This window comes from Semicossyphus pulcher, unplaced genomic scaffold, assembly GCF_022749685.1.
Source record: "Semicossyphus pulcher isolate SPU_LCO1_2020_fin unplaced genomic scaffold, fSemPul1.0.p SCAF_16, whole genome shotgun sequence".
Classification (NCBI taxonomy): domain Eukaryota; kingdom Metazoa; phylum Chordata; class Actinopteri; order Labriformes; family Labridae; genus Semicossyphus; species Semicossyphus pulcher.
In genome coordinates this window covers 9669176-9741264 of record NW_027211670.1, presented here as the reverse complement: position 1 = coordinate 9741264, position 72089 = coordinate 9669176, and the positions used below count along the sequence as shown (strand labels likewise).

The following is a 72089-nucleotide window of genomic DNA, read 5'->3' as shown; positions in this document are numbered from 1 at the left end:
CGTGCCTCAGTGATGCTCGTGTGTGTTATGCAGTCTGAAACAGCCCCACCTGCCTGAGCGTGGATGCTGCATGCCTCTGCGCGTGAACATGCTGCTCGCAAACCGACAGGTGTTGTTCTCTCGTGACTCCGCCCCCAAGTGTGATGTGAAACGTATATTAACCGCAGCCGAGTCAGAGCAGTAGAGACAGTTCAGCCGGACACTGAAGGTCGAGCAAGCATCTAGCTTAGCATCCCGCGAGCAGAAACTCAAAGAGTCAAAGAGGCAACGATGGTCGGCGAGCAACGCTTTGTCATCAGTGCGCGGATCATTGGATCCGTGCTGAGAGACACACCAAAACTCAAGGTGAGTTTAAACCTGCAGAATCCTTTTATTTTTGTTTTTGTCTATATTTTTTGGCTGCTATATTTAAGTCCGTTGCTGGTGTCTGATCTTGTATTTGATCCTCTCCACAGATGTTCATGATATCGGTGTTGTGGTCCGACGAGACTGAAGTGATCATCTACAGGTCCTTCAACGATTTTAAGAAATTTCACGTAAGTCTCAGAGACAAAACGTGTATATGGTGTCTTGTTTACATTTTTGTAACAATAATAATTTATTAAAAATGTTTGTTTTTCTTTTAAACAGAGGCAGCTAAAGAAAAGGTTTCCTCATGTGAACCCTTTCCGGAGAAACGACAGAGTGATCCCCAAATTTAATTGTAAGATTATTTCCACTGTTCTTTTAAATTGTCTCCTTAGAGCAAATGTGACAGTTTGTAGTATTAGCAGCCAGTACGTGAGTAAAAGACAACTAAAACAGCTTAATATCCCTGCAAACAGTATTCAGGAAAAGGATGCTTCAGAAATAGGTGATCTTTTTTTAACCATTAACACTGAAACCGTTTCCTCTCCTCTCTCCAGGGAAGGCTCGGAGAAGCCTCCAGCAGAAAGGGTCCAAGCGCTCCGTCCAGCGCATGAAGTTCCTGGAGAGCTACTGCGAGGAGCTGCTGAAGTGCGACCAAATTGTGACTCAGAGCTCGGAGCTCACTCAGTTCTTCATGCCCAAAGACCACGACCTGCAGCAAGACTTCACCAAGAACAGGTAGCTTTGGCATGCCACCGTTGGCTCCAAATTACACATGAAATTCATATAAAACATGAAAGGATTTTTTTTAACGTAACTTCTTTTTCGAGCAGCGTCATGATCCTGCTGTCCGATGGGTCTGATGGAGACGGGGGTAACCGCCAGCCTGCGGGAAATGTCACCCACCCTTTGGTCACACAGACGTACTGCTGCGTGGCTGCTTATGAGACAAAAGATGCCAAGAATATGCCATTTAAGGTGGCTGTGGATGAGAAGCTGGATGTTCTGATCAAAGACCCTGCAGGTCAGTGCTTTAGCTTTCATTCAGTCTTTAATTTAAACCTTTCACACTCCTTTCTGTCTCACTAAAAGTACATTTTATGTGGTCTGCAGGTTGGTGGCTGGTGGAGAATGAGGAGAAGCGCCTGGCTTGGTTTCCTGCTCCCTACCTGGAGTTGTGTGGAGGAGAGGAAGATGAAGACGCTGGATTCCAGTTAGGAGGTGTGACATCTTTCAGTTACATATGAATTTAAATGAGCAAGAACACATGTGAACAGAGAGTACTTGTTTGTCACGCAGAAAGAACAGTCTTCAATTACAGTAATAAGATGGGTTACATAACTGTACTCCTACAAACCAGACTTTGTGAGATGATTTATTAATTGTGCCAGTTAATGGAGCCAAATCTGCATACTTGGAAAATGACTGTTCAGCCTAGCTGTTACAAACAACCACCACTAGGGAGAGCTCTTTAACCTTATAAAGTCAACCTGTGTTTTTGTCCTTGTTTGGCCTCATTTTTTAAACACCACAGTGGAGCCATTTCTGTTATTTGAGCTTGTTTTCTTGTCTGTCACCTTAAGGTGCCCTGTACTGTGCCGTGAGGAGTTACACGGCAAAGACGGACGACGAGGTGTCTGTGCCCATCGGCTCTGTGGTCGAAGTGCTGAGGAAGTCTGACGACGGCTGGTGGCTCGTCAGGTACGCCTGTCTTATCTGTCTGCTGCAAAACAATAGAGAGGGAATCAGGAACACAGGATGTTTTGAGGCATGTATCAATGCCCCATTCTTCGTTTTTACATGTAAACACGTCGCAAACAAGTGCTAGGGTTTCAGCTGAACCGGCATGAGAATGCACAAATAATTTGGTACGGATATAAGCTGACATATCTAATAAAAAAAGATACAGGATATAAAAGACTGAAAAATAAATATAGCAATGAAAAATATATGAACAAAAAAAGGAAACGTCACTCAAATCTCAGCGCAATAAGAATAAACGTCAAATAATTTCTTGATCTAGGTTGTTATCTTAATTTGTGTGATGTTGATTTATGATTGACAGGTTGACTTACGTTTCATTTTCCTTATAATTCTATTTTAGATTCAATGGCAAGGGAGGTTACATCCCCACCATGTACCTGCAACCATACAACAACCCTCGTGCCGGCCTCTACAGCCTGCAGAGGAAGCTGCACAGCTCCACCCTGAACCTCTCTGCACCCAGCAGTGAACCCCGGACCTCCCCTACCCCCAGCATCAGTGAAGAAAGCAGCCCGCAGCGGGATTCTGCAGGCCCATCCAGAGCAGAGCCCAGCCTGCCCGGGCGCCTCCACAAGGCCAGATCTCTGGATGTTCTCTCCGAGACCTGGACGCAGACGAACCAGGACGCCTCCGCCTCAAAGGGTCGCCAACGCAGAGTGAGCAACACCAGCACCGAGCTCAGCTTCTCCGGCTTCTCCTCAGACAGCGAGTCGTCCTCAAGTGTGGCTGACGATCTCAGCCTGCCCGACCGCCACAGCTACAAAGCTAGCACCAAAAGCTCCAGCTCTGCCGCCTCAAGTGGCGTCGAGACGTCCTCAAACGCTCCCAGGGTGCCACCCAGGCCCAAAACCGAGGAGATCCTGACCCGCTGCACCACCATGACACGAAAAGCAGCCCTGGCAACCAAAACCCGGCTTCAGATCCAGCCAACGCCCATCCACAGCCGCTAGGGCCAAAATGCTAGAAAACAAACATGTATGATGATTCATGTCTTCAACCTTCCTGTAGGTCTGTCAATCAAATGTGTTGTCTAGCAAAGTTAACATCTCTGTTTTTAATTCTTGTCATACCGTACCATTATTAAGAGGAAGCGGTGATGACAGGAGAGATGTTTGCTGAATTCCAAAAATTGATGTCTTAACATTTTGCATCTGATCAAAAAGATATTTTCGGTTTGAATATTTCACTCAGTATTAGAATCATGTAGCTTCAATGAAGCGTGAGGGAGAGCAGGTATAAGAAATATGTATGTGACATGGTCACACAATAGTATAAATACTTTATATTTCCTTAAAGTCACTAAAGGAGAAATTGAAGTGGATAGAGGAGTATAAGATGTTAAATATTTACTATTTACTAAACTATTTTATGTGTCTTTGTTTTCTCTATGATGAATTGTACGGTTAGAGATCGAAAAGATAATCATGTGTCTTTTATTTGCAATATCCAACCTTATTTATATTTTACCAACTTAAAGTACTTGATGTAATCAGTTTCTCATGAAACAAACTGGTGGCATAGGTCAATCTGTTGTAAACACTAGCCGAGGACACAGCAGTAAACTGATGAAGGGTGTGGAAACAAGCTGTCGGCAAACAGAGCGGGATGACTGAGGAGTGTCCTGTCAGAACTTGTTTTATTTAATTACAGCCTTCCACTTTGGTTTGTTTATTTTATGAGTGTAAATGTTTCCTTCATGTACAGTTTACTGCATTTTATCTGTTCACATACATGAGTTTGTAAGTTTCACATAAAATACATCAATAAAATTGCACCAAAGTGACAAGATGTTCTTGGGTATTAATTTTAAGGTATTCCTACCTAAAAAATAGATCATGTTTTAGAAATATGATTCACAGAACATAAGCAATTCATTTTGAAAAATGAATGCAAAAGCATGCTAACAGGATTGCTACACATTTAGCTTTTTTGTTATAATTCATGGGGATAAGTGACCGAAGGTAATAATGATACAAATAATAAGATTAATTTATGCCGTCTTTCTTATGAAGGTTACAAAGCTGCTCAAAGAAAAGTACCACAGATTTACGAAATAAAAAACACCAATCGGTCATACAATAAGAATACATGAACAAAGGGAAACAAACACATTATACATAAAAAAGGGGGATATGAAAGTAGTTCTCCAAAACAGATTCAACAGCCTTGGGGCCCTGACTGCAAGGGTGCAGATTCCCTTCACCACAAGTGATAATTATAATAACTATTTATATAGCACCATTATAAATGGATGTCACCAAGTGCTACGACAGACAAAGCAAATGCAGGATATCTAGAAAGCAATATACAAGAATAAAACAATTGTAAACCGAATCCCCTACAGCCATGTAACCCTGTCATTTAGCTTTGCAACTGTCAGTGTTTTCATTCATGTTTCCCAAACTTTCGATCCAGTGTTATCATTGATCGCAGGCCAAGTAATGACGGAAGCATGTGTTGACAACCGCTTGGCTTCAGAAGCATAGCGTTGGATGTTGTTGATATATTTATGGCAGCCGGTGTTGATTGCAGGCGGGTTGTTTGGCTTGGTGACAATATGGCATTAGCTAACACCACAACGTCACCATTTAGCAATGCACTCGCAGCCTTGTATAAAAATGGGGCATGCTGGCTATGCTAACTGCTAACTTTGATAGGGACTGCAAAGCAATTTGTAGCTCACCATTCAGTGACAAATGAAATGAATATTTTCAGATGGCAGGGCTTCAGTTTACAGTTTAGGGCCTGCACTACATTATTGTGACATGCTTAATTACTGCACAGATACATTTTTTTAATTGATACCATCCCAACCATTTTAGTTCTAAACCAGGTTCATATACTACAAGGCTCGGAAGAGAAATGATCCCAGCTTCACTTTCCCAAGTGCTAGTGGCTCACCTGTAAAGCCTGAGAAGCCTTTCTCTGTTGGCACAAGGAACCCTATTTCAGTTCAATCTAAAGCCTTCAGAGCCAAATGTCTGGACAAAAGACAGACCTTTCTCCATGAAAGGACAATTGACAGTAGTTACGTGTGTTCATTGTAATAGCATCTATCATGACTTTGCTTTCAGCCCTGGCCCTGCACCTCAACTCATGGCTCCCTAAACTTCCCCCCACACCCGTGGGGAAGGAGAAGAAAGCAAACATGTCGAAGCAGTCGTCAATGTAAACTGCACTGAAGTTTGTGGCACAGGACATGTTCTAAGATTTGCCTTGGAAAGGTATATCGCAAAGGTCAACCGAACAAAGCTAGCAAAGCCTACGTCATCTTGGACAACCAAAGGAACTAACTCCTAGCAGTATGAACCATATTCTTACCATCTGAGAGCGTGTTCAGGCCAATGGAAACATCTGGGCGGAGGAGTTTGTGGTGGAGTTGCTCAATGGAGAAGTCACAACTCCTCTCCCACCACTCAATGAGTGGGATGATGTACTTAACAGTAGGTCTGAAATCCCAACACCAATGCAGCTCTACATCAGCTGCATCTTGTCAAAGTAGCAGAGCACAGTGGAGGTTGACCCCACTGCTGCGATCCTCCTGCTGCCTGGCATAGATATAATCAAACCAGAGTGCACAAGGTGTGAGAATAAGTCAATTGCCCCTCCCAATGCTACCTTCACAGTACGCCTAGAGCAAGACTGGGTGACTGTATTCAGTTTCTCCAAACTTGACAACAAGCTGTCATCTTGAATCAAAGATGAGATCTTCTTGAAACTGATGGACAGAGAAGTCTGCAGGAATGAGTCACATTTAGTTCACAAGTTGGTTGGCCCTGCTCCCAACCAAGTTGATGATTACCTAACAACTGTGAGCAAGCAGTGACTCCAACAAAATCTCAAGATGAGGCCTGACAACCAACAATAATATGTACACTTATTCCAAGAAAGATATTTGAGAACAACCGTGCCAAGGTAGCACCATCTCTGGGAGCACATTAGCAATTCTGGTACCTGCCAGTTTTTGGGGTGTCTCATCCACAAGGCCAGATCAGGGTGGTGTTTGATTTAAGTCCCCAACATTTCTCTCAGGGATGTGGTCCTCAGGGGCCCGGGCCTTAATAATTCACTTCTTGGAGTTTTGATGCAGTTCTGGAAGGAAAGAATGAGTGTCTTGGCAGGTTTACAGCAGATGTCTTACCGCTTCCTGTTGCAAGAGGATCCCAGGAAGTAATTGAGATTCCTGTGGTTCAAGGACAATGATGAGTCAAAAGATAAACTACAGAATGAGGGTTTATTTTTTCTCCCAACAGTGCAAGAACACACACAAAAACATCGAGTCCACACTGTCAACTTTCTTCGTTGATGACTGCCTTAATTCTGTACCACCCAGCGCTGAAGCCATCGACTTAAATAAATGGCTACACAAATGGCTGTACTCAATCAGTCTAACCACAGGCTTCACAAGTTTCCCTCAAACAATCGAGCAGTCTTAGAAACTCTCGCCTGAAGACTGGGCCTCAGCAATGAAAGACCTGGACCTCAGTATAGAAGCTGCACCCACTCATTGCAGTCTCCTGTAGGAGATAACATGTTCAGCTTCTCTGTGACAACTGGCACCAGGCGGTTTACCGGCGGTTCTCTCCAACCAGAGGGCTGGAGTCCAACCTCGGGCAGACGGAGCGAGGAATTTGCCGAGCTAAACCTGCACCCAAAATGTTTGTCCTGCTTATGGACATAGGTTGCTTCCTGTAGAAGCCAGTTGAAAATGTCCATATGGCTTTTTGTCTGGACTACAATCCACAGTCCAGTCCAGGGGCTGTGGCTCAGTGGTAGAGTCGGTTATCCTTCGATCTGAAGGTTAGGGGTTCAATCCCTGACTCCTACAGTCACATGTCGAAGTGTCTGTGGGCAAGACTCTGAACCCCAAATTGCCCTCGAAGGCATAGCCATCAGGTATGAATGTACATAGCTACTGTTCAGAGATTGGCACTTAGGCACTTGGGCCTTTGCCATCAGTGTGTGAATAAGTTATTATATATACAGTATATATTGATGTTGCTGATGATGATTATTATAAAAACAAACTAACAAGGAAACAAAACACAAATAAACGACCTGTACACTGCCTGTCAGCACCAGTGTCCGATCGCACTTGAAGCTGTTCCCTCCTGTTTTGATCGTTGCTTGTGTTGTATTAACTCTTAGATGTACGTCACTTTGGACAAAAGCATCTGCTAAATGAAATTGTAACATTGTAAGTGTGTTAAACTAGGACAGGAAAGAAACGTCAACCAACATAAAAATTGAGAGTTTGATGTTTGTCCTGTGGTATAGGTCTTTATAAGATAGAAGATACTTCAGTATTTCCAGTTCTCTTCCTGTCTAGATTCACAGATCCACTCAGGAGAACATCATCTTATAACCTACTTTCACATTTAAGTTACATTGTATCGTTAAAGTCAAAACAATTTGACCTAGTATTGTTGTAATGTCCTCAACACCCACACCCACATTAATATGTAGTTACACATGCACACCCATTAAAATGATACTACTGTTATTCTGCATATGACTGTACTATGTAATTAATCACCTGAAACAATGCAACAAAGTTACACAAATATTCGTTCTGATAATTACAGATTGAGTCAGACAAGCAAACAATAAGGTAACTAAAGAGTGGGCCTGGCTGTTAGGTCACCTTATCGAGTGGAGCAACTTGTTCTCACGTGAACCACCACAACAGGTAATCACTTAAGATGACCTCAGTCAAGTCCAACACATTATAGAGAGCAGGTCGTATATAGATCGACTCAGCTGCATTAACAGTGTCAACACTCAAGGGACGATATGGAAATTATTAGTGGGGTATGAGGCTTAGAAAATTGGGAGTGTTAGGCCTATGTCTTTTTCTTTTGGTTGAGCTGAGTCTAGTCGGAGGTTTTTTAGAGGCAATTGAGGGTCTTTGAATTTTCCTTTGCAATAATTTATATCGTCCTACCAAGAGCAATTGAAAACATAAGTCATGCCAATAAAATGTTTAACGCAAGCAGCAACCTCTGTCAGTAAAAATTCAAGACAATGAAGAAGTAACAAATCTGCAGTTCCCCAAATGGCCACATGAGGCTGGCTCCAAAAGTGTGTCAATTCCCGTTGACGTCAATGTTAAAATGCCAAACTTTATATGAGCAATTAACTTATTTACAGCCTTACTATCTAAACAAATAACAGTCTCGGTCTTCATAGCTGATGATGACGAGACCTAAGGATTCGGGTCATACTAACCGAGCAACAAACTATTGTCTATCCAACTGAGGTCAACTCGGTGTCCTCTACATGTTGGCCTCAGCACCATGAAATCTAGATTATATTTACTTTAAAGTAACAATCTCAAACCTTTTCATGTAAATAAATGCTGAATGAGGTAACACAATGGTGATTGAGCCTATGGCCCACTGATGAAAGCCTTTGCATTTGCAGTATATCGTATTTTTGGCGCCCAGTTAGTGACACGTTTTCCATCACCCAGCAGTGGTTGGTCTGTCAGACAGAGTAGGCAGAGCTAAGTGGCTGCACTTCCCGGTTTCTGTAAGCGTTGCAAGGAAATGTTAATCGACTATGGCTGAACAAACTAAGAAAAGATCGATGACTACAGATACAACTTCAAAAAGAAGTGAAAATCCAAAGAAAAAAAAACACATTTGACGCTCAGATTAAGTCAAATAGTTTACAAACAAAAGCAAGGAAAATCAATAGTTAGAACCATGACAAAGGGAGCCAGCCGAAGACGTTAAATTGAGAAGTGTGTTCTATCAGTGAGATAGTGAGATCAGTGAGTCACAATTATCAGTGAGAGGTACTCAAGAGCACAAAAACGGTAAAGATTGTATCTTTTAAGGAATATGAGAATACACGTGAGTATGTTAGATTAACGCAACTATTTTTACCCTGCTTATTTCAAACAAACAGTAATATATCACCCATGACATATTTGATCAGAGAGTTAAAGTGAGAGTCCAAAGAAAACATTGATGACACTTGTGTAGGCTTTGCTTTCTTAGCCAATCAAAACAAATGTTGAAGCCTCTCCCAACACACTAAATAAACATATTTATGGTTTCATTTTGAGAGAATGAAGCTCACATGATTGAAATGCTTTACACCTTGGTTGAGTCCAAGATATTTCCAAGCTGTCACACATACTTGACGTTTCACTGAACTTAGGAAATTCCCTCAGAGAAAATTCCAGGGTCTCTGCTTACTAACCTCATTACTCTGCCGCACGTTCCAAAGTCCTGTCTCCCTCGGCCTACTGTGAAAAAAACTGAAGGCGGACATCCGGTGAACTTAACTGAACCCTAGTAAATGCTAATTCAAGTGAATCCCTTCTTGCACTCTGCAGCTGGGAGGCTGTAGTTCCGTGTTGGTCCTGGACTTTCACAAAACATTCACACCAATCAGTGCTGATGGGTCAGTAGGGGGTATTTCATGCCTTCATAAAGTTTTTGCATCAGTGTGAATTACCATCAAGACATTTGGGGAGGCTCGGAGCGGCATACACTCGTGGCTCTTTCTGACTATGATGATGCAGCAAGTGAATCTCACTGATGTAACTGATATCATAATACATTATATTTGCAGGGGTTGAATGTTTTAGCAATCAAAGCCACTCAGTGCATTGCCTAATGAATTAATGCACATAGCAATTTTGAAAAATACGACAGACTATATTCAATCTTTCCTTTTTGTCTGTTTCTTAACAAATATTAGATTTTTAGACTTTATTCTTTTAATCCTTTTCTTCAGTTTGTCCAGTCTATTGGTCATTTATTCCACCCCTTTTTTCCAGTGGTTGGGTAAAATATTTCAACAACTATTGGATGGATTGTTAAAATTAAAAAATTGTATACATTTTTGCTGGGGCGTACTCATGCTGTTTGAGGGGCAGGGGCAAAAAAAATGAAAAGGGCACCAGCTGTCTGCCATGGTGCACCCCTCACAGAAAGCTGTGATGAAAAACAGTGCATGGTAAAACCAAACCGTGGTTAAGATTAAAATGTTATATTATGAAAGTATAACTATGTTCTTGATGTGTTTGAATTCTATAAGCTAACTTTTTAACATGCTAACATGCTAACAAACTCCAAAATGGAGTTTTCTGGCTCCAACATGGAATTAAAAAAACACAACCACTGGGGCATTTTCAACTATAGAGGTGTCACATGAGGGCACTATAGCTGTGTCTCAATTTAGAAGCTACATCCTTCAAAGGATGCGATCTACGGAGGATGAGTCATTCGTAGCCTGTGTAGACTGAAATGGGATGGTCTGGCTTACGGATTTCCTGTCGCCTACGCTGCTCCTGTCACCTAGCAACAGGTAGCTAGCTGCTAACAGGCTAACATGACTAAGGTCACGTAAATTAACTTATTATTTAAAAAGTAATTTGTTTCAAGGCCCCTTTTGCTATTTTTTAGGGGTTAGGGTTAGCTAGCTAGATGTTTGCTAGCTATTTGACCAAAAACCTTTACACTTAAGTGAATTCCTCGGCTGCCATCTTGTGGAATTGGGGTGCAATGAATTAATGAATGATACACCTGATGGATCCTTCGTAGCCTGTGAAAAAGAGGGTGCATGTGTCCGTCGCATCTGAAGGAGCCTTTTAAATGGGACAGCCTTCGACACGCCACTGTGACGCAATCAGCCTTCAAATACGTCCTTTGAAAGATGCAGCCCCTGAATTGGGACACAGCTATTGTCTCACATGTAGGAGTGTGTGGAGGCCAACTAATTTTTGAACATAAATCATTTATCCATTGGAAGGGCTCCTGAGAGGACTATATCATTTTTATCTACCCCAGGGGCATCCATTAGGGCACTTTCGAGACGTTTTTTCAATGCCTGCTTAACAGCATGTTTGCATTGTCATTGTTAGCATGTTAGCATGATGGTGTTAGCATTAGAATCTGTCAGGTCATCTTATCAAGCAGAAAAACGTGTTCTTATGTGAACCACAACTAGAGATAATCCCAAAAGGTTTAAAGGTTAAAGGCCATGAAAACGACCTAGGTCAAGCCCAACACACTTTACAGAGAAGATTGTAGAGTAACTTTAATGTTGTTTATTGTCTTTTTGTTTGTTGCTGTTGTTAATGCGCATTTTTAAAAAAAATAGTAAAATCCAAGTATTAAAAAAAGTTTAATTAAGACATCTCAACATCAGTATGTTAGCATTGCCATTGTTAGCATGTTAGCATAATGCGATAGCATTGCTCAAAACACAGCTGTGCCTCAGTACAGCCTTATTGCGTAGACTAGCCTGGCTGTAGACTCTTGATCTTGAGTCTTGATTTCTTGTCAGTTCCAAGTTACACATATTTCCTTTGGGTGTCTTCTTTGTGTTGTTATTGAAGCTAATCCAGTTTAGAGAGTTTCTTGAACCTTTGTCAAGTTCATGCAGGTTTGTCAAAACGAAATAGAAATAAAAAAACTTTCAGTCATTGAGGTGTTTTGGAGAGATCAGGTGAAAGCTGAGTCATATCACAAAGATAACTACACACATGAATAATCATTTCCCCTTTAAAACTTGATCCCGATTAGTTAGTGGACACAATGCAAAGCCGGTAGCTAACGGTGTGAGATTACTTTTGACAAAGAGAAAATATTATGATGTGTCCTTATTGAGGTCAGACACTGTTTAGAAGTCCAAGGTGTCAAATCTGAGACCGTATTAATCACGTCTTATCTGAAAAGTCCTTTATGATGTGAGATATTGTAAAACTGACAAAAACTCAGTGACCTGAGACCCAATTGTGCAATACATCACCGCAATGCTTCATAAGTTTTATATTAAATTCTGCTCAGCTAAATACAAAGTGGCAAGAAAATGACAAATATGACAAAAAGACTGGAGTGTTTTTCTTGCCAAGAATCACAGCATGTTTGCGGTTTACTCTGGGAGGGGCCGCTGGCATAACTGAGGGAGATTTATTGTGTTTACACACGTAGACCTCGGGTGAATGATCAGTCAGAAACCTGCTGCTGATGGGAAAAAGACACCTTCTGTTTAGTCGGCAGGTATACTTTTACTATCAGAGCGTGTGTGCACGTGTGGTTGAGTGTGTGTACGTGTGCGAGGCTGTTATATTTACAGTAAACGGGAGTCTGCAGGAAGTAGCATGAGTAATGTTGCGGGAAGTAAATGACACTCATAAAACACAAACTACTGTGTACGCTGCTATCCTCTTTATGTGTCATTATGTGTTATTACAGAAAGAGTCCTGCTTTTTATACCTGCTGCAAATCAGACATTTATTTCATTATTAAAAATTATTCAAAAAATAGATATTAACATGTGAGAACTTGTTAAATCTCTGCAGTCAATCATTTGTCTGCTGATTATCTAATAATAAGATTAGTTAGTTGGAATACAGTCGACGGTTCAGCTTCCTTAAAGGAAACTCTTTTATTTATAAACTAATAAAAAGTCCTTCTTTGTATCTAAGAATAGTTAACTTAATTATAGTTAAAGTTTCACTTTGAAGTGTCGGAGGATTTGTTGCTGAAAGGAGGATTTCAAAGTTAAAGCCTCTGTCCAGGATTCAGTTTCGAGTTTAATTTGAAATACTTCGGTCTCACATGAAACTAAGGAAAGATTCAAGCTTCAGATTTGCGTTATTTGGCCTCCAGTTGAAATGTCTTCTGTATAAAATGTGCTATGGTGTTGGATATACAGTTTATCTGGATATATAAAACTCCATCCAGGGTTGCATGGGGACCGTAGCCTATCCCAGCTGTCATCGGGTGAAAGGCGGGGTGCACCCTGGATTAATCCCCAGTCAATCACAGGGCTGCCACTTAAAGACACACCCTGTCACTTTCACATTAACACCTAAGAGTCACCAATGAACTTAATGAGCATGTGGAGAACATGCAAACCTCCCACAGAGAGGCCCACTACATCTCAACATGGATTCAAACAAGCAACCTTCTAGCTATTGAAATATCTTTGTGTGCAGAGCAGGGGCTTGTCCAGGTGTTTGACTTGGTTGGCCCAACTGGGGTATTGACTTATGTGGGGGGGCATGAAGTATGTGTACTTATAAGTGTCGAGGTTTAGGTTTTAAACAAACGGTTGAGGACCCAGATGCAGACTGAAATAAGTGTAAACAAAATCCAACGGCAAAAAAGGTCCAACAAAACAGGCAATAAGTAATCCAAATAAATCAGAAGGTGAAAAAAATCCACACAGGGAACACTGAGACCACTGAGAATAACACGATGCATGGACATGGACAGACGACAACGAACTAGCACCGGGACAAGGGAAGACAAAGACTAAATACACTGGGGAGATGAAACTAATCGGACACAGGTGAGAAAATCAAGGGAGCAGGTGAAAACAATAAGGGCAGGGCACATAATCAAACAGGCGGGAAAACACACAAAGGCATGAAGTAAAACAAGACAAAACAAACATAGGGCAAGAACTAATAATAAAAATGATATGCATAGCATCACCCCGTCCATGACTGGGATTGGCTCCTTAGGTTTGTGACGTCTCAAACCTGCCATTCTGAAAACGTGTTGTTCAGCCTGTCCTTGGTACACTGCAGTTTGAAAGCAGACAGGCCCAGCCATGGAGATGACTGCTTATGCTGTCCCTGATATGTCTTGTAGCACATGAAGAACACCACATGGAGATGTTTACAAGGTTAAACACTTGATTTTCACTGGAGGGGCTTTTTAAGTACTGATAAAAAGTACCAGCAAGACTAGGACCACTTTGCTTCTGCTACTCTGAAATGCCACGAGTGCTAGGAGCAGCCTGGTTAAGGATTATGGGGTGGTATCTGGGCAGATTTCAGGGGGGCACAGGCCACCCCAGTTGCTATCTCCTGGACACGCCCCTGGTGCAAAATCTTGTTCCCATTCATTTATTTCTTTGTAAAGTTAAACATTTGAACAAAAATAGATAAAATTTGAGAGAAGAAGTTGTAAATAGCATCATCAACAGTCATAAAAAGATTTTAAGAAGGGTTCCGCAGAGCTCATGTATGAAACGTGATCACAGAGCCGTCGCATGGGCTGTGCAAAGTGTGCAACCAAACAGGGCCTCGCGCCTCTAAAGGGCCTCGCACAGGGTCCGCAGCAACACTTCAAAAGTCGCCACCACTGACCTGGCAACCCTGGCTTCACATCCTGCAAATTATTTTTTTTACTATATATAATGTTTTGAAGACTGTTGTTGACCTACCATGATTCTGAAATGAAATTCCTTTTATCCACACTCAAAAATCTAACCTACCAAATTATTCTGCTTGTTTCATCGTCGATATTTTGCGTCAGTACGTAAAGCCTGCTCCATCTCGCTGTTCACTGCAAAGACGTAGGAGAAGGGGAGACAATGTCGGCCGCACGAGACCGCGGCAGATTTCATAAACACGTACCGTGTGCTGAGAAAAGGCAAAAAAAGAGGAAGAATTTAAAACGTTACTGCCGGGATCGCTGGATACATTTATCAACACTTCCAGTGATGTGGTGGCTGAGCAGGTGTGCGAAGCTGGAGGGCATACGTGTCAATGAGCAGGTTCGCTCAGGGCCTCGCACCCCCCCGGCGACGGCTCTGCGTTAACGTATTTGCTCACATGCAACACTTTCCTGTACAGCTGCATTCTCTACATTCAGTACATTGTCAGAAACAGAAACAACCCTCTCACCCCCTTTCACCCCCTTACTTAAAAACAACAGCCGCTTTTATACGTTAACCAATGATTGTATATAGCATATGACTGTGTATAGCATATGACTCCATCTGCTCCCATTGTACAAAAGTGACACAAAGTACAAAAAGGCCCCTGTGATAGGCTCGTCAAATGCTAACTCACCGAACAAACAGCAAGGATCCCGTGTTTAACAGCCGAGAACAGCTTCTTGTGTTGGTCTGAAGCAGACGTTCACAGGTATGGAAACTTCAATGACTGTAGTGATTGTTTTATCTCCTCTCGCCGTTCCTCCTCCACTCTGCTAATCCGGAACAGATCGGCGGCAGAAGCCGCCAAGCTGTCAATCATCCTTTTTACAGCATCAAATAACTGATTAAAAATAAACTTGTCAGAAAAACACTTGGACATAAATCAGCATGATAAGAACTAACTATAATGACAGAAACTATGTTTGAGAAACATGTATTTGGCGTGTATTTAGATTTCATAGTTTGACTCATGTCCCATCTGTTAACATGAAGGAGGCGGGTCTTTATGACCTATACTGCAGCCAGTCAGCAGGGGGCGATAGAGAGGGTTTGGCTTCACTTTTAGGGAGCTGCCATCTTTTTATACAGTCTATGATGTTGACAAATCTGCAAAAACCTGCACATGTTCGAATACTGTGGGTGACTTTAATGAGGGTGGTCACATTTTCAAGTCTTTCTTCCAACAACACTGACAACACACTAAAAGGGAATATTTGCTGCTATGATTGTCCCCCTTGTCACCAGAGATCAATATGTTAAGTGATATAAATGTAAAGATGCTTTTCTAAGTTTAACTAAAGCCAACTTCTCTGTTGTTTTTGTAAGACATAGAGAAAATGTGGTTCTAAATTGACAGAAAATGTCCATAAAGGCACGTGAGTACTTTATGCACAGAGTTAAGTTGTTGGAAGGTAAAAGCCTCCTCGAAGATGAACAGGTGCTGCCCTCTATTGCCAACCTGCAGACTCCAAGTGGTTTATAATCAGTGCGCATGTTACGTGCATGAATGTGATTTTATTCTACATCCAATGACTCAGCCTGAGGAGGAGGAGGGGGTCATGCCTCTTTCATGGACTCCCTGAGTCAGCAGGTAGAATCTGCTCACGGAAACATACCTGCATCTATCACTGAGTTTTTTGTTCCTCTACTTAATGAAGTTGAACTTCTTAGATGGGAAGGAAGGAACTTAATAAGTTGTTCACATTCCCATAAATGATGTCATAATAAAGATTGTCTCCACTGTGGAATAACAACATTCACTGCAGCGAAGAATGCACCAAGGGAACAGATTCAAACACAGACTGAGGGCCTGTTTAATGAACCTCACAGCAAATAAGTCCGACAGAGTGACATGAGCACACGCACGCACGCACACTCCCACATATCATCACACTTTGTTCCCCGTGTGATTTCATTTTATGCATCAGGACTTTTTCCTCCGCGTTTGCATATTTTGCACAGGCTGTTTTTACACCGCTCTTACAGCTTCTCTGCTCGAGGTATGTCCTCACTTCCTACACTGTATATGCAGAGATCTGTATTTGGAGAAACAGTGGGGTCATTTGCTTTCTACACTGAACTTTGTCAGTCCACAAGTGCAAGGATATTTGTAACATTTAGGTCAAGTGGTCTTCTGCTGCTTGTACTTAAAGTGAGGAAATAAGAGCTGCTGTATGGCCTGCTGGAGCTCCTCAACCCTGCCGTAGGGGGTGCTCATTTCTGTCTTAATACCTGATCTAGAAATGGATGCTACTTGCAGTGATTGTTGTAGCCACCTAAGCTGATCCAAGCATGTAAGAACCATCCTCTGCTTTACCCCAAAATAAATGCTGCCTAATTTTTCTATCTCCAGAATATATTATGGGCTGCACGGTGGCAGTGGTTAGCACCAGCAAGGCTCCTGGGTTGAATCCCAGGTCGAACGAAGTGGGCCTTTCTGTGTGGAGTTTACATGTTCTCCCCGTGCATGCGTGGGTTCCCTCCGTGTTCTCCAGCTTCCTCCCACAGTCCAAAGACATGCTCGTTAGGTTCATTGGTGACTCTAAAATTGGTGTGAAAGGTCTCTGTGTGTCAGCCCTGAGATTGACAGGTGATCAGTCCAGAGTGTACCCCACCTCTCGCCCAGTGACAGCTGAGATAGGCTCCAGCCCCCCGGTATTGATAATATATGGATATTATACATATATACAGAACAGAACAACATGCTGTATTACTCGTCTGTTTTAATGACTGTAACACCTTTTTAGTTTCAGTCACTAATTCTACGTTTGGTGTTTGTATATTCTCATTAAGAATGACCATGCTGCGGGGAGCTGGTTTGGCCCGGTTGGTGGAGTGGGCACCCCATGTATGGGGGCTGCAGTCTTCGTCGCACTGGTCGCAGGTTCGACGGCCGATCATTTAGTGCATGTCTTCCCCCACTCTCTCCTGCCAACATTTCCTGTCCATTTTCAATTAAAGGCAATTTTAAAAAAAGAACGATTATGTTGTAAACTGGTATTTAGAATAATTTGAACAATACATAAGATTTTTTGGGATCTATTTTAATTTAGAAGGAGCTGCATTAAAGTGGTAATCTGGAAGATTTCAGTTTCGTTCTCTTTGGCGACACCTCTGGCGATTAATGGTAATTGCGGGAGCACACTTCCCAGATATCCAGACAGTGTTTCATGTGTGACGTCCACGGTTGGCTCCGGTTGTAACTCTTTATGGTTACTTTTTTTAGACTGTTTGCTTCATCTGAGCTTCAACTTTGTTTCTTTTTCTTAGATTTTCACTTATTTTTGAAGTTGTATCTGTAGTCATCGATCTTTTCTTTGTTTGTTGTTCAGCCATAGTAGATTACTGTTTACTCGCAACACTTGCAGAGACCAGAAAAGCAGCCGCTTAGCTCCACCTACCCTCTCTGGCAGACCAACCACTGCTGGCTGATGGAAAACGCGTTCACATTTATTTTGTGCATCACAGTCATGTAGGAGGCCATTGTTTTTCTATCTTTATTAAATAACCATCATCTTATATCCAAAGTGACACTGAGCTGTAAACATCAGAGCAGCATGTTTCTCTCACAGGGATCATTCACATGTAAACATTAGCAAAAGGAATCACTTGTAGTTGTTTGTACAGTAATCTGATACATCTGACGGTGTCTTTAAGTTATTCTCTATTACATGATATGACACCTACACCTCACGGCCGCCTGCTGAGGCTTTCCTAACTGTGGATATATAATGTGTAGAAGCGAGGCACTAGTCCGACTCCGCCCCCGAGTTCTCAGCCGGGATCCTCTCGATTGACTCTGTGGACGAGCTCTGGGAGCGCTGGGAGCGAGAGGACGCGCGCTGAGACGCCTGAGGGCTGTCCGTCCCAGCATGCATCAGGGGGAAGTAGATGTCGTCCATGTTTGGCAGAACAAACACTTTCTGCAGGAGGACAAAAAACAGGATTGTGAGAGACGGGAGAAAAGCTGAGAAAATTGAGTCATTTTGTTTGTTTACCTGGAACTCATCCTGCAGCTTCTTCTCGATCCACTCGGTCACATGACAGAAGGTCACCTCCCTCTCTCCTAGTTTGGGTCGGACGTGCACGTCCAGCTTGGGCGGCACGCAGAAGCTGTACCTACACAGGAGATAACACCACCATCGTATGTTTAACGACACTGTTTATTTGTTGTTTTCAGCCACGTTTCAGTCTCATGTTGTCAAAGAAACAGGCTGAGGGCTCAACAGAGATTAATGGAGGAATAAATAAATGTTCTCTTGGCAGGAGACGAGGTGTGAAACGTGAGTCACAGCACAGAAGGACACAAACACAACATGCTGCTGATCGAAATGTCTCGATCTGGAGCAGAACTCGATCAGACAAATAGCTCACTGCACATCTCCAGCTTTATATGTGTTGGGCTGAATGTTGTAATAATAGCAACAAAATACAGAACAGGAAAGCCAAACTAGTTTCAGGCAATTTGGAAACAGTTGGAGCATTATACAGTTTGTCCAGTAGAGAGCGCAAGATTTTTACACTGCACAATGTCTGTATATGTACAGCATGTCTGTGCAGTGTGTTAAAAAGGAAAAAGGAAGAGTTGCTTGTTTGTGTTCAAAAATACTGTCGCCTGATTTTCTCACACTCTTAAATATCAATATTAATATTAGTGTTAAAACATGATTAAAACCACTGAGCCACTAAATTAGAAACAAATCTGTAATTGTGAAAATAATCCGTTTTTTTTTTAGAAACAGGGTTAATAAGAAGGTGCAAGTACTGGAGTGATAAACCAACAACTGAACTAAGGGCAGTCTCCTTCTTCAAGCCCTTCAATACCGATCAGCCATAACATTACGACCGCTGACAGGTGAAGTGAATAACATTATCTTGTTACAATGGCACCTGTCGGTGGGTGGGATATGTTGGGCTGCAACGTTTTGTCCTCGAAGTTGATGTTAGAAGCAGGAAAAATGGACAAGCGTTAGAATGTGAGCGACTCTAACTAGGGCCAAATTGTGATGTCAGAGCTTCTCCAAAACTGCAGCTCTTGTGGGGTGTTTCCGGTCTGTGGTCAGTACCGACCAAAAGTGGTCCAAGGAAGGAAAAACTGTAAACCAGCGACAGGTTCATTGATGCGCTTGGGGAGCGATGGCTGGCCCGTGCGGTCCGATCCAACAGAAGAGCTATTGAAGCTCAAACTGCTGAAAAGCTGGTTCTGACAAAAAGCTGTCAGAACACACAGAGCATCGCAGTTTGTTGCGTATGAGGCCTCTAGGACCGGTCAGAGTGCCCCTGCTGAGCCCTGTCAGATGAATCACGTTTTCTTTTACATCATGTGGATGACCGGGTGCATGTGCATCGCTCACCAGGGGAAGACATGGCACCAGGATGCACTAAGGGAAGAAGGCGAGCCGGCGGAGGCAGTGTGATGCTTTGGGCAATGTTCTGCTGGGAAACCTCGGGTCCTGCCATTCATGTGGATGTTACTTTGACACGTACCACCTACCTAAACATCAAGTACACCCCTTCATGGAAACAGCATTCCCTAATAGCAGTGGCCTCTTTCAGCAGGATGATGTGCCCTGCCACACTGCAAACATGGTTCAGGAGTGTTGACTTGGCCTCCAAATTCCCCAGATCTCAATCCAATCGAGCATCTGTGGGATGTGCTGGACAAACAAGTCCGATCCATGGAGGCCCCACCTCGCAACTTACAGGACTTAAAGGATCTGCTGCTAACGTCTTGGTGCCAGATACCTCAGCACACCTTCAGAGGTCTAGTGGAGTCCATGCCTCGACGGGCCCAAATAATGAGCAGTGCTGAGGTGTGCACCTTTTGTTCAGGCCATGCTAGAACTATATATAGGTGTCTATTTTTCTTTACACTTTTCTCAGTTGCACTGGCTTGAGTTGAGGTGTTCAAGCCACTAAATTGCCCTAATCCCTGAGTACGTACCAAATCCTGTCAGTAGGGGGCGGCGGGATGTTGACAACCAGAGTCCCTGACAGCTCCTGCACCTCCACAGTGAGCAGCAGGGGCGTGTTGGACATCTCCTCAAACTTCTTCTTGATGAACTCGTTCTCCGTCGCCTTCTGGAAATACTTGGATTTAGCGATTTTGTCCACAAATCTCAAAATCTTCCTTCCCGTCTTTCCGCCTCCTGTCCTGTAAAAGAGGATTAAAGGAGAGGAGGAGAGGAGAGGAGGAGAGGAGTTAGCGACATCCATCTGGAGTGTGATGTCAGCACGCTTTATAATCACACAGAAGAGTAACACTTCATGGTGTTGCTTACTAGAACTTACACCTCCCTCCTTTTTTCAGCCTTTTATGTACATGTTTTTTACGATTCTCCTTTTGGCATGAAGTAAAAATACTTCCCTTAATTTAGTAACATTTACCCGTCAGTAGCTGCTGCCGATCCCTTCTCCCCTACCAGACCCTGAGGCTCAGAGAGAAGCAGCTCCTCCTCGTCGGATGAACCTGCACTGGAGGACTCCTCATCGCTGTCGGCCAACACGCTGAAGATGGGCCTGCAGCTGGGAGAGGATAGGGGAGATGGATTTCAAAATAAAAGCATCAACGCTAGTGTTTTACTGGCGTTAAAATAGGGAAATAAGGCAGATTGAAACCCAAACAGATACACACACTGGCTTATGGACAGATGCTTGTATAAGACGGATTCTTGCAATTAAAGTGAAAGTGTCTCCGGGCCTGAAAAGATCTATAGTTTTCTGCCTCTGTGTAAAGCCTCAGATGCATCACAGACAGCTCATGTAAAGCTTTCCCCGGCCTGTAATCCCCACCAGCGCGTGTCTGTGACAGGCGATGTAACGCTGATCAATGTGCTGTGAAGCTTTGCTCTCTGGAGGGATCAGAGGACACACAGGGAGGTGTGTAGGTGTGTATTTGTGTCAATATGATGAGAATGGAAATAAGGGGTTTAGTGTTATGTGAGCAATCACTCCTTCTGCTACTCAGCCCGGCTAATATAATGAGTTATACTGTGAGATGATAGAAGTATTTTTTTAAAGGGGCCCTCCAAATATTTTGCACATGAAATGAAGCTCACTCATCACGAGGAGCACGGCTCAGCCTGGATAAACCGCTGTGTGATGTCCTCATTGGTTTTGAAGGGAGCTTTCTATTTTTGCAGAGAAAATACCCCTGATGATGTGTTCAGGGAGATCTGTTTAACGGGGGTTTTGAGTTGCATTATGGGGGTTGTAGGCGCTGGCTTTTGCAGCTTGAATAAGGAGTTAGAAAGTCAGGATATACTCACTTGAGAACTCTTTAATATTTGTCAATGCAATAGACCAGTGTTTATGACATTGGGGTGCCAATAGGTGTGCTTTGGAGAACTGCAAGGGGTACTTAGGATTCTTTTTTATGAGTCGAGCATAAAACCTAAAATAATTTCACTGAAATAAGTTCAGTGGAAAATGTAAATGTACGTTTGATAAACCATTAATAATAATATTCTTATTTTCACTGCATTTGTATCTGCTTTAAACTTTTACAACCAGAACCTTTTGTTTGTTTGTTACTTTGATTTTAAATTTGAACAAAGCAATTAGGGTAAAATTCGGTGTATAAGACTCACTTTTAATACAATCTTTTTTCATCTAAAAAGTGGGCTGCATCCTATAAACCGGTGCGACCAATATACCAGTATAAAATGCAGAGAGAGGTATGTTATTGTGTTACGGTATTTTACCCAGACGATGCCACTGTAATCTAGCTAAAGCTTTAGCACGGACAGGCACCATCATGACCGCCAGCGCAGCCGCCGCTCTCACAACAATCAGCGTTACCGTAGGCTGAGCTTAACTACCGCACCGGTAGCTAGCAGGATTGCAAACTCAACCTGGTGAAAACAGATGGTAGGCTGTAATTTGTGTGTGTTTTGAATGTGTTTCAAATGAAAATGTTTTAAATCATGTTGAAATAACTTTTACATGTTCTTATCAATAAAAAGCTATAAACCTTCTTCCCTCTGGGAGACGCCCAAAAACAGACTGCGTCGGAGACGTGTAGATGGGATGAACAGAGTTTTTGGCTTGTGACGCCAGGCTGTGCGCCGTTATCTCCATGGTGATGCGTCACTAATGAGGCGACATTTCTTGCAAAATGACGTGCTGTTGTGCTCTATATCAGTACTCATGGAATGCCTCTTATCCAATCAGATTACTTGGTCGGAACTTACTGTTGTATAAGTTTCTATATTAACTTGGTTATAAACTTGGAAAACAAAGTGACGAAGCATTAACAGAGTCTTTAAAATACAGTAATTATCAGGAAGAATGTGTATTATTGATAGTTTTAAACTTCCTAGGCTTTGTTTTTTGCAGGAAGAAGTTTGCCAACAGTTGCATGAAGCCAGCGCAGCGTAGAAAGTGTTATTCAGTTCCAAGGCTGGTGATGAGGCAGCCCTGTATTGTGCCTCTTTATATTGGCTAAACCACTCCAAACAAGCCATACTGATACTGTATACTACAAATAACAATATGACATAGTATCTTTATATACAAATGGAGATTTAAAACTCTTTGGAGTCAAGACATAAATGCTAGATGTAATATCCAAAAAAGTATTATAATTAAAGTAGACCTCTAAGACGTGTTTGTCATCTGTCCATGTGTGAATAACGTGTGTGTGTATGCCTGTATGTGTAGTACTGACCGTGAGCTGCCAGTCTCACTCGTACAGTCAGCCTCCTGCCCTCCCTCTTTACCCAGCTTGGACAGGTTGAACTTGGTCTGCAGGGTCATCTGCAGGGCACCCGTGTAGATCAGCTGCAGCTCCACCCACAGGCCTGCAGGGGGCAGCACACAGAGGTCAACAGCGGACCACAAAAATTAAGACAAAGCTTGTGAAGCCTCGCAGCCTAATCTGGACACACACCGCTTAGTGGGCAGATTAAACAGCTTTCACCGTGATTATCGAGCCTTGAAATTAAATTTATAAAAAATTACAGCGGATTATAAATCCCCTTTAGGACCAAACCCGCCGACCGAGCAGAGGAGCTGGAAACAGGATAATTCGTTGGCGGGAGGTTGTGTAACAGCAAAGTGGGCGGAGAAACACATACTGACACACTTAAATTCTCCTCGTCGTTAGGAGTGTGGTCTGCCAGATTGCCTGATTTTAAACACACACACACACACATACAAGCCAACATGCTTTAAATGTTGAAGGCTCTGCGAGATTACAACAGGATAACAACGTCTGATCTGATGCTCTGCAGCACTCAGATGTACCCACATGAACAACCTGTCATCTTCTCACTCATCTCTTGCTCTTACTGTGTGTGTGTGTGTGTGTGTGTGCGCGTGTATGTTGGGTGTCCTGCTGTAGAAGTCCTGTCTGTTCTCACCTCTGTGGTTGACCTCTGGTCTGGAGGTAAAGGTGATTTGCGGCATCGAGCAGCCCATATCCAGCTCAGTCAGCTTCAGCTCATTCATGAAGTAAGGCAGCTGTAAAACATATGAATCATAGTTTAAAATATATCACATTTATAGTCTATCCTTGAGTTTAAGTGAACTTTTGTTCGTACTCTGATTTTGCTCAGCTTCTTCTGGATCTTATGGGAAACCACATCGGCCCAGTGCTTCTCTCGCAGGAAGTCCCAGAAGATCCGACCAATTAAAGCGTTCGCCCAAGCAGTCTGGCTCGTCCCAGGGTACTCTGATAGATCACAGGTACACTGTAAAAAAAGGGGGTGTTAGGGTTACACCAGGACAAGAAAAATGTAGGTTATTTTTGTAGGAATATTTTTGTAAATGCTGGAACATCCCCTGCTAGTTTTTCCAAGGACTTACATTGACAACATATATATATATAATATAGGTATTATGCTAATTTTGAAGTTTCATATTTCACTTGGTGATGCCTGTGAAGTAGCTTAGCATAATTTACAGTTACTTAGTCAGCTCTGTCCCTTTAAGAAACCCCGCCCCTACAAGCCCACTTTCTTTTGATTGGCCGGCTTTGTGACGTCACTAAGTGCAGCGTGTAGAAAAAACTGAGTGAAACCTGGCGTTCACAGCAGCCTGCAGACTGAGCTGAGAAGCCTGGGGATTCCTCTAACATACTTTTACCTACAGATTTGAAACTTCACCCACATTTAGTTTGGACATCCAAAATTGTAAATTCATGTAGCATATGTCTTGTGAAACAGCGTTAATACCCCCTTTTCTTTTTGTCTTAAAGTATGGCTTACATTTCCTTTTAAGGTGGGGCTAGTCTCTGTGCTGCTGGCGCTAGAGAGGGGGGTCAACTCCTCTGTGGCCAGGAGACGAGCCATGTAGCCGGGGTAATCCAGCAGTGAAAGGCCCCTGGTGCTGCTGGAGGTCTGACTGACATGAGCTGCAGGGATGCAGGAGACTGGAGGTGAGGAGGGGGTGTCATCCTCGCTGCTGCCCACTCTGCTGGGGCCTCTGCTGCTCGGGACGTTAGCTGAGGCGCTAACGTTCTGTGTCTGTGCTGGGTCACCTGGGAGAATACAGGAAACATTCAACAACATGTTGATAAAGATAATGTTCTTAGCAGTATTTTTCCCTTTAATGCCTTTGGCAGGATAGCACATACTTAAATTTGAGGGTGAAAAGAGGAAACAATTTGAATGGTGGTGTAGATCCGTTTGCTAACTGAAATAGCTTTTCATATTTATTAAGCTAGAGCCAGTGGAGGGTTAGCCTAGCTTACAACAACTTCAAAAAGGGGGAAACAGCTAGCTCGGTTTTGTCAATTTAAGAAACAATTTGCTACAAATTCAATTTATCAACTTATGTCTCTTTCTGTTTAATCTGTACAAGACTGTCCGGTTAGCCAAGCTAGCACTAACGGTAGCTAGAGGCTAGCCAATCAGTGAGCATGTTAACTCCTGGTCAACTGCCCGCTGTTTGCCATGTAAACTTTGTAACAATGCTGTGTAATGAAATTGTCTTTTACTAGAGCAGAATTGTGCCATGTTCTCTTGTTTTTCTGACATTTCTTTCGCAGACACTGAGAAGAGCTGCTGGAAAACTTGCTGGTTTAATAAAGACTCGCATGTGATAACAGAACTATAAAACTGAACTACAACAGTGATATTGAAGGGATCCATAAATGTGCTTTTTGAAATCTGATGATTAAATCTTTGCATGAATATTCATAATGTATATTAATTATGAATATTTATGCAAATATTTAATCACATCCATACTGTCGGGAAGTTAGCTTACCAATTTGAAATTTGACATTTGACATTTGAAAATGTTTGCAACGCTTCAATCACAATTTGCTCAAACTAAATAGAGGTGAAACGGTTAATTAACAAGCTGTACTGCTTTTTCCCCGAGGCAGCAGTCACTAATTTACTTCCTGATTTAATACAAGTAGACAAGCTAGCAAAACTTAATAACAACAGCATAACAAAAAATATGCCCCTCCATAGCCTTTGTCTACCCCTGTTGATCATGTGACCCATGCCTTGCAGGTCATAGTGGTCCATTGAGAGTCCAGCTAGGCTAGCTGTTTAGTTCTAGCTTGCGGTCTTTATGCTAAGCTCACCAAACTATCTCTGTGCTCCAGCTCAGAGCAACTGTTTTTATATAATGCCCTAAACTACTGCATTGAACAAGAGTTTGAAAATAGAATAGTTAGAGTGACAGATGACAAATCAAATGACAAATTTCCTTATTCAAAGAAAATACTGAGTTGTTTACTCGCAAACATATTCTCCAAAACAAAGCCTGTGCCTGTAAAACATGTTTTTTCTGATCCCTTTGCCCCGTCAGGTCATGAAACGACTGAGATCTGCTTGTTCCCTTGAAAGGGATTGGCTTAGAAATGCAAAGAATTGGAGCATATAATCCATAATCCACACATGTAAAGCAGTTGTATAGATGCCTTATGTGGAATCCTTCTCCTCCCTAATGCATTATTGACGTCTCTCCTACCCGATCTGGACGCACATCTGCCAGGCCTCTGTCTTTCCCTCTCATGTTCCCTCTCATCATCCACGGACGCAAACAGGAAGTGATGAAACCACTCCTCTTTCTCTCGTCCTGTGCGGCCGAAGAGGTAAAGAGTGGTGGAAAGTTCATTGTCATTTCTGAAGGAACTTTTTTGTTGACTTGATGGTTCAGCTCCAGACTCCTCTCCACGACTCTCCTCCGACCTTCCTCCCTCACCCTCTTGGGAGGTTTCTCCCCCCGCCAGTTGGATGCAGATGGGGTACTTTGGGTTCCACACCCTCTTCCGAGCCAGCACAGATGGCAGCAGGAATACCTTTGGGGATCAGTGGCAGAGTTTTGTTGTGTCAAAGCAAACAACAACTGTTCAATGGGTAATGCAGAAAGATGTCCCAAATATGAATAATTGATTAATCTTGAAAAGTTTAACTGTTATAAGAACTTTTTCTAGCTGTTTCTTTCCAGGTCATTTTTTTCTGAAACAATTCAGAATGAAATGATTGGATGGCTTACCTGTCAGTCTACCTATGTACCTGCCTATTTGCTTGCACTCATTTAGCATTAGCATGAGTGTATTTTGTCACAAGCTTAAGCTAGCTAGTTGAACAAAAAAAAGAGAGGAAGGTAGTTGGATACAGTTAGCAATGACGATGGTGCGCTGAGCTACTTTCCCCATCGCCCTGACATTGTTACAGGAAGACAATTTTAAAATCTAGCGTACTTCTGCTACTCTAGCTAGGTTCAAAATCCTTTGCATTCGTACATTCAAATGTAAAATCATTAATGCAAGACTTGTGCTGACAGATTCTGATCTTTTTTCATCTGTTGTTAAATCATTCTGGTCCTTCCTGAAATATCTCAACAACACTTAGTGTGCCATGACATTCAGTACAGCATTCACGGTGCCCAGAGGATGAAGCTTTCAGTGAACTTCGGTGATCACCTTACTTTTCCTCTAGCGACAACTTGTTTTAATGATGTTGTATTAAACTGTAAATACTGACCCGATCCTGGAACTTTTTACGCAGCACCATCAAAAGGTCAAAATTGTATTTGGTCCAATAGTTTTGTTTTTAAACTTTGTGCTGTACTTTGTGTTAATTAGCAAACATTAGCTTGCTAATAAGCTAAAATAGCATTTTAACTGGCCACATCAGCTTGTTAGCATCGTTACTATAAACATGTTAGCACGTTGATGTTAGCATTTAAAGAACCAATGAGCCTAAATTTAAATATGCTTTGATTTTATTTTGGACTATAAAGGAGTGACATACGGTTCAGCTTCATCTATATCCCTAAAAACACTACAAAATCCTCAACTACAGATCATATGTTCCCTTAACCCAGTTACTCTGTCTATGATCATACTTTGCTCTTTGCGAGTTGAAAGGAGCGTGACTTGATGAAGGTGGCCTCCTGGACTCTCTCATCGTACGTGGCCCTGCGGCTAATGTTATTACGCGGGGAGTCCAGACGGAGACAGGAGCCCTCCAGGGTGGCAAACACAGAGTGAGTCATCGCTGGATGGTAGGTTTCTGGGTCGTAATCGTGTATCTCATTCATCCAGCCCTGAAGAGGCAGAAAGTAGGTGTTAATTCAATCAATACATCAGTAGCACGCACAGTTTCAAGCAATAAACAGTCAATCTTGACTTGCGTCAATCTTAAAGATCGTGATATAATGTTTGTAATGGGCCCAAAAAATATACAACAAGGGATAAATATGATGTTAAATGTGTCCTTTTCAGTGAAAGATCTGAAGAGGTTGATCCAATTGATCAAACATGGTTGATTCACCTAGTTGTGTAATAAATGCAGTACAGAAGGAGAGCTGAGGATTCAGAGGAGTACCCATCCGTACTAATGTTATTACTCGAGAATATGCATGAAATATAACAAAAATAACTCTGATTTAAGGGACATTGTGTCCTGGATTTGATGTTGCAGGCAACACATGATTCCTGACTTCATATTGTTACCAATCAGAAGCTTAGGTTACAGATGTAGAGGTCGGGATTACACAAAGGGTTGCAGTTGGGGTAAACAAATCCTAGTAAATCGAAATCAAAGCAAAATAAACCCCAGATCCTAAAATACACTGAACACGCAAAGTCAATGCAACAGCTTAAGAAAAAAGTGCAGCAGTTTTTGGATTTCATGTGGAAAACATTGAGCTAGAACTATCATAGGACATATGACAAGACTCTAGGAGGTACACAGCACATGTGTCAGCACATAACAATACCAAAAATGACAAATTAGCATTTTTGCATTTGTGTGTGTGTATAAATCAAACAAACAAGATATAATGTGCTGGTAGGTGGAGGTTTGTTATCCTCGGACAGAGCAATGCTAACTGTTTTCCCATGTTTTCACTTTTTTTCCTAAGCTAAGCTAACTGTCTCCAAGCTCTAGCTCCATAATTAGTGTACAAGAGTTGTACCAATCTTCTAATCCTTGGACAGAGCCATGCTAACTGTTTTCCCACGTTTTCACTCATTATGCTAAGCTAAGCTATCTCTTTCAAAGTTCCAGGTACACAATTAGTGTACAAACACAAGAGTGGTACCAATCTTCTCATCCTCAGACAGAGCCATGCTAGCTGTTTTTCCATGTTTTCACTCATTATGCTAAGCTAAGCTATCTGTTTCAAAGCTCCAGCTACATAATTAGTGTACAAACACAAGAGTGGTACCAATCTTATCATCCTTGAACATAGCCATGCTAACTGTTGTCCATGTTTTAACTTTTTATCCAAAGCTAATCTAACTGTTTCCTAGCCTACATAATTTTCATCAACATAAAAGTATAATTGCTATAAAATCAGGCTTAAGAATAATAACCCTTTATGGTTTGATTTACACTTATAATACACCTATTAGCAATAAGCATTATATAAACTAAAGATTTTATTTATCTATGTATTTATTTATTTAATTTATTAATCTATTAATTATGTGTCAGCCTTATCTCAGGATTGGGCCTACCGAATGACCTCTGAAAACATCTTACAAACTATGACTTATACATTCTAACAGCGCTCAGACTGAATCCAAACTACTAATGACCAAACAAGGGAATTTTCTCAGCATAGTGACAGTAAACCCCCCCCAGCTACCTGCGCCCTGCGTCCTGACAACTTACAGCTTCCTCCTGCCTGTATTTCCACTAATTGCCTCTGGAACTGACAGAGTCTGTGGTAGCTGTCTTCGTCAGTTGCTCTGAGTCAAACTCAGCCAGGAGGAGAAGAGTAATTACCTCTGCGGCTCAGCCACTTTTTATTATTGAAGATTTTAATTGCATTCTGGACATCTTATGAAGTTGTATGCTTCTTTTAGAAGCTTTAATCTATGAAGGAAAAAGTCACCAGAGTTACTGAGGTGACTTGACACTGTTTCTTTTTAGAGCAAATTAGCACCACTGACAAGCACCCTTGTTACGGTCCTTGGATAAGCCTTTAAACAGTCACTTCCGCGAAGGATGCTTTCTGATGCAAATGTATTGTTTTTGAAAGTATGCTGAGAGTAGTCTGCAGTAATGCTATTATGAAACAGACAGAGAGATATTACATTTCAGTTTGTTTTGAGCTTATTTTCAGTCAAAAGGCAATTTGGGAGAGGATTCTCTTTTTTTGACGTCATAGTAGCAGTCCCAAGAGCATCACTGGATGTGAGAAATAGTGGTTGGTAAGATGTATTAATATTGAGGTTGCCATGGTCACATCCCAAGCTGGACATTGCATAAAAACAATGCTGCCATGTAACAGTGTACTAGCAGTAAAAGCATTTTCACCTGTAAGTTTATATGTGCTGATTGCATTGGTTGTTCGTGGATGTCTATCTCTATCATCTGATAGCTATTTTAGCTTCTTAATAATCTCTATACACCGATATTCGCCATTCTTGCGTCTCAAGTTGCTTGTGGAACTGTAAAATGAGCACTGCACAAACAAGGAATATCAGATCTGGATATCCTATATCGTTTTATGAAATATCTGCTTGGTAGAGGGTATACCGTCGAGAGGCGATAGCCAATGGATTTGGAGATTTAGTATAAAGCAACAGCTAGTTAGCTTAACTTAGCATCAAGACTAGATACAGAGAGAAACAGCTTGTCAAGCGAAATCCAGTAACAATGTCTGCCTTCTGCCAAGTTGCTATTTGAGTTATTTTTAGCTGGGAGCAGTATCTTCCTGGAATCTCTCAAGGTTGACTGGCAACTGGTCGGCAGTCTTAGTTAAGTTCTTGCTACTTCCCCCTGTTCCTGATCTTTGTGCGAAGCTAAGCTAACCTGCCCATGGCTGTAGCCCTACATTTAATGGACACACATTCTGAACTGTTGACTAGAAACCAAATAAACATATTTCCCATAATTGCAGCAATTCCTTTATGAGAGGATTAAGGGTTAAGTGGAACAAAGAAATTCAAAGTCTGATGAATCTTTATGACACTTGATGTGTGAGTATTGGAGTGAGACTGAGGTGGCTGAAAATAAGGTGAGAACAACAACATTTACCTTCCTAATGATTAATCCACGTACCTTGAGGGTGTCAGGTTCAGTGATGACGGTACCTCCTCTTGTACTCCCCTCTCCAAACAAAGTCTGCCCTGGTCTGTATGTCGGATCTGGGCTGCAGGACCTGGAGGAACCTATCCTGATGAGCATCAATCCAAGCAAGAAGCCCAATGCTAATCCCAGAGCCAGGCCAGAGAAGTACGGACTGAGCGGTAGGATGAAATAACCATATGACAGCACCGCCACACAGAACAAACTCATGCGTGGCAGAGGATGAGGGGTTTGAGTAAGGGTAGAAGTCCGAATCAAGGGTGCAGGTAGTCTCTTTGCCTTCCTATGAGTCTCAGTGGCTAATACTTGCATGATGTCACCGTCTGTACATATTTCTAGCTCCTCTTCTCTTTGGTGTTGTCTGGTGGGATGCAAGGGGCACGGGCCACGAAATCTTCTTCCAGTTTGTCTAAGAGAAGGCCAGTCAAACACGGGTAAAACATCAGCATCTGTTTTTCTACTGTTCCTTACAGGAGACTCAGAAAGAACCGTGTCCATGCTACTTTCACGCCCCAAACCTCTTGAACTACCCTGATGAACTCCCTGGGTCTTACCCTGGTGTTTGGGGCTTCCTGTGCTCTCCTCTCTCCTGATTTTACTGAACATGCTGCTCAGAGGCTCGTGCACTGCCTCTGAGAGCTTCCTCTTGGTGTCCTCGAGCTCCATTTTGAAGAAGCCCCCTTTTACACCCTCTCCACTTGGGGAAAGAGAGCACGGAGAAGGAGGCGCAGTACGAGAGTCCCCATTGCTGCGAGTTTTTGGTTGGGTAAGCTGCTTCCACAAGTGGAGGTTGAGGCGGGAGTCTGATTTTGATTGTGACACCTCAGGTTCTGAGCGGGACATCTCTGTGGAGATCGACTTCACTAGACTTAAAAGGGGCCTGGGTCTGAGGGTCGAGCCTTCCTTGGGTTCCATCTCTGTGGAGAGGGACTTGACCAGACTTGCGAGAGGTCTGTGGCTGGGTGAGGCGGGGCCTGGGGAAAGGAAGCTGGGGCCAATTTTGGAGCAGTTGCCCAAAGAGCCAGGGGACGAGGGAGAAAGTGGGACATGGAAGGGTTGGGACTGCGACCCTCTGTCATCCCCATCAGAGAGTTGCCTCTCCTTCGAGAGCGATATGGAAGGGTAGTCCTCATCACGATCGAGAGAGAAGATGAGCTCACTTTCATCGAGACTGTCCCATTCTCCTTCTGTCCCGGTCAGCTGGATCACAATCCCTCGAGGGAGATGCCTCTTGGTCCCAAGAGACGGGGCACTTACCGGGGAGAGGCCTAGAGTTGGGCATTGAGGCTCTGGAAGAGGTCTTCCTCTTCCTTTGTCCTGGCTTCCTTTTTCCCCATTTGTTCCACTCTCTGCCATTTCTTGACTTCACATCGCACAGCCAAGGCACCTAAGTGTCAGTGAGCGAGAATAAATAAAGAACATGGTCAGCTACATTATTAAGCCTCGGGGGCAGAACAAATAAAGCAGTAAGGGAATGAGCCACGGAGGGGGAGGAAGGGCATCTTTTCAATGCTCATGCCTCATTTTCACAGGAACTGCCTACCAGTGCAAACTACGCATTAGTGTGTGAATGTTACGCAGTTTAGCTGTGAAGAGTTGTGGAAATCTAAATTAATCCGAACACTAGTGAGCGTGAACCTGATCCAAATGTGCACCTCTCCCATAGCTGTCGTTCCACATACTGAATGAGTATTAAAGGCCTGCAAAAATAGACAAGACAGGCTGTCTCCCCCAAATGTTGCACAAACTAGGGCAGCTCAGGCTTGGATCAAACGTCTATCGGGGCTGATTGGATGTCTTTTCAGAGTTCATTCGATCACGTTCACAAACTTTCTGAATAATCTGATGAGAAGTATCAACTGGGTAAAGATGAATCTCAACATAAATACGTAATGTTTTCATGCAAAAAAGGCATCAAGAAACTAAGTGTCTGAAGAAATATTCTGCATGTCATCTCCCCAAGGAGATAACTACAGTGTCCTCCAGTCTCATCCCCTGGAGAGCTAACTGTCGGCCACAAAATCCCACAGTCACAACCCTCCCTCTGATGTCTCCCTCTGAAGCAGTTTAAAGAGTTACTTATGTAACCCTGAGATGAATGGTGAGAAGGGTTCAAAGATACTCTCTGTCAATCCCCCCATGTGGCTTTTGTGTGTCAGCAGTGTTGCATGTTTCTACATAACGCGTTAGACAGAAACCGCCTACTGAGATGTCAAAAAGAAACTGGCAAAACACCACAACTGAATAGACATGCAGCGTGTTTTATCAGCTGTCATTTTGTGGGAGAAAAGAGCAGTTCTGGATCACTGGACAGAAGCGGGGAAACGGCACAAAGGCCCAGTGGGGACCTTTTCATTTGTTTTTTTCTCTCTGGGTCAAGTGCCCTGCTCTATATGCAAGTTAAACCCTACCTCTTCTGACTGGACAGATTTACGTAACTGCATTACAGAGATGTGTGGCACAATTTCAACCAATTCCACAGCAGCTGGTGGATTCTGACTAATCTGCTCGCACCCAAAATGGTCGGTGGGGAGATAAACCTCACAGGCATACATGCAGCAGGGCGACATTAGACCTTCCTCATAGCCTTTCACAGGGTGGGATAATAGACCAGAACCTGACACACACCCACATGTACTCACAAGCACATTTGGCAGGCTAAACTCACATTAAGCTAACAATGTTTTGTCCAAGCTAACAGTAGAATATGAACAGATATATTGTCAAGCTAGCTTGAGAAATGTTCTCTATGGTCTCCAGATTCTGCTGTTTTCGTCACTAATAAAATGTTCTTGTATCACTGCAGCTACAAATTAGCATTTTTGGATATAGACTTACTTCAAATGGTGAAATGACCAAATAAAGGTACATTGTTTGCCCCGTAGAGGTAGAATGTCCACTGCAGGGAGTTTTTTTGACTAAAACTTGTTCGTTCACAGTAGTCAAACAATTTAGAAGAGCCTTTAGCCAAGCTAGCAGCGCCATGAGTCTGTATTAAGGTACTGCAGTGCCTTTAACTGAAGGCTGACATAAGCTTGCTAACATGAAAGCAAGACCAATGAAAACATGCTAATGTGTAGCACATATAACGTTTAACATGTTCATTTTCTTGGTACTGTATCATGCTAACATTTTGTAATTAGCACTAAAGAAAAGTAAGCCAATGGCTCGTGGGAATGTCATTACTTTCTCTGTTGTCTGCTAACAACCTAAACTAATGGACAATGTTTTAGCAAGATGGTGCAGCTATATGAAGCTATAAGGGATTACTAATGTTTATAATTTATTCTCTCGGGACATTGCTGAATGTATGAAATTTCATGGGTTTCATGGCACCAGAAGCACAAACCCCACGCTCACAGTAGATACAAAGGCAGGGGATCAACCATGTCAATGGGATTACATCTCCGCAATATGCTGTAAAAGGTTTGTGTGATCTCTGCTGACTCCTCCTGCTCTGTCCTTTGAGTTTTTGGTTTAACGGTGTAGTTGGAAGTATTCAGCTATGACAACCCCTGAGGCCAGAGAAAAAAGACTGAAACGATGTGGTTTAAACAAGGACAATCAAAAGAGGCGAGGACGGAAGGAGACATACTAAATGCAAGTATTTGTTTAAGGGGGCTCCAAGCTGGGCTGATTTCAGGTCCCTTAGCAGCAGCGTGTAAAGTGTAGTGATAAGAAGTATAAGAGAGCTGTAAGCTGTTCCATAAGGCTGTGTGACATATAGAGTGATCATGTGACAACCGTAGCACGAAACACATCACACATCTGTTCTGAGTGCACTGCCATGTGTTTGATCAATCCATTACATTCTTAATCAGCGACGTATCAGCCTAACAACATGCATGTGTGTGTGTGTGTGTGCGCGCGTGTGTGTGTTTATAGGGGGTCTGATCGGGCACGAACAGTAACAATCTCAGATTAACATTAATGCAGGGTTTTACTGTGAAATCTGACAAATCACACAGCAGGATTACGGGCTAAACCAACATTTGGATGGTTGTGTTTCCAAGCTAGCTCATCTCTGTGACCCAGTGTTGATCAAAGTCATTAGAAACAACACTATCCTTCATGTGTCCCTTTCTATCAGATCTCCTATACTTAAGGTCGTACCCTTTAAGTATATTTCAGCTCATATGGATAAAATATTCATGGAAGTCTGAGTGAATAAGAAACAGATGATTATGTACAGGGCACAGGGGGTCATGAAAACATTTAATGCATTTGAAAATAGATCTCAACCAATGTGGAATACATATAGAGCATATTACACATAAATAAAATGCAGCCCTTTTTCATAGTAACTGCAACTTTTGGGTGTGCCCCCACGAGACTGAAGTTTTCAATCCTTTTTTAAGGTATTTACAAAGTAAGTGTTGGGTCTGCAATATACTGCATTGTAGCAGAGACTTTTCCCGTTTGAGTATTCCCATTTTCTGCAACACTTATCCTCAAAATACTGTCCTTTTAATGCATCGCATTTATTTGATCAGTTCAGTTACTTTACGGGCTGCAGTGGTTAGCGCTGTCGCCTCACAGCGAGAAGGTTCCCAGTTCAGATCTGGGTTCAGACCTAGTGGGCCTTTCTGTGTGGAGTCTGCATGTTCTCCCTGTGCATGCGTGGGTTCCCTCCGGGTACTCCGGCTTCCTCCCACAGTCCAAACACATGCTCGTTAGGTTCATTGGTGACTCTAAACCTGCCTGTAGGTGTGAATGTGAGCGCGAAAGGTTGTCTGTCTCTATGTGTCAGCCCTTTAAAGGACTGCCGATCAGTCCAGGGTGTACCCTGCCTTTCGTCTAATGACAGCTGGGATAGGCTCCAGCCCCCTGCGACCCTCAACAGGATAAGTGGTATAGATAATGGATGGACAAAATAATGAAATTCAATAATTTCACCTGTTGCCTTTATTTGTAGAAGAGCTGAAAATAGACAGGAAATGTGGGGAGTCGAGAGTGGGGGATGACATGCACCAAATGATCGGCAGACCGGGAGTAGAGCCTGCGATCAGTGCGTCGAGGACTGTGGCCTCTGTACATGGGGCGCCTGCTCTACTAACTGAGCTGAACCAGCGCTCCACTTAAAGTATATTTTGATGCTGGTACGTTTGTACTTGTTACAGATTATTTCTAAATTGTGATGCTACATCCACTAAAAGCTACTAAATCTGAACTCTTTAACATCATGGGTGAACAATAAGAAGAACATAACATTTGCATTGTTTCATTATTATTATTATTGAATTGCAATCAATTGTTTTACAGTTTTCCATTTATAAGAGCGAGCACTGGAACGTCTATATCTTCCTATATCTGTACACTACTCAAAATCAGCTTCTATACACCCTGTGCACAACCTGTCAGCACCTGTGTCAGATCACACCGGAAGCTGTTTGTTGGTGCTGCTGCTGAATGTAATTTTAACATTGTCATTTGTTCATATTGGCTCCCCTTTGTGACACTCTGTACCTATTGTGACAGACAAGGAAGGCTTGTTGCTCTCCTGTCTATATTGTAATCATTACATCGCTCTGGTCATTTTATAATCTGCCATAATGAGTGATTTATTGCAGCACTGTGCAACACTTCATGTAAAAAATGACCTGTTTGAGGAAACTCATACATAGTGTGGCGTACAGAGCTGAAACGCTTAATCGTTTAATAAATTAGTATATCACAAAAAATAATCTAGAACCACTCTGATGATAATTTTGACTAGTTTTTCAACCAGTGATAATAAATATTTGCTGGTTCTTCATGTGTTAGAATTTGCAGCTGTTTTGGTTAAACTGAGTGACTTTGTGATTGGAAAAAATAAAACGTAAAATTGGACATTTTCCTCAACCTTCTCTTTCTGTCATTAAGAAAACTGTTTCTTCAACCAGGTTTATATTGAAAATGTTTTTTAGTTGCAGCCTTAGTTTTGACTAAATGGCTAAACTATAGACAGATCTCCACGCAACACATTTCTGCTGTGACTACTTTCAGTATGTGACCGAGTCCAAAAACAACCCTGTCATGCTTTAGAAACGCAGCACGTGCCCCCAAACTTGTGCAATGGCTATTTTACCTCTAATGAAGTAAAATTCAGGTTAGACTCCATTCGTGCACTATTTCTCTTATTGGATGCAGAAGACAAGTGTGACATGCAGTCATGAAGAGGCAGAAGTTGAAGTGAGAACGTGTTACAAAACGCTATCTGTAACATGCATGCGTTTAAAGCACAATTTATGCGTTTATATTCTTGCAGTCTGTTGAATAAAATTGCAAATGCCTGCAGGGCTGATGATCTTCTGCAGAGAGAATGCTAACACGCGTGTAGGTGAGGAATGCATGCTTACCCGAGAAATTATTCTGTGCATGGAAATGTGGCTAAACCTCCCGGTCTGTGTCGTCTGCCGCTCGTTCCATCTGTGTGCGTAAAGACCGCGGAGTGTGGAGTCTCTCTCTCTTTCTCTCTCTCTCTCTCTCTCTCTCAGCCTCTCTCTCACGCACACACACCTCCCCTTTACCGACTGCCTTCATCCAGATGTGTCATGCGCTGCCGAGAATCACAGCTAACCCAACTGATTATGAAAAGCATGGCCGCGCTGCATGATAATCCAGATTAAGAGTCCTGCAGCCCCAACAGACGCACGTACAAACTCACCCACACAAATACGCAACCGGAGTGTAAATGCTGTCTAATTGTGCAAAACATGGTGACAGCTAAAGTCCGGCCTGAGGGTAAAGAGTGAAGAGCATCCATTTAAAATGGAGGAAACCACGTTATAATCAAGCAGAAGTGTCCAAATTGTTGCTGAAAGGTTTCTGGCACTTTGAACAGATGCTTTTATGACAATACAGAAAAGAAGCAGTATAAAACAGTGAAGCAACCGCCCGTATCTCTCTCTCCTTCCCTCCATCTTGGCCTAAATTAAACGGTGAAAGCCCCAGAAATGACAATATGAAGAACGGGGCAGAGTGGTGTGCGAGCTGCAGCTGGGGTGAGAGACAATAACCTCCCCATCCATCACTGACTGGAGGAGGTGTTCCCGAAGAGCCCGGCAGGCAACACTCACTCATCACCACATAATGTACAGTGTGCACGGTCGAGTGATTTTAATAATTTCAATTTAAAGCCCTCTCTTATTTTTATGTCATGATCTGCTGCCGTTGTGTGGTTGTATTTTGCTGATTTGTCTTTATATTGAGAGTGTTATTTCTTTGTGCAGAGGAGAAGTAGTGAGGGGAGATACCCAGGGCCCTAAAATGGTCCAGTCAGACCCTCTTATAAAAGTGATCACATTATCACTATGAAAAGGGCAAATGTGTCTGGTGTGAGGGATAGTGTACAAAGGGATGCGTGCGTAAGAGCCATGGATCAGGTTGGACGAGAGACTTGCATGCGGCCTGGTCCAGTACATAAGGAACATTTATACCTCTAGTAAACCTGCACACTTATACACACAGCTATGAAACTGGATGTGGACTTTCAAAGGGCTATGTTGAACTGGAATAAACCCGCACTACTTTCAACCTAGATCAATTGTAAGATCAGTTTAAAAAGATATGAAGACATTTGAATGTTTTGTTTTCTAGATCACCAGAAAATGATTCCGTTATCACGAGAAAACAAGCTTTGTTACCTCGACAAAAACAAGCCGAGATCTCAAGAAAACCACTCAGCGTAACTTGTTATAAAGGGAGAACTGAGTAAATAAAATGTATGGATGCATGTCCACTTAGGGCTTCCGTTTTATCCTCAAATATATGTTTTCAGATTGACTGTAAATTGGGAACTCTTGCATGCAATAAGTCAATACTGCAGATACAAAGTAGGAGCAAACTGATTGTATGATACATACAATAGGATACATACAAAGGACCCAGAGCATGCCCACGGGGATACTGTAGCAATTTGCTCAATAAGCCTTTGAAGTAATGTATATTTACTTACATCAGAGTTAAATTATTTGACACTTCATACCTGCAATCTACGACACTCGAGGAAAATATTGTAATGTAATGTATAAGTGTAATCTGATCCTCTGTATCTTACTTGTCCGTCATGGAAAAGCAGACAAATTTGGCAACTAACTAGAGAACATGCGTAGTTAAGTATTTAGCAGCTTAGGGGTTGGAGAAGACCAAAAACAGAGCTAAAAGCAGAGTGAGCATTGGCCACTGTGCTCTAGAAGTTAAGACCAAATAGGTCATCTGTGTAAGCAGTTTATTACAACCCATAGTTGCGTTTTTTAAAGTAGTTTTTATGCCGGCAAAGTCAGGTGATGCGTGTGTGTAAAGAGGTAGACAGTCTACATAGGCAGCAGTCCATGGTAGATAGATGGTCAAACAACACCGGACCCAAAAAACTGATGTCCCGTGTGAAACCAAAAGTCAACATTGACTTATTTTAAGGTCAGTAACATACTGAAATTTCGTCACTTAGATGATGTAACTCGCAGACAAATCTGAATAAGCCAACGGTCCTCCGATGAAAGCCTTTGATTTGAAGTTTCTTTGCTGTTTCAAACTGGTCAAGAATCCCAAGAAAAATTGCAATCAGCGTCCATCGCCACCAGAGAGAGTTGGTAGAAGCTGGCAGATCAACATATTGTACTGTTTACTGCTCCATTACACAGAAGATACCTCATGCTGTATCTCTCTCTGTTCTCCCTCTATGCAGACGATGTCCAGATTTATAAGGGAGCACACTAAACACTTGGCACGAGGTGAAGGATGGCTTTAGGGTTTGTAACTAAATGCTGCAACCAAAGACTGTTGCGATCTGTTCTGGATTAGCAGAGTAGAGGACGAACGGCGAGAGGAGACGTAACTAAAACAATCACTACAGTCATTGAAGTTTCCATACCTGTGAACGTCTGCTTCAGACCAACACAAAGAAGCTGTTCTGTTGTTAAACACGCTGGTGTGCGGGATCCTTGCTGTTTTTTTAGTAAGTGTGTGTTTTGGTTAGCAGAAGTGGCTACAGAGGCTCCACCCGCCGATCTCTACTGCGCAGACTCTGGCTCCAAATGACGTCACCAACGCAAGATGGCAGCGCCTATCACAGGGGCTATTTTGGCACCAATTCCGTACAATGAGAGCAGAAGGAGACGCATCGTCCATCTATATATACAGTCAATGGTTGAAACAGACAAGGAGGTAGCTATCAAGACAGGCAGGACAGGAAATTGCAATCCTGACAATGGCAATATTGTGAGATAGAATGGCTTCCTCTTCAATAAAGATCATATCTGCATTTAATTTGAACCCTTTAATCAAAGCTTGCATGCTTACATAGAGGAAAGGAACAACCAGGGGCTTTAAATGCAAGCTGCGACCAACTATACATCAACTGGGGAATTGTACATACTGACCACAAACCTGACAGTGATACTGTTGTGGACTGGACTACTTAAGTAGGTCCATTGAATCTGGCATGTCCAGTGTCTGTTGTTTGGCCTTGTGTCTTTGACAGACCACCTGGTAGAGGCCACCAGAGGTCATGCCACATGTTAAAGTTAATAAGGCCATTGATAGGTGATATCCGGGCCTGGTAGCTGCTGAGTTGTTAACTGAATACCTGCTCTACCCCGGGGAGACTGATCATGACGTACTGTGCTTCATGGCCAGACTGCAGACCATGTGCTGGACTGTGGACATGGTGCAGATTATTACTTCCACAGACAGAAAAACAGACTGTAGCTCTGGGAAATTAAAGCCCCAGAGCAGTTTGGTTATGAGACAGGTTCCACGCTCAGGATAAGATATTTCTGGCTCAGGTTTAATCAACAGTTCAACGTAAGAAAAAAAGAACAAAGAAAAGAAAGTATTTTTGAAAACAATATGGCACAAAGAATGTTTTGGGGTTTTATCTTATCTTTGCAACAGCACATTTTAATTTAAGCTTTATTGGCATGACTGTATCAGAGACAATATTGCCAAAGCGTCAGTGATAATCAGATTAAGAGGAAAGAAATTAAACACACAAAAGGCTCAATTCATTGTTCTCTTTGTGTGTGTGTGTGTGTGTGTGTGTGTGTGTGTGTTTATGAAAGACAGTTGAATGTTTTAAATTGTGTGTGTTTGTGTCTTTTTGTACATGTGTGTATGTCAGTGTGTCTTACTGTGTGTGTGTTTAAAGTGTGCACATATTGGTTTATATTGATGTTTTTCCTGTATGAGCGTCAGTGTGTGCGTTTGTTGTTTATGTGTGTACGTGTGTGGGTCAGGTCATGATAAGAGGTGATACATTTTGCTGCTATAAACTCATATTGTCTCTTTTCTCATAGTAAATATGGGAGTTTCTCTCTGATAAGTTTTCAAATTCAGAGGATGATGAGGTGAGATAGCTCTTTTTATCTCATCCCTTCGCTATAGCCAGACTGTGCTCGGTGACTCTGTTCACGCCCAAGGCTTTTCTTCATCTATTTTTTACAGTGGGCAGGAAATTTGCTCAAGTGTCTCAACCATAGACTGTATAAAAAGATGGACGACGTGACAGCTCCCCAGAAGTGAAGTCAAAACATCTCTGTCACCCCCTGCTGACTGGCTGCAGTACAGGTCATAAAGCCCGCCTCCTCCATGTTAACAGATGGGACATGAGTCAAACTATAAAATCATAATACACGTCAAATAAATGTTACTCAAACATGGTTTCTGTCATTATAGCTAGTTATTACCATGCTGATTTACATCAAAGTGTTCATTTTTCTGACAAGTTTATTTTTAATTAGTTATTTGATGCTGTAAAAAGGATGATTGACAGCTCTGTTTTCAAATACGGCTCCTGCCGCCGATCTGTTCCTGATTAGCAGTTAGAGTGGAGGAGGATCGACAACAACTAAAACTACAGTAATTGAAGTTTCCATATCCAACACAAGAATCTGTTCTGCTGTTAAATATGCCGATGTATCTTTATTTCGGTAAGTTAAGGGTGTGTTTATGTTAGCGGAAGTGGCTACGGCGGCTCCACCCGCCGATCTCTACTGCGCGACACTGGCTCCAAATGACATCACCAGCGCAAGATGGCAGCACCCGTCACGGGAAGTATTTTGGCTTCAATTTTCTACAATAAGGCTGTGTTCGAAATGCCGTACTATACACTGCGTACTGCGTTCGTCGGTAGTATGTAGTACAAACCTTTTCAAATTCATTTTGCAGTATGCTACGCCAGGCGGAAGTAAACAATAACAGCCGCTTCTTGAGCTATAGCGCACCCTTCTGCTGGAATGCTGCTGCTGTCCGTCATTTCAACTGCCGCTGTGACGTTCCAGCGCTTTGCATTGTGGGATACAGTAGGCAAGGAATACTGGACTGATGCATACTGGAGATTTTCTCCAAATCAGTATGACATCCTGGCATTTTTGGCATACAGCACATTTAGCTTTTGTTTGCATACTGCATACTACATTATGACCAAATCAGTACTGCTAGTATAGTTTGGCATTTCGAACACAGCATAAGAGTATATGGAGACCCGTCGTCCATCTTTTTATACAGCCATTGGTCTCAAGTCTCTACAACCACGCAACAAACTCTCACTCTTCCACCCCCTGTACCGCTAACAGATGCTAGCTAGTTATCGTCTTTGTCTTATTAACTTTTACAAATATTTTAAGTATTTTCAGATAAATACATAATTATATAAAATCTAAATGAACTTGTATTCAATATACCTATGCATATAACCTACCGTGTTAACAGTGTGATAATCTGATCATACGAAAACACCTGATACCTTTAGACCACAGTGATAGACAACTGTAAATCATGTGACAGTGAGCAGCAACTTTTTCTCTTCTATATGAAAATAAAATCTCCTGAGAGTTTCCCCTTTTAAATGTAATGTCTCTTAATATTCTCGTACTATAATTCCATTATCATATCAAATCTCCACAGACCCTCTATCTCGCTGTATTACTTTAATTGCTGCTTTACATAATAATGAAATCCAGACTGTATTTGCGTGGCACGACTATATTTAGAGTGCAGCTATGAAAGGCCTGCTGTTTAACATATCTCCGTGGCATATGGTGTATTATGATAATTACGCACGTATTACTTCAGTACATGGGTTTGTGAAATTGAATGAGCTCCAGGGGCCCAGGGGGCTGCGTTGCTCCCACTAACCCAACCTCAATCTCTGAGCGTGAGAGTCACTGTGTGCATGTTGGCCACCCCCTTCAACACACTCACACACACATACCTTGCCATCTGTTGACACATGCAGCTGTTCAAAAATAGCCCCCTACCAGAAGCTTCCCTGAGTGGCTCACTGATAGGCGGAGCTGGATCTTGTTGTGTGTCTTCTACGACCACGTGTTTGCCGGCAATGGTCTGAAAGAACTTCAAGACAAGTTTGACTGGAAAGTTTCGGTAAGTTCTGCTTTGTTCGTTGTGAATTTTGACCGCTATACATCTGGGAATTCCTCCTTGATTTATGTTTCTGTTCCCTGAAACAGGGTGGCAGCTTGAATAAGGGTAACACATCTCAAAATGGAGCCCGTTCCAGACCAATTCATGGAGTTCCACCCAATCCACGGCACCAACGTCCGACTGGACAACTCAGGAACCCAGGCCACTCGCGTGGAGAGCTTTGCAAATGGAGTCTGCTTCAGCAAACACCCTCTAAAGCCGGGGGAGATATTCCTCATAGAGATCGAGGATAAGGAGCTGGGCTGGTGTGGCCACCTCCGCGTAGGCCTCACAGCCAGGGACCCCAGGGGCTTAGATGTGGTACCTGAATACTCCATCCCGGACCTGACGGACGTAGGAGACAGCTGGGTTTTCGCCATCACTCGCAACCACAATAAGGTCATAGAGGATCCAGCAGCAGAGGGTCAGGAGGCAGGAGACGGAGGACACAGGCTTGGACGAGTGGAGGCTGAAGGTGGAGTAGGAAATGAAGGAGGAGGAGGCAACAGCAAACCAAAGGCTTTCTTCACTGACTCTCACTTGTACATCGAGAATATTCGGATCCCAAGAGACAAGCTGGTGGGACGCAGCAGGCCGGGACGTTTCAGCCACATTTTGGACGACTTGTATAAAACCAACGCTCTGCCTCCCACAGCCAGACGCAGCCGGATAGGAGTCCTGTACGTTCCCAAAGGCCGAGACCTGGCTGACATGCACATTGTCATCAATGGAGAGGACATGGGGGCTTCTGCAAAGGGGATCCCTGCCATCCAGCCTCTGTATGCTGTGGTGGACGTGTTTGCTGCTACAAAGTGTGTGCGGATCGTGCAGGTGGAGTATGGATGTGAGTGTCCCACTGGTGCTTTTATGTAGGATGAAACAGTGGAACTGGCTGGCTAACGAGGTAATCAGGGGCAGGTGTGTAATGAGCACAGGTGCTGGTAATCAGGGGCCGGGAGATGCGTGAAGCAGGAACTGAAAGGACAGGAGATGTTAAATTTCAAAATGAAATAGGAAAAGTAATATGCAAGATTAAATAATTGTTACAGGGGCCATTTCTATTTTCACTGTTGTTATTTTGTGTCTCGTTGAAGTCTTTTTGCATCTCTTTGTAGTGTTTTTGCATCCTTATATGGTCGTTTGACTTGTCTTTGGTCTGTGTCTCTCATTTTACTTCAATGTTTGCTCACTTTGTGCCTCTTAGAAGTCATTTTGCTTTATGGACCTTTTATGGTCACTTTGTAACTCTTTGAAGTCATTTTTCATTTCTTTTTGGAACTTTTCAAAGATATTTTGCATCTTTTTTTTAAGCCGTTTTGGCTCTTTTTCCTGTCAAAAGTTTTTGGTCGCTTTACTTAGAATTTTTTTTTAATGATTTTGGATCTCTTTCAAGTCAATTTGCATCTTTTTACAGTGATTTTGAGTCTCTTTGTGTCTCCTCATAGTCATTTTTGCTTTGTTGACCTTTTGTAGTCCATAAGCACTACTGCAAGTATGAATGAAGGACACAGACCTGGAATGGACACAGATATAAACTCTGAACTCTCTCCTAGCTTTTACCAAGAAAAGGATATTTATTTTGATTATGAAGCTCCGTGATTCATCTACAGCTATACAATAAAGCAAAAAGAGAAATGCTTTTGGAATATGACACGCACTGATAACACCGACACCGTCTGAGGTGAAAACTGCTCATTAAAATAAATTCACAGTGTTTGGGAGGTGTCTGTGTGATTCTGCTTCCTCCTCACCTGTAAGCCTTTTTTTTTTTAGCCATTTTGGCTCCTTTTCCTGTCATTTTGCATTTTTTCTGTTCAAGTTCAATGATTTTGGATCTCTTTGTAGTCTATGTGCATTTTTTTTTACATTAATTTTGAGTGTCTTTGTCATCACTTTGTGTCTCCTCATTGTCATTTTTGTTTTATGGACCTTTTCTAGTCCTTTTGTATCTCTTTGTAGTTCTTTTGTATTTCTTTGTAGTCTGTTTGTATCCCTTTGTAGTCTGTATCTCTGTAGTTCTTTTGTATCTCTTTGTAGTTCTTTTGTATCTCGTTGGTTTCATTTTGTATCTCTTTGTAGTCCTCTGTATCTCGTTGTAATAATTTCGTATCTCTTTGATTTTGTTTTGTATCTTGTAGTCCTTTTGTTTCTCTTCGTAGTAATTTTGTATCTCTTTGTAGTCCTTTGTATCTCGTTGTAATAATTTTGTATCTCTTTGATTTTGTTTTGTATCTTGTAGTCCTTTTGTTTCTCTTCGTAGTAATTTTGTATCTCTTTGTTTTCATGTTGCATCTCTGTTGTCCTTTTGTATCTCTTTGAAGTCCTTTGTATCTCTTTTTGAGGCTCCTTATAAGTAAACTCCCACACACAGTTCAACTTGCAGAAAATACATTTATTTGCTTTTATGTTTTTTCAGGTTTGCCTGATGAAGCACAAGCACTGAAATGTTGCAAGCAAATAAATGTATTTTCTGCAAGTTGAACAGTGCGTGGGAGTTCACTTGCAATTTTGACAGATTGTGTCATGTTTCATCTCTTTGTGGAACCTTTCTAGTCATTTTAGACCTTTTTTTAGTTGTTTAGGGCCTCTTTGTAGTCATTTTGCATGTTTTAAGTTGTTTTTTGTTTGCTTTGTAATCCCTATCAATGTTTCCGAATCATCATTTTGCATCTATTTGTTGTCATGTCTTTTTTAGTAATTTTTAGGCTTTGCCTTAGTTGTCTTTTCATATTTCTTTACAGAACTTTGGTGTGTTTTATATTTGTTTGACTTTCCATCAAGTAATATAAACTGTATAGCTTTGGTCCTGGGAGTGGTTCAGTAGTCATGCATCCTACTTCATTATTTCTGCAGTTTCTCTCCATTCCTGTACCCTGCTAATCCACTGTCCTCTCTCTGTTGCTTCAGTCTCGTCCCTGCAGACATTGTGCAGGAAGGCCATCCAGAAGTACATCGTGCACAGGATGGCCATTGACTGGCTGGAGCTGCCTGAGGCTCTAAAGCACTACTGCAAGTATGAATGAAGGACACAGACCTGGAATGGACACATATATAATCTCTGAACTCTCTCCCAGTTTTTACCAAGAAAAGGATATTTATTTTCATTATGAAGCTCCGTGATTCATCTACATCTATACAATAAAGCTTAAAGAAAAATGCTTTTGGAATATGACACGCACTGATAACACCGACACCATTTTCTGAGGTGAAAACTGCTCATTAAAATAAATTCACAGTGTTTGGGAGGTGTCTGTGTGATTCTGCTTCCTCCTCACCTGTAAGCCTGTGTGTTAGAAATAACTGGTCGGACTGGAGTACACTTTATGTATATGGTACATGATGATAATGACAAAATAAGAAAAATCATATCTCCTCTGCTGCATTTCCTGTCTGGCTTTAAATAATTTGTCATTTAACAAGAAAGAAAAAGTTGTAGCAATGACATGCCATACAGTCCTGTTGAATTTGACCACATATATGATCAATTTAACATCTACATGCTAAAATGTATTATTCCCCTTAATGTAGGCCTACGTAAGCATGAAGAAACATATATATAGTATAATATCTGTTTTAGTTTGAACTTGTTCCTCCGTCAACCTGCCTCCTGTTGTCAAACAGCGACATCTAGCGGTCGTAGAACAGAACGGCAGTGGGCGGAGCTTCCGTGAAATCTCCATCCAGGATCACTTCACACGAGAGCAGGAGGGAAACAGGAGAGCGTCTGGTCGTCTGTCAGCGCCGTTTGAGGGAAACATTGAGCCAGATTAGGATTTGTTTTTCTTTCCTCTGCTCTGTGAACAAACCACATCATGTCTTTCTGTCAGTTTTTCGGCGGTGAAGTCTACAAGGATCATTTCAAACCAGGTGAGCCGACGGAGGCAGGTTCACAGCGAGCGGTGATGTGATGTAACCTGCCTGTAGTATGGATTATATAGAGGATAACGTTACCAGTTCACGTTTCATTTCGGCTGTTTTATGTTGTTTAGTTTTATTAATATATGCAGTTATTATGTAATAGCCTATCAGTCGTGAGTAGAGAGGAATGAGGTGCAAACACCTGTTTATACTTTACGCCGTTAAGAAAGAGCAGTTTACCTTTAAGATTAAAGGTATCATTCTAATAGAAATAGAAAGTCAATTGAACTTATATAGCCTTTTTTTTTGCTAGAGACCCCTTAGAATAAAGAAATTGGGACCCACCATCACATTTAAGGACACGCCAAGTTTTTTAATATTAAAGTTTTTCCCCCCTTTCAAATAACATAGAAAATGGTAATAATAATCCTTTTATCATCTTGTGACCCCAAAGATCAACAACAATACAACAACAAAAATGAAAGAAAACAAGAAAATAGTATTGATGGGTAATGTATGAGGCAGTCAGGTACAACTATAAAATCATCAACCGACATAGACACAAATTTAGAATAGATCGAAATAAAGGTTTTGGCTAAAATATTATACGAAAAAACAGATTTCCCCTCAACTGAACTGGGATTTGAACCAGGAACCCTCTAGCTGAGAAGCGAGAGCGCTAACCATCACACCACCATGCAGCCCTAGACAAGTGTCAGTGTCACGTAATTCAACAGCAACTGTCCTCCACAGGTATGTACGTGTGCTCCAAGTGTAACCATCCACTGTTCTCCAGCCGCTCCAAGTTCGCCCACTCGTCTCCCTGGCCGGCTTTCACCGACACCATCAGAGAGGACAGCGTCACCAAGATGATGGAGACGCTCACTGCCTTCAAGGTCACAGTCACAGCTAACGTTATATAGTTTATCAGTGACACAGGGCTGACACACAGAGGCAGACAACCTTTCACGCTCACACTCATACACGTGCAATGTAGAGTCACCAGTTCACCTAGTGAGCGTGTCTTTGGACTGTGGGAGGAAGCCACACATGCACTGGGAGAACACAGATCAAACATATGCTTTATCAGGATCTGACACAAGATGATGTGACTTTTGTGTGTTTGCAGGTTCTGTGTGGGAAGTGTGGGAACGGGCTGGGCCACGAGTTTGTGAACGACGGGCCGGAGGAGAGAGTGTCACGTTTTTGAATATTCAGCCACTCGCTCAAGTTTGTCCCCAGCAAAGGTAAGATGACCGCGGACAGATTCCCTAGATCCCAGAAGAAAAAAATAATCTCAACCTGCCTTCCAAAAAATTACCCCTGGTGAGGGAGGGACGTTTTAAATGTGAAGTATCTTCAGCCAAAAGCATAAAATAGCCCACAGTGACGTCTGCTCGTTCTTACAATTAAGTAGGACATTGTGTGTAGAGAGAGGTGTCGTTTTTGAGGGTGTGTTTATTACGTTCCCTTGTGCACCAATAAAATTTCATTCATCTCTTTATTGCGCCGAGGTCACAGCAACAAAGGGACTTTAATAGCTTTAAATTCCTAAAATAGATTACAGACATGGCTAAATAGAACTGGGATGGTGTGAAAAAGCAGGTTTGTGTGTCAGAGCTGGAAGAAGAATTTGGACAGCTCGAATGTTAAGGGGCCTTTCTGTGTTATAGTAGTGAGCATGTTTCTCTTTTGTCTCCGTCTCAGGAAAGGACAAGCACTAAAGAGCGAGGTCTGAGTTTTCACACCAGCTGCTGCTAAGGTATCTGCTGCTCGGTCCAGGATCAGCGAGCAGGTCGGGTCAGTGTGTGACGTGGACAGGAAGAAAAGGCCTGAGAGGGACGTCCTGTCCGCTGAAGGATCTTTGACCGGCCTGTGACACAGTGACTGGACCACACCACACCTCTGCTGATATTCCCTCACCAAAAACATGTTACATTCCTTAAATACCTCATATTTAGATACATGTTAACTCTATAATAAAGATTGTATTGCTCTTAATAAAGTACATCAGTAGTTATTTTAGATATTTAAACATGCAACAACAGTTTCTCCCAGCAGACACTCACCAGTTATTGATGATAACTTTTTAATGATCTGTTTTTACATTATATTGCTGGTATCATTTACTACTTTACTTCCCAAGACAAAATGTAACCATGTTATCTATGCACTGAAGAAGTCTTCCTTCTTTTTTTGTGTTCATTCTTAGGGTATGCAATTTATTACGAAAAAAGTAGTTGTAAAATGTTTTTGTCCTGTACTGTAAGCGGATTTACTTGATACTTTTTGCTTGTACAAAAACATTAAATTGTGTCTTTTAGAACTAATTTTCATTTTACTTTGAAAAACCAATTTGAGTCCAGAGTTTTGGGGGGTAAAAAAAACGAGGATGTCGATTTATAATCCATTGTAAGTGTATTTATTCATATATGAAAGAACAAACAAATAAAACAAATAGTTTCATAGATTTTTGTTTGTAATGATTTATTTGCAGTGGTGTAATGTAAGGTACTTGAACCTTACTTACATGTTATGACATTGTCATGGCCTCCACTCCTACCTAGCCTGCAGTCTCTCCCCCTCCCCTTTCTGTGTGTGTGTGTGTATATATAATTGCAGAAGCCAGGCTGCCAGCGATCAAGCATCACAATTAGCCCTGCTATAGAGATCCGGTCCTGACACCTCCAAGACGGCATATCGTAGACTCTGTGCACCTTCGTGCCAATTGAACTATAACTGTTTTGCCAGTATCTTCCATACCCTAACTCCCGTTTCCTGTTCCTGAAGTTCCTCCAGCCTAACTCCTGCATCCGTCTCCAGACCTCCTGCTACCCTCGTCTTCTGGCTCTCTCTGCCCTGGACGCCTGCAGCTCAGACTCTACTTTGACTAACACCCTTGCACTACTCTCTGACTCCAGCCTCTGCTTCTGCACTTGAGTTCTCTAGTCAGTCGTAATTTTATAACTCTAAACAACAGTTCAGGTGGAAATATGTATATCCGCCATATCTATCTACATGGAAATATGTGTAAAATGTGTCAGAGCTAGCTTAGTTATTATTTATATTGTCATATCTTTTAATCCTTTTATTTGCCCCCTTATTTTTGTCTATCTTTATCTATATTTATGATCACTTTATTTAATTTGCCTGTTTTTTTGAGCTGCTGTAATACGAAAATTTCCTGTTGGGGATCAATAAAACTTCTCATCTTATCTCTTAAGACTTTACATTCGAAACATACCGCATGTTAAGCAAACAAATGTGATGCTTTATAAAATATTATACTACTCAGTGGTATGTAAAACAGTTAAAATGAGGTCTATTCCACCTATTTCATCACTTAAATACATCAGTGTCTGAGCAATAATAAAATTAACAGTAATGTATACATTTTAAACTCAATAGAGGACTTATAATAAAGTATTTGTACGCTGGGGTTTACCATTATTACTTAATTAATGTATGTGAATACAAAAATCTGTGCGTGTTGAACTTTCAGTCTAGAAACTGATGCTCCCAAAACTGACCTCTAGATGGCGAGCTCATCCTGCTGCATCACATCTCCTACATAGAAGTTGCCAACAGAATGAAAAGTCTGATAAAAATGTAATACTATTTGTTCTTTAATATCTTGTATCACCTGCTGCACATGCCACCACTCCGAAGTTTACTTCATGAAAACACGCTGCGTGTGTGTGTGTCGTCTTGTATTTTGGTTAATTACGTACGCTGGTTTCAGAAGCACAGGGTGCTCAGGCTCCCTCTGTGGCCCAGCTGCAGGCCATATTCTCGGGCTTGGGGGTTGGCAGAGACCCTGAGGTTCAGATGAGTAGCCTGGCCGCCTGGAGAGAGACCGAGGGCTATCATTACATAGGATGTACACTCACACACACACACACAGTCCCAGAAAAACATGCACCAATCAACACACTGCCATACTCCTCTTGAACCTCACATATAAAGTATCGCTCACGTCTATTTTCAAATTATGTTAACACACACATCAATGACACACATACACACAGAACACAAAAACACCCACACTGTACTCCATTTTATTGGTCTCCCCACAGACAAGTTAAGATTGAAGCCTATTTTCTTTCAAAACATCACTTCTTGTAGTGTGCAATTACAGGAGGTCATCATAACATTCATAGATGTCGTTGAACTCTCAGCTCTCAAGTAATTTTAATATACCGCTCCACATCCATCCAACTCCACTTCTGCTCGCTGCCAGGAGTATTGAAATGAGCGTCGGTGTGGCAGAGAGGCCTGACCTTGCATTGAGGTTGTTATGGCTGAGTAAATGTCCTCTTGTGTTGTCTTGGCATGCGAACGCCAGGCAGTTTATTCCCTCAACAGTGGGTGAGTGTGTGTGTGCATTTTTTAGCAGAGGTGGTCCGCTAGTAATCAAACCCACAACCTTGGCAGCATTTGTGTAGTGAATCTCTACAGTAGTGGCTGTGACAGATAACATAAAGTAAATAGAGGGAGATGAGAATGTGATTGCTACAGTAGATAGCTGCTAACTCTGTAATTAAAGTAAATAAAACAACCGCTACATCATCTTGTGCTATTATTCCATCAGTCTGTGACGTTTGGTGCATTCCAGCCATATTTTACCTTTTTAATTGACTAAACTTGACATTTATTGTAGTTTAATTAAGTTTTGCTTTCCACAATAGCTTTCATTTTCAGAGTTACTCCTTCATGTCCCCCCATCCTTCATTTTCTCTTTCCTCTTTAATCTGATTCTGACAAGATGGGTGTCATCCTTATTAAAAACCTTTACAGCCATGCTAGCAGCAGCTGTGCTAAAAGCTAAATTATAAATTAAATAACAATGAGATACTAACATGCTGATGATGAAGATATTATTTTAACTAATGTAACCATTAACCTTTACTGTGTTAGCATGAATGCTAACTGTTCAATTAGCACTACCATGGGAAATATCAAAGTTTTGTACATATTAAAGCTATGCTAGGCAGTTTAAGAGATTACCGAGCTTAAGCTATACTTTTTTTTAAGTATACCAAGAAAAACTAAGCCCTTCCATTTTGACATCCCTCAGCAATCAGTGAACACTTAACGTAAACTGCCTTACACTGTTTCACTGCCATTCTTGTTAGCTTCAGCTTGTTAGCTTCAGATTGTGGAAGACTTGGGTCATAAACATGATTGCAGGGGTAAAATGTTCAGAAGTAGGTAGGTATAGTTAGACAGGCAGGTAAGAATGTAAAACATTTCACTAGGACTGAATGAAAATAGTGAACTAGCTTATTTCAGTCCTATAACAACAATTGAGTCATGTACAGACCGTGCTGCTCCTAATGTTTGGCAGTCTGAACATTTTCAAACGTTAAAAAAAGGTGTTATGTTGGGGAAAAAATAGTATCACCTTCTTCATATCCTCCAAAAGACAGGAAAGTATGCTGGCTTCCACACTTTAAAATGTGAGCTCCCTCCCTCTGAGCGCCTGCACAGCAGCTTCGCCCCTCTCTGAGCTGTGAGTCTGCGGTGTTTTTTGTGTAATAGCCTATGCTGTTTTTTACAGTATTGTAATTAACGGGTCTTACCTTTGCCGAAATTTAAACATCATGATGCAGATTTGTCAAAAGTAAAAATGAAGCTTTGTCAGGTCTGCCCTCAAGAGGAGAAGAAAACTACTTTTAAAATGCTCGTTTGTTGAACGGAGGTCGGATCGGTCCTTTCTGATGCATTCGAGGGAGTCGGGAAATCTGAACGCTGAACGGCTTTCGCAAACTAAAGTTGTTTGTGTCCGTTTTGGCTCTTGTTTGTGTTATTCTCATTATGTGTTTGCCCTACAATCTGGCACAAGGCCACAGCTCTTTGGGCTATGCCCATAGTCGTCATTTAATGATAATCACCTGCTATTTGATTTGTGTTACCTGTTGTTTGAACAGTAGTAATACAGCCTTGATATTATAAGAGGCTTGAGGCATTTGCAATAAATCTTGTCAAGCTTTAACAGTAAATAAGTGTCATACATACATACTTAATCAAATGAAGAAAATTATATCAATTTAAAGGGAAGCAATGTCAAAAATCTCAATTTTTTCATTAGGCAGGGTATGTTGTCTTGATGTTTTAGTTTATTTAAAGGTGTCCAGAGTGTAGCAGCCAGAGAGAGAGAGAGAGAGATTTGTTATTTCTGATGAAAACATCCTGTTTTGTTTACTTGTATTGCTTTTTCCATAGAAATGTCATTCCTAGTTAATAGTTTAATTTGATAGGTCATTTATGTTGGTATATTTATAGCTTGTTAGATGTTTATTTTGTTAGTCACTCAAGTTTCCCCTTTTGTGTGCCTTGGACTAGTCCATTGTGTATATAACCCCCACGTGTGTCATTTGAAGCGAGGTCTATTTAGTTATAGTTTATTAAGTTATAGCTTTAGTTCTTTATTGCTTAGTTGACTTCCTTTCTTTATTTCATGTGTATATTCAGATTTACCTTAATTATTTCAGTTTTTGAGATTTTTTTAAAGTACATTTTGTCATTGTTATACCTTTGCGTGATCCCTTACAATAACCATCCAGTTGTTACAACTTTTGAAACCATGCAGGACCAGTGGCTGCAGTCCGCTCCACTTACGACTGCAGAGAAAAAGTATATTTTTCATCGTTTGCTTTTTCTTTTGTTATTGTCTCTACAAACTGAACACATCTCTTCATGTTTTGAGTCAAACATTTATTCAAGTCATCTCTGAATACTCTCTGAGACTCATTTCATGATTTATCAACTAAAATTATTTGATTGTTATTAATGATTTTATGTAATTATTGTTATGATGGGTATACCTATTCTGCATACCTTAAACAATGTTATACCATAACACTTTCTTCAGTTCACCCAGAGCTTTCAAAAAGTTATTTTTAAAGGTTGATGAAAAATATAATGAAAAAGACATGAAGGCATCATAAAGTGAAAACATTAGGTTTGATTTTATATATGAAAAGTTGTTTTTGCAGGATGATCCTGTTAAAACTGTTTAAATCTTTGTCCTGAGTGTCGTCTCAGGGCGATCCTGCCTCTTTAGATGGAGTTTTGAGTCTGGTCTTCGCTCTGTCATCTGTTTCATCATCCTGGGGCTGTCCTGCATCCCGTATCTCCTCCTGAGGTCCTCAGGGGTCCTGGTCCTAAGCTCCTGGTCCTGCAGTCTAAAACCAGGGCTGGAGGGGAACAAACAACAACAATCGTGCCTTAGCATGAATGAAGGTAAATAGATTTTACCCAGAGGGCCTTGTTATGTACTTGACATACAAACATGACACACCTAGATAACCATTATCCCTTTCATAATCTTCCATGTGATCTCATTTGCCTAATCTCTCTTTGCATCTCGGGGTTATTTCTCATCTTTGAGCCGCACTGTCGTCTTTTTAGATCATATGGGGTCTTAAAGCACTTCATGGATTCAGGGATATCTAAAAGCGTTTCTTTAAATTAGAGCACTTTATACTTTAACAAAAAGTAGAGCCATTTTTCTTCAAGTTACCATTGTTCCTGAGAACTGTCCCTCATCTTTCACCTCCGCGCTGGTCATAGGCCTGTTCCCTCATCTTTCCTTTTGGGGCTGTCTGTCGTCTGTTTCGTCTCCCTGGGGCTGTCCCGCATCCCGTATCTCCTCCTCAGGGGTCTTCTTTTAAGGTCCTGGTCCTGCAGTCTAAAACCAGGGCTGAAGACAAACAAACAATCAGACAGGATCAAACTTATTACATCAGCATGAATTCTTCTGGTATCAAACTCACCTTTTCATATTCCAGTTGCATGCTAAGTGAATCCATCATGTAGAGTTGATTTACTTACCTACTGAATGAACCTCTACAAGATTCCACTTTGATAAGCTACATTTAGAGGATTCATCTTGCTGCATCTGTTTGTTTCCCGCTCGTAGTGATGAGAGTAACTGGGAGGCAGTGTTCCCACTCCAAATGCCATTACACATTTCTCAGCACTGTGGTCCTTGTGACTGTCTCTAGTGTTTGTACAGTGTGGACATACGTCAAATTAGCAACAGACAGCAAATTAAAACACGTCTCATCACAACATATTACAACTCATCACATTGCTATGTTTATGCACCTTTAAAATGACTGTATCAGTGTAATCTGTAATTTGGATTTCAACTGCTCCTGTTGTAGTTAATGAAAACAAACATTTCAGCTAACTCCAGTGCATTAAATCTGTTCCATGTTAATTAATGTACATTCTCTTTTCAAATGAGGAAATAGAAAAACAGCCCATTACATTACAGCCCATAACATAAGACAATAATGGACACTGAGGACGGAGGGGAGGAAGTTCAGTGGGTTAGCATTCTGATACTTTAAAAGTGTTACACCAGCAGCATTGAAATGATGCATCATGTTTAAGGACAAAGGAACAAACTTTATCAGCCTTTTCAGTCTACTACGGGTTTTGTTTGGTCCGTATTTCCATTTGTACTTTGTCCGAGCTGCCTGCCAGCTGTCTGGTGTGGTGGATAAAGTGTTGTCTAATAGATGCCCTCTGTGCATGTCTTTTAGCAAGTTGTAGTGAAACCAGTCTTGGTGGTGCCTGCTCTTATGGCAATGATTCGGGCTGTGTGACACTGATATAGCTCTGTCAGACTGGGCTACCTTACCTTTGTTAAAAGAGACTTACTACAACACATGGGTTATTTGCCCATAGCTGAGGCAGTGGTTGACGGGCACGCCTGCACGCCGCGTCTCTGGGGCCCACTGCTGCTCCGAGATCCCCTGTAGTTTAGCCTGGGACCGTGAGATACCCAGTTTCCATGTGTGGCCGCGAGGAGGCACTGCAGGAGTCTTGGTGGTGGAGAGGCTGCATGCTAGCAGGAGAAAGCTTTAACAACTGTCTGTTAGCAAGGTGAGCCGGCAGCAGCAGCTGTAAGCAGAGAGAGACAGGCAGAGAGCACGGACCGACTACCAGCTCCTCTACACTACTGCGCTACTGCATGAGACACTCCACACACCCTGTGTGCAAGCACACCCACACACCCACATTCACACGACGCAGACAAACACATACATTCACACACACACACACACACACACACTCACACTGACGCAGACAAACTCATTCATTCACACACACACACACACACACACACACACACACACACACACACACACAAACACACACATAAACACAGACAAACACACACATTAACACAGACACACACACATTAACACAGACACATACACGCACACAGACAAATGGACTGTACTTGTTTAGCGCTTTTCTAGTCTTTGTTACCACTCAAAGCTGCTTTTACACTACATATCACATTCACCCATTCACACACACGTAAAGTGCCCAACTGTCAATCACTCCTCACATTCACCGGGAGCAGTGTCTGTTCAGTGTCTTGCCCAAGGACACTTCGGAGCTGGGGATCGAACCTCCAACCTTCCTATATGCACATGTTAACACGGGCAGACTCACATGTTAACACGGGCAGACTCACACGTTAACACGGGCAGACTCACACGTTAACACGGACAAACTCACGTTAACACGGGCAGACTCACATGTTAACACGGGCAAACTCACATGTTAACACGGGCAGACTCACACGTTAACACGGGCAGACTCACATGTTAACACGGGCAGACTCACACGTTAACACGGACAAACTCACATGTTAACACGGGCAGACTCACACGTTAACACGGGCAGACTCACACGTTAACACGGGCAGACTCACACGTTAACACGGACAAACTCACACGTTAACACGGGCAGACTCACATGTTAACACGGACAAACTCACATGTTAACACGGGCAGACTCACACGTTAACACGGGCAGACTCACACGTTAACACGGGCAGACTCATATGTTAACACGGGCAGACTCACATGTTAACATGGACAAATTCACATGTTAACACGGGCAGACTCACATGTTAACATGGACAAATTCACATGTTAACGCGGGCAGACTCACACGTTAACACGGACAAACTCACACGTTAACACTGGCAGACTCACATGTTAACACGGGCAGACTCACATGTTAACGCGGACAAACTCACATGTTAACACGGGCAGACTCACATGTTAACACGGACAAACTCACATGTTAACACGGGCAGACTCACATGTTAACACGGGCAGACTCACACGTTAACACGGACAAACTCACACGTTAACACGGACAGACTCACACGTTAACACGGGCAGACTCACACGTTAACACGGACAAACTCACATGTTAACACGGGCAGACTCACATGTTAACACAGACAAACTCACATGTTAACGCGGACAAACTCACATGTTAACACGGGCAGACTCACATGTTAACACGGGCAGACTCACATGTTAACACGGGCAGACTCATATGTTAACATGGACAAACTCACATGTTAACACGGGCAGACTCACATGTTAACACGGACAAACTCACACGTTAACACTGGCAGACTCACATGTTAACACGGACAAACTCACATGTTAACACGGGCAGACTCACACGTTAACACGGGCAGACTCACACGTTAACACGGGCAGACTCACACGTTAACACGGACAAACTCACATGTTAACACGGGCAGACTCACATGTTAACACGGGCAGACTCACACGTTAAAACGGGCAGACTCACACGTTAACACGGACAAACTCACATGTTAACACGGGCAGACTCACATGTTAACACGGACAAACTCACGTTAACACGGGCAGACTCACATGTTAACACGGGCAGACTCACACGTTAACACGGGCAGACTCACATGTTAACATGGACAAACTCACATGTTAACACGGGCAGACTCACATGTTAACGCGGACAAACTCACATGTTAACACGGGCGGACTCACATGTTAACACGGACAAACTCACATGTTAACACGGGCAGACTCACATGTTAACACGGACAAACTCACATGTTAACACGGGCAGACTCATATGTTAACACGGACAAACTCACATGTTAACACGGGCAGACTCACATGTTAACACGGACAGACTCACATGTTAACACGGGCAGACTCACATGTTAACGCGGACAAACTCACATGTTTACACGGGCAGACTCACATGTTAACACGGACAAACTCACATGTTAACACGGGCAGACTCACATGTTAACACGGGCAGACTCATATGTTAACACGGGCAGACTCACATGTTAACAGGGACAAACTCACATGTTAACACGGGCAGACTCACACGTTAACACGGGCAGACTCATATGTTAACACGGGCAGACTCACATGTTAACATGGACAAACTCACATGTTAACACGGGCAGACTCACATGTTAACACGGGCAAACTCACACGTTAACATGGGCAGACTCACATGTTAACACAGGCAAACTCACACGTTAACATGGGCAAACTCACACAGGCGGCTGTGGCTCAGTGGTAGAGTCGGTCGTCTTTCAATCGGAAGGTCAGAGGTTCGATCCCCAGCTCCCTCAGGCTACATGTCAAATGTCCTTGAGCAAGACACTGAACCCCAAATTGCTCCCGGTGGCATAGCCAACGTGTATGAATGTGATATTTGATTGACAGTTGGGCACTTTACGTAGCAGCCTCTGCCATCAGTGTATGAATGAGTGAATGTGATATAAAAGCAGCTTTGAGTGGTCGCAAAGACTAGAAAAGCGCTATATAAGTACAGTCCATTTACATTAACACAGATAAACACACATTAACACAGATAAACACACACGATAACAATCAATCAAACTGAAACAGAGGACGCTTATCTTTGGGGGCACCCTCGACCTCCTCAGCTGGTCTCTTCAGTCCTCTGCTCCCACGCTGACGGTTCCTCTCCATCAGGGCCCGCAGGTTCACCATCCACTGCCGAGAGGGGTCCGCCGGGACGGAGGTCTTCGGACTGCTGGTTGGGGGCGGTGTAGCAGGTGGGCTGGGTGGATCAGAGGAGGAGTCAGAAGAGAGGCTCCCAAACACGTCAGCATAAGAGGTGGAGGGTTTAGGAGAGGAGGTCAAGGGAGAGTTAGGAGGTTTGTCAGAAGAGGAGTCAGAAGAGAAGCCTGAAAACGGGCTCCCAAACACGTCAGCATAAGAGGTGGAGGGTTTAGGAGAGGAGGTCAAGGGAGAGTTAGGAGGTTTGTCAGAAGAGGAGTCAGAAGAGAAGCCTGAAGACAGGCTCCCAAACACGTCAGCATAAGAGGTGGAGGGTTTAGGAGAGGAGGTCAAGGGAGAGTTAGGAGGTTTGTCAGAAGAGGAGTCAGAAGAGAAGCCTGAAGACAGGCTCCCAAACAAGTCAGCAGAAGTGGTGGGGGATTTAGGAGAGGTCAAGGGAGAGTTAGAAGGTTTGTCAGTAGAGAAGCATAAGGACAGGCTGTCGGACAAGTCAGGGGAGGAGGCGAAGAGAGAGTCAGGAGGTTTGTCAGTAAAGAAGCACAAGCTCTCGAACCAATAAGCAGAAGAGGTGGAGGGTTTAGGGGAGGAGGTCAAGGGAGAGTTAGGAGGTTTGTCAGGGGAGGAGTCAGGAAAGAGGCATGAAGACAAGCTCTCAAACACGTTAGCAGGAGATGTGGAGGGTTTAGGAGAGGAGGTCAAGGGAGAGTTAGAGGAGGAGGGGAAGGACTTGCGTGCGCTGCCGGAGCGAGCTGGTACACGGATCCCACGCAGACTCAGCCTTGGGATGCCAGCCTCGTCGGGGGACGGTACGAGGGTCGATGTCCACGTGTGGTGCCGGCGGACCTAAAGACAGCAATACATCCAACATTTAAACTTGTGCTGCAGGTCACATGAACATACCAAAATCTGCTCTACCATAATGAATACCAGGAAAAGTCCTCACATTTACCATCACAATTCAATAAAAACACACTTGAAGACATAGTCAACTGTCTCTGTGCTGATGGTGTAATGTGAATGGATACCTTGGATTCTACATTATTGGAAGAGGGAATGGCCTAATCAGGGAAACTCACCCTAACCCAAACGATTAAAGTAAAAACTGTATCTGTAGTCGTGTCAGACAAACTGAATATAACTGAACAACCTCTCTGCACAGCACATTTTAACACACATGTTACAGTTAAAGCTCGAATTGGTGGCCTCTGGCACTTTAAATGCACCTATTCCACCATATCCTCCCATTTTATTACGTAATAACATATTTAAATGACTTGCCCATTCAGGCCAGACACTCTGTAATATTGTAAATAAGTAATATTTTAAACAAGCCTATTCCTAACTGATCTGAACTTGATCTAAAACTGACTAAATTGTCTGTTTCACTTTGTTTGCATTCATCTTAGTAATTTTATACTAATATAAGTCAGAAAACATTCAGTGAAAATTAAAATTACAACAGAGAACTACTTGTAACCTTCCCAAGAACGGTTAAGGGTCAAATATATTTTAGTTTTATTACAGTAATAGGCCTGATAAATGAACAACTAGGTTAAGTCATATGGTGGAAACTTCTGCAAACTTCTGTATCATCAAGAAGAAAGAGACAGTGCAGCCAAATGTCTCTGCTGCAGTCAGCAGGGTTTGTTTATATTTAAAATGCCTTTACATAACATCTGATACAGATCATTCCCTTTACCCTCAATATGTCCTTAATATGTTCTGTGTTTGCCTATGTTAAGAAAAATAAAATTGTTTCATACAATTATTGACAAAACTGTATTGAAATAAAACCCAAAGTAATTTGTTCAACATTTAAATCTTCTCACAATATTTCGGTGTAACTGTGCACAGTGATTATTGAGTTTTGTCAAAAGTCTGTCAGATTTAATCAATTAAGCTTGAAAATTACATTTTAAAAAACTTTTCATCATCTCAATGCATCGTTAGGGTCTAACGTGTCAGCCATGAAACACACAGCAAAACAAATTGGGTAATAAAATAATAAGTCTTACGTCGTCCATGCTGAAACCGGTGTGGTCCAAGTCCGTCGAAGGTCAGTGGATGTCAGGTGGCGAAAAAATCTGCCGTAGGAGGTCTGATTTCGAATAAAACTCTGAATAGAGGCGCTGAAAAAAAAGTGTCGTACGTTTTCTCTGCAAGAAACTTTGTGACTGTTCAGATAACTCTGAGTATGTTTATATTCAATATCTCCGCGATGGCTATCTGTAACCATGACTCTGTTTACATTTTCAAATAAGTCGGAGTTTGTTACTGCTCGAAATGTTCTAATCATGTCAACGTTCCGACGTCACTCACCTTCCGGTCTGCAGTCGCGCTGTCGATTCTAAAAGCTTTAGGCTAGCCTACTTATTTTTTGATATAGCCTACATATTTGAAAGTTAATGTGCACAAACATTATCTAAATCCATAGACTGTATAAATAATGGACGTAGTCTCAGTGACGTCACCCATTGGTTTCTGAAGAAGCGTTTGGAAGCCCGAATTGCGCCGCCGCTGGGGGTCGCCATATTGGAAATGCCAGAGACGGCTAATCTAGAGACGGGCAAAGAGGCGGAGCGCGACCGAGCTACAGCCTATGGCTGAGCTCTATGGGCGGGCCGCATGAATCAGCCAGCTACGGCTATGAAGCTAGGCTATATGCGCCTCAGCGTAGCTAACGGTTATTATCCATAGACTGTATAAATCATGAATGAGCTGGTTTGACTTTCCCAGGAGGAGATTCTGTCGGTGACTGACGGCAGGTGTTTAGTTATCAGACTAAAGAAGTAGCGGACTCACTGCTCGCTCGCCCGGTGAGAGAGCGGCGAGCCGACACGTAACGGGAAACGTAAAAGAACCGGTCTCTTCATCACTACGGTCCGCTGTAATCTCTCCGGGGAAACGCCAACAACTCCTGACTCCTATTTACTGACCGACGATTAAATAAATAAACACTGCACAGGCTAACAAGCAGCTAAAGGGAGCACAGTATACCTGCTACTTAGTGCTAAAAATATTTCAATACAATAACACTAGCATTTAACTCACTGAAGGGCTGGAGCTCAGACTTCTTACACGGCCATAAAGTTCCATAAATCCCACAGAGACAGATTATTTGTCCAAACTTTGAATGAAAAAATCCCCAAAAGTCTCCAACAACACAAACAGGTGAAGTTAAGCTCAAGTGTCTGTGTCTGTGTTGACGTCTAGCAGACAGCCTGCAGGATCCACCTGTCAAACAAGTGATCCGACCCCTATAATTTAAGGCTTAATATAATTAAAACGGGTGTGTTATAAAAAAATTCACCCCCGTACAGTTATCTTGAACAATGCTGTAATGTTATTTCTTGTTTTCTGGAGCCAGCCTCAAGTGGCCACTCGAGGAACTGCAGTTTTTTGCAGTTTCATTTTTCAACACCTGAGGTTGCCGCTTGTCTAAATCTTACGACGAAGTATTAGGGCCTCATTAAAGAAAAAAAAAAAAAGATTTCGAGAATAAAGTCATAATATTACGAGGACAAAGTCATAAGTCAGTAATTTTAGGCTATGGTTAGCTAATGGTTAGTCTTATTTTGAAGGGTAAAATCATAAGAGCAGCCAGTCGCCTGCGCTGAAATGACTAAGATCACTTCATTTCATTTTTCAAATAAATGCTATGCTATGCTTACATGCTACCAGGTGTGTTCAATGAATAATACATAAATACAATAAATACAGCTCCGGCTCAAGTTGTGTTAAGCTTACACCTCTTTTTAGGACTTTGTGGATTGAGGTGACATTTTTTTCTACCCAAGCTGTAAAAAAAATGGCACTAGAAGCAAAGTTATCAAGGTGTTAATGTTTTCTGCGCATATTTGACCACACGAAAATGTGTGTATTTGGTCAAAACAGCCAATGAACAGAGTAAGTGGCGCCCTGATGTTAGCTAGTAGGCAAGCTAGCAATGTAGGTTATATGTGAATGTGTGAACATTAGCATTCATGTGTATGTGTTTGTTCTCAGTCTACTGACTGTACTTTTAAGTTGATTCTTCCACTCCACGATGGTTAAATCATTTAGCTGTTGTTTTCTTATTCAACTTGTAGTTTGTCATTTCATCTTCTACTTACATTTTCCACAAACGGCTTCACCTCTTTTCCTTATAACCCCCCCATTTTTCTTTCTCTGCCTCATTCTGTCTTTACCTGACTCCACACCTGACTTTATTTTTAATGACGTAATGCTACCTTCAGGAAAAAGTGAATACACCATGAAACACTGTGCTTAATTGTTTATGGGGTTTTTGCCTTCAGGTTGGTGCAGGTAAATGATACTAAGCTTGTCGTCAGTTCTTTACACTTCTATCACACTGGAAATCAGAATTTAAAGGAGTGTTTTGACACAAACAGAGTGGTATGCGTCTGGACCACAAATACGTTAACTACCTAACTGGTCTGAACAGAGATGCGGTTTGTAAATTAGCATTTCGTGCTTTACAATGAGACAGATGCATCATATTCCCATCACTGACATTACCCGATGTATGAGTCATATTTATCTTCAGGTCCATACAGCACTTTGGGTTTCATATTGTGCTTTAAATCGATAAAATGAAAGAAAATACAGACGTAAAGTGATTTCTGAAACTAGTATGAACTCATGACACATTTTCCCACCACTGAACCGGGGTTAATGGTGAATCCCCTCAAAGGGCACAGGCACTGCGTTAACCTGTCTGCCCTGAGACCCTTTAAAGACCGGGTAAATGTCTGAATCAGAGGGAGAAAATGCTTGTGTGTGGGCGTGAAAGGGATACCACACACTGTAATAAAAGGAGAGGGGATTCAGAGGATAGCTGCAGCTTCTAAAAGGTCATTTCAGTGCATTTCAATTGCACTGTTGCATTCAGGGACCCCCTTTCTGGTCTCTACAGGTGAATCCTCCATTATATACAGTATAAACAGCTTAGGCAGAAATCCCCAACCACAAAATGATTGAAAGGGCAAACAAAACAAAATTAGATTATTATCATTTGGTCTACTATGCAAACACTCTTTCAGACACAAACATTATTTTAGAGACACTCAAGGAAAAAAGTGGATAAGTGTGTTGTTATAGACGACTTATCACATTAAAGTTTTGTAATATCTTTGGGTTTCAGCTCATGCGCTCCAGATCTGATTAGATGATTATTCAAAATTGCCCCATCAGTCATCGCCGCCTTCGAGCCATAAAACAGGTGGATGACATCACGTTTATTAGGGTATATTAGAACAGCCTGCCGTGCCAAAACACACACAAACAGTGAAACGTGCATAGACAGCGAGGCACTATTGTCTAGATCTAGATAAGGAGTTAAATTTAACCATTAAACACTCAACCAGAAATGCCTCTGCTCATGGGAGTGGCTTCTACAGACTAAACAACACCTGCATCGTGGCATGTACTTTTGCGGTATCATACCTGACAGGAGTCTTTTTTTTCCAAGTGCATTTAAATGTCAAACTTCTTCTCCTGACAGTTTATTTCCTGCTATCCCAGAATGCTCCAGAAATCAGGACCCGACTTGCCGTTAAATCAAAGGTGTGTGATGTAATTTTGCAGAAAAGCAATTATACACTCAATTGCTTTTGGCAGCCAAACAGTTGTTTAACTTTGAGGTGTGTCTGTGATGTCAGTGATGAATTTCTCCAATTAAAGTGATGAAATGTAGAACTTAAATGTGGAACAGTAAGACAATTATCACACAGAGCGCTGACAGATCATTTTTATGATGTAACCCAATAAAATGTGTTTGTTTGGCCTTCCCGAAACATTCACGTCCTCTCAAAGTCCACACTTAAAGTCTGTAACCCAGGCTGTTTATTGAGTCTTAATCCAAAGTTTATTGTGGAGATGTGAACAGAGAGCTGTAAATCTGTCTGAAAATTGTGTGGTGAAAAGTTCAATAGTTAACTGGCTGCTACCACATCACCCTGCAGGCAGCTAACCAAGGGACACTCAGCATCTGGGCTGGATTACGCTCTATCCTCTGGACGCACAGCAAATCTCTACCATCCATCTTGACGCCCTGACATGCGGTGCCAGTCGACTGCAGCGCCCAGCTCCTGCTGTGTGTCGCCAATGTCATCCCTCAGGCCTCTCTCAGGTCCCTGCGGACCCCCACGTGTCTCACTATGCATCATACTCAGACATCCAGAGCAGAGCTGCTGCTCAATAAGTCAGTGAGCAGGCAGCACAGACAGGAAGGTATCGACACCTTCAGGCTCTGAGGGGATTTCAGTTAGAAAGCAACAAGGGACTAAACTGACGTATTGCCTTTCTTTCTTGATGTCTCACAATGGCTCTGATTCAGTGCTAGTCGACACATACTGTCTCTCATGCATCTCATGAGAGGCAATAAGCAAAAATCATCAATATGGTGGTAAAGCGCATAATCTCAGACAATTGCTCCTCAGAAGTATTCGTGGTGTTGTTTGTGTAAGCGAAAACGTGACACAGGTAACTGAACTTAAAGTTCCCATTTAACAGCAAGCGAGTGCTGATCGACTGTGCAAATTAACACGTGTCATTTAAAAACAAGAAGCTAGTTATTAGAATGCTGGCCCCATGTACAGAGGCAAAGTCCTCACTGCATTGGCTCTGGATTCAACTTGTATTTCTTTCATTTATTTGGCCTTTGCCTTTATCAGATGGGACAGTCGATAGAGTCGGAAATGTGGAAAGAGAGAGGGGACATGATGCATGGGGCACAGGCCTTTACCAAGCGAAACCAACGTCCTATCAAATAAATGCAAATGCCAATAAATATATTTTTTGAAAAAGGAAGCTAGGGAGGGTCATGGACCATTTGGGTCTGTGTCCACTAACAGAGTTTTTAGCAAAACCAATGCAGTTTACTGTTTTCAGCGCTCAGCTTTCTCGGTGCAAAAACACTCTCTACGTCAGCTGTTTTTTGTCTCTGTTGTCAGTTGGAAAAAGTTTAACTATTGGAACACGGCCACGCTCATCAATGTCACTTCTCTCTTACTGACCAATCATAATCAAGAGGGGACTTCTCATATCAACTTTGTCAACAACAATGGCGGAGGAGAATCTTTTCCTTCATTTTTTCGAGGGAACAATTTCCAGATCTAGAGCTGCTAATGCCAGGTAACGATTCCTATTCATTGTTTTTTTTCTTTGTAAAATTTTCTTAAATAAAAGCAAATATTAAGCATATAGAGCAATTTAAAACAGACTTAACGGTCTTAAAGTCTTAAAGTGCTGTGTGACAACTTTCGTGACCTAGCAACAGAAATTGGGGTTGTGGGCGCTGCCAGGGCAAAAAAACGCAGTTAGTGGACACAGGCCCTTATATACATATTCAGTAGCCAATTGTGCGTAATCTGAGATCATTCAAACACAAACATAGCGATGACACATTAATGCTAGCAAGCAAGTACAGGATGTGTCCTCAACATTTTATTACATTTCCAGGAAAACACTGTTGCATTGTTATCTTGAATCCCACCACATTGCTTCAGTGTCATTTGGGTGAACTGATACTTTAACAGACCTCACATGTAAAACAATAACAGCTATGAAGTTTACACAAAGAGCTATGTGGCGTGTCTGGCAGCAGCAGGTAGAAGCACATCTAGCTTTCAGGCTACATCTACACAATCATCACCGTCTCATTCTCCACATTTCAGTTTCTCCGTGGATTCCTCCTGACAGCCCGGCTGACTGTTAGTAAACACCGTCTCTGAGTGCTGTCTGACTGCGTTATCTTCAGTCCCGGGAACAGATAACACAGCGACTGGCTTCAAAGCCGCTGAGCTCCCCGAGCCGGAGCGGCGCACGCTCCAAAACTATTTAATCAGGAGCTTTTCTCTTGGCCTCTGCTGCAGACCTGGAACTGTGATACCCTCTGAAGGCAGCGAGACGTCGGTGTGTGAGCGTTGTTTGTGTGTGTGTGTGTGTGTGGTTGAAGTGGTTAAGGGGGTCATGTTTGTTTAGGCTGCCTGTCTCTTTCAGCGGGTCAGGCTGGAGCTCACGGAGGTATAATTTCGTGGTAAGGCTGCTGAGGATCTTACTGGTTTTCCTGAGGCCCCTCGCGCTGCACTCCATTGATTTCTGCATATTGAATTGTCACATAATCAAATAGAAGTTATAAGTTTAAAAATGTCCTGTTTTTGAAGCTAAGGCATCCACGTTACTCGCATTAGTCATCTTTATTTTTCCTATGATTCTGAAGGTACCTATCAGATGGTCTACCAGAGCAGTGTGTGTCTATATTTACAGCCGTGTCCAGCTTCTGATATATCATCCTCCTCTGCTGAATTTCATAGCACAGAGACGAAGTGACCAGTATGATTACAGGCCAGTCTTTGTTGCATGAATGACATCATGACTGTAGATCATGGAATCATATGGGTTTGGAAATCCTCTATACACGGAGCAGTAAATCTCAAGGTAACTGTAGCGTGCGGTCCAAGATTCTTGGAAAAAAGTCTGTGATGGATGCAGAGGAAAATGTAAGGTCAACGAAAGGATGCCTGCATGCAAGGACACACACATACTGAACTTGCGTAACCTGTGAGAGGAGTGGAGTTGCTGCCGTGTGGCTCCGATCAGCACAGTTTACAGGGTGGCTTTATTATTACCTCGAGTTACACCCGTCAGATAAGTTATCAGAGAAGCTGATTGCTTACTGCTGTAGCAACCATCAGCTGATAGCTCGACTGTTATATAAAGGGCCTGACATCACCTGCACTGCAACTTCATTCCTGCGCTTATGACCTAGCTCGTTTTTGTCTCACATCACGAGAAGAGTTACAGATAAAAATAAGAGGTCAACATTTTATTAAATAAATCTATATGCTCTCTGGCTGACAGTTAGGTGAGAAGATTGATACAATACTACTTCATACTCTCATGAACGCCTGTTAAAAATGTAGCTACTGCCAGGAGACGGTTAGCTTTCCAGCCAGCATTTTTCCGTTGAAAAGACGTATAAGACGACTATTGCCCCCGCTGAAAAGACGTTCAAAACTGGTTCAAGTTTTTTCACCGACTATTTGAAGATGTTTATTAAAAGAAATGTTTCATCACACAATCACACACATATTAACAGCCATTTTTAAGCCTCATAGCAGCTAAAATCATTGAATAAGTGAGCACTGCATCACGGTCACCAACAACATTTTTTCTGCCTACATGGATGGAGTTGGACTGGAACTCACGACAGCCAGCACTCATCACGATCGGCCACCGAAGTCTTCCAAGGTTGTGATTTGCTGTCAGGTATTAATGAACTACTTCTTCTTTTTTCTTCTTCTGTTTAAAACTGCTCCCTTACGATGTCTCTGAACCTTCTTGTTAACGTCACACAGCCCACAAAGACAATAAAATGCGTTGAAGTTACGTCTTAGTGTAGACTCGATTTCACCCACGTCTGCAAAATGATTTTGGACACATGGTGCTTTAATCATTACTTCCGTCGCCCTTTCATTACTAAAACGAACAAATGATCAAAACTAGAAAACAAAAATGTGTTTCTGACACGTTGATGATGTAACCGTATTTTAGCCAGTTGAAAATGGTTGAAATGAGGTCTTAGACATTCAGACATGATTTCACCCTGTTTTCAATCAAATTTCAAAGTTGAAATCTCAGGTTGGTGCTCACTGGGTTAGCTTTATAGCTGGAAAGTAAATAAGTATATCTACTCAAATACTGCACTATACCCTATTACTATATAGCATACACAGTATGGAATTTTTTGGAGGGATAAATGTTTATTCACTTTCTTGCTAAAACATAGACGAGAAGATTAACATAACTGTCATCTGTGCCCAGTAAATATTGAGCCTCTGCAAGTAGCTAGCTAGCTTAGCTAGCACAAAAAAATAAAACTAGCTGAAAACTAACATTTCTAAAGGTTACTAATAACATGTTCTATCTTGTTTAATTTTAACAAAAACAAAGCACTAAAGAGACAATTTGTGGCTCACAAAAGTTTTTGTTCTTTATTTTCTCCTATGGACAAAGCAGCTAAGCTAGCTGGTTCCTGCCGTACATTATTTCACACCCTAGTGCCTATTGTCCTGTAGAGTCCCTTTGAAAATGTAACAGCTGCTCCAACAGTTATCAATTTCTGAATGACATATTCATGCAGTCAGAGCAAGAACTTGCAACCCCAGTTTTAGTTTTGCTGATATTTGTTTAGTTAAAGGACGCTGTGCTTTCTAAGGAGACAGGAAATTGTAAAAGCTTTGGGTTTACCATTTATGTAACAGTGGCCTCAAAAATGCACACAGCTGGAGACGGTTGTTTTCCTTCCTGTTCCTGAAAAGTGGACATTTTGAGAGGCCTTTGACATGAAAAAAAAAGAAAGTGCTGTAACTTTTTGATTTATAACAAAACATTTTCTAATAGATTTATACATGCTTTCCTACATCATCATCAAGTAGCATTTTCTTTCAACCACTTTCCTGTCTCGAACTCGTCGTTACAAAAATGTCAGATGTCAGAGAGATAAGCTGATTTCTCTCCGGGTTGTTTTGTCTGGGCCTCAGTACTGCATGACACACCTGAAGCCTTATCGCCTCCTGCATTGTCACTCCACAGGGTTACGAATGGGCCCTAAAAGCTGGGAGCACGAGATCAGTTAGCGTGCTGTCAACACAGATCAACAGATCATTATGGATTTCCTCCAATCCAATTACACAGGGAGTACATTTATAATGACTGAGAGGGGCTCAAATATTTGCTTAAGTGCAAAACCAGAATGTTTCCACTAAGAAGGAAGCATCTGAAGTTGATTCGTTCCCCTTTAGTTTCTCTCTCAACCAAGATGTTTTTCCCCTCACAGTTTACACGGTGAGGAAAAGAATCCACACAAGTAAAGCCTGCTACAGAACCCCTAAAACAAGCAACATATAAAAACTGTGAGCCTTTATTAGAGACAACAGCCACTGTTGACCACAATGACCTGCTGTAAAAGTCGAAACATGATGAGAGGTATCAGGTTTGGTTGTAGCCTTTTCCCTCTAATGACTCAGCCTTTAACAAGTAAACAGCTTTCATTATTACCCTCAGGTTTCCTCATGTCACACAGCGAGGCGATGATCCTGTGCAGGCATGTCTGCCACTTAACGTGCCTTCTTCAATTGAAAACATTTTTCGAGCAGCGAGTGCGTAGCCACACCCATGTGATAATGTACAGTGCTGCTGTGCCCTATACTTACCCAGCTCGCCGCAGAGCTCTGCCCTGCAGTTATGGCGGAGAATATGGCCCTGCCACTGGCTGTCACACACAAACAGACTCAGATGCTGGGACTGTATGGGCCTGTCCCAGTGGTTGGCATCCATGCATGTTTCGTGTGTGAAGTTTTAAAATGGTAATCCGCAGGGGTTTGTTTTCTTCATGACATCTTTGGGGCACAAATTCCTGCAGCGTTTTCGATGCTGAATGAGAGTAGCTGTCAATCAAAGTGTTTGCCCAGAAGTTGCCATAGCTGTTTTTCCCCTGATGGTTTGTTGACAAAGTAAGAAGTGTGTCCGGACAAGTTTACACCACAGGTTTGGCACTGGATCACACAGTAGCAGCTGAGGATTAAAGCACAAATACGTAAGCAGAGTTGAAAACAACCAGTGAAGCAGCATTGTTGTCATTGTTGTTTTTGTAAGTACAGCATCAGCGCCACTAGCATGGTGATAGACTGTGAGTGTTGTGAAAACCATCAATATTTTAAATATTAAGAGCAGTGAGACACAAGTGTGTATATAATATGCAATGGACACAATACAGATGCAAAACAGGAAGTGAAAAAACTCATGGCTGAATGGGTGCCATCTCTGGGTTTGATTTGTAGTTATCTTATTAATAAGTTATCTCTTATTATTCCCCATGGGATAAGCTTTCATGTCAAAGTGTTATACAGTAGCCTAATTATTAGCGTCTTGAGAGTCAAAAATATCTAAGTTCAGTCTACTGCTTTCTCCTGTTCACATTTAGCTCAATGTGTCAATAAAATAGTTGAATCCCATTCTTATCTTGTTTAAAAATGTCAGCTAACAGGGAAAGCTAATGTTTTGTAGAGGCGTAGAGACTAAGGTTAGTATGTCCAACTAGTCATACAGTAACAGTTAATGGTTTCAAACACTCATATTTTGTTCTTCCCTCATTTATTTGAATACTGTAAGTTTTAGACCATCTACTTCTCACTCAGATCTAGTGTTCATGGTCACTGCTGCTAAAGAGCAAGCCTGTAATTTATCCTGTGACGCTGGCCTTTCATGCTGATGATGATGTCTGGAGTTTGGTGACAGGTTTCTGTTGTGTGTGTTGCGTTTGTGTGAGACAGAGACATTCCATCCAGGTGAGTTAACAGGCCATTTAAAAGAGCAGCTCTTCAGTAGCTAGTCAGACGTATTGTATCCTCAGTGATCCAGTACAATAACAGGACAATGCTTTGTATTCTCCCGTGGGACAATGGCTGCTACACCCTTTAGGACAACTGGAGAAGTCTGGTGTATTCACTTTGAGGGGATTATCTATTGTGAAAACCACAAAAACAGAAAGCCTTTTAAAAGTGACACAAACCAGGAAGTCCTTGGCAATAAGAAGGAAATCCCTGCTATCCCACTGCTAGCTGTTGCTAACACTTAGAGTGACACAAATTTAAAGAGTGACTGTAACTAAAACATTTTTGTTCGCAAACAAACATTAAGTTTAACTCATAAGAAATAAAACAGTACCTTATGGGGTTAACAGTAGCTAGCTATTGAGTTATTGTTCGCTAGCGTTTACAGTAGCTAACGTAGTTCTGTTAGCTATTGTTTTCGGTAGCTAAAATAGTTACGTGCCAGGTGCTGCTCATGGTGGATTCATGTTGGGTCTCTCTCTAAATAACATAACAAAGAGTACGGTCTAGACCTGCTCTTTTTGTAAAGTGCATAACTTTGGTTATGATTTGGCGCTATACTGATTAAATTTGATTGATTGATTGATTGAACAAAGTTATTGTAGGTTAGCGTTTTGGGTGGCTAATTGTTGCTAAAAGTTGTTCTCTATTTGACTACCTACTGTATAATCAGAATTAATGATAAATTCATAATACTGTATGTGGTGTCACTTTGAACCAGTCAGCTAAATCTAATCGTTTTA

General features: G+C 42.1%; 4 protein-coding genes across 4 annotated transcripts; 3 read left to right on the top strand and 1 right to left on the bottom strand.

The window, feature by feature from the left end:
• Window positions 1-198: 198 nt before the first annotated feature.
• LOC138593954 (NADPH oxidase organizer 1-like) lies at window positions 199-3881 on the top strand. Its single transcript, XM_069665039.1, has 8 exons — window positions 199-345; window positions 456-536; window positions 631-703; window positions 906-1086; window positions 1182-1372; window positions 1462-1569; window positions 1932-2049; window positions 2453-3881. Exons 1-8 carry the CDS (start codon window positions 271-273, stop codon window positions 3060-3062), a joined length of 1437 nt encoding a protein of 478 aa, XP_069521140.1. The 5' UTR covers window positions 199-270; the 3' UTR covers window positions 3063-3881.
• Window positions 3882-17801: 13920 nt separating this feature from the next.
• tex2l (testis expressed 2, like) lies at window positions 17802-37368 on the bottom strand. Its single transcript, XM_069664528.1, has 12 exons — window positions 37154-37368; window positions 30789-32202; window positions 27619-27819; window positions 26236-26566; window positions 24516-24787; window positions 23850-23999; window positions 23670-23769; window positions 22976-23108; window positions 20695-20832; window positions 20252-20461; window positions 18306-18426; window positions 17802-18230 (listed from the first exon to the last, which is right to left on the bottom strand). The coding sequence occupies exons 2-12, from the start codon at window positions 32169-32171 to the stop codon at window positions 18057-18059; spliced, it is 3213 nt and encodes a 1070-aa protein (XP_069520629.1). The 5' UTR covers window positions 32172-32202; window positions 37154-37368; the 3' UTR covers window positions 17802-18056.
• Window positions 37369-43117: 5749 nt separating this feature from the next.
• Window positions 43118-46237, top strand: neurl2 (neuralized E3 ubiquitin protein ligase 2). The gene is made up of 3 exons (XM_069665095.1): window positions 43118-43175; window positions 43262-44058; window positions 46122-46237. Exons 2-3 carry the CDS (start codon window positions 43296-43298, stop codon window positions 46235-46237), a joined length of 879 nt encoding a protein of 292 aa, XP_069521196.1. The 5' UTR covers window positions 43118-43175; window positions 43262-43295.
• Window positions 46238-46927: 690 nt separating this feature from the next.
• On the top strand, window positions 46928-49508 carry msrb1b (methionine sulfoxide reductase B1b). The gene is made up of 4 exons (XM_069664929.1): window positions 46928-47081; window positions 47826-47968; window positions 48202-48319; window positions 48780-49508. The coding sequence occupies exons 1-4, from the start codon at window positions 47027-47029 to the stop codon at window positions 48794-48796; spliced, it is 333 nt and encodes a 110-aa protein (XP_069521030.1). The 5' UTR covers window positions 46928-47026; the 3' UTR covers window positions 48797-49508.
• Window positions 49509-72089: the final 22581 nt, after the last annotated feature.

Excerpts from the sequence above, each read along its gene's own strand:
- LOC138593954 (XM_069665039.1), top strand. The coding sequence starts at position 271 with ATGGTCGGCGAGCAACGCTTTGTCATCAGTGCGCGGATCATTGGATCC. Across the intron at positions 1,373-1,461 it reads TCTGATCAAAGACCCTGCAG|GTTGGTGGCTGGTGGAGAAT; the intron begins GTCAGTGCTTTA and ends TGTGGTCTGCAG. Across the intron at positions 1,570-1,931 it reads CGCTGGATTCCAGTTAGGAG|GTGCCCTGTACTGTGCCGTG; the intron begins GTGTGACATCTT and ends TGTCACCTTAAG.
- tex2l (XM_069664528.1), bottom strand. The coding sequence starts at position 32,171 with ATGGCAGAGAGTGGAACAAATGGGGAAAAAGGAAGCCAGGACAAAGGA. Across the intron at positions 26,567-27,618 it reads TTCAACTCGCAAAGAGCAAA|GTATTCCTGCTGCCATCTGT; the intron begins GTATGATCATAG and ends TGATCCCCAAAG. Across the intron at positions 18,231-18,305 it reads AGCTGCAGGATGAGTTCCAG|AAAGTGTTTGTTCTGCCAAA; the intron begins GTAAACAAACAA and ends GTCCTCCTGCAG.
- neurl2 (XM_069665095.1), top strand. The coding sequence starts at position 43,296 with ATGGAGCCCGTTCCAGACCAATTCATGGAGTTCCACCCAATCCACGGC. Across the intron at positions 44,059-46,121 it reads CGTGCAGGTGGAGTATGGAT|TCTCGTCCCTGCAGACATTG; the intron begins GTGAGTGTCCCA and ends CTGTTGCTTCAG.